The sequence below is a fragment of the Bos javanicus genome, chromosome 14, assembly GCF_032452875.1.
Source record: "Bos javanicus breed banteng chromosome 14, ARS-OSU_banteng_1.0, whole genome shotgun sequence".
NCBI classification, from domain to species: Eukaryota; Metazoa; Chordata; class Mammalia; order Artiodactyla; family Bovidae; genus Bos; species Bos javanicus.
Window position 1 is genome coordinate 43,155,315 of NC_083881.1, and position 72,089 is coordinate 43,227,403.

Below are 72,089 nucleotides of genomic sequence, written 5' to 3' on the forward strand. Positions count from 1 at the left end.
CCTGGGAAAGGGGGCACTCCAGTAAGTCCCTTGTTATTTGCCCCACAATTACTTTCAAACAACCCCCAATATGCCAGGTGATACAAACAACCCCCAATATACCCCTATGACCCCTCGTAGGTACTAGAAACATCTGGTGCCTGTCCACCTCCTAGAGCTAAGGTGACATGAATCCTCGGCACCAGCAAAGGGTCCAGACCTCCTATCTCCTTACTCAGGGATCTTAAGGTCATCTCTTACTTAGTAACACTAACACTAGAATATTCACTTCTTTTCTCAACATTGTTGTTGTTGTTTAGTTACTAAAACATGCCTGACACACACACAGCACCTTCTAATAACATACTGACAATCAGATATTTTCCCAATTTAGCAAGACTCAGACCTCAGACGTGGAGGTGCAATGTCTCCTCCCTGCTGTGACTTTGGAGAAACCCCAAAGAGATCATTTCTCCGTTGTCCAGTCATTTTTGTCTGATTTTTGTTTCTGGTCTGATGCCAAGCATTGCCTCTCTAAATAAGCAAGGAAATGACTCAGGTAACATTCTTTGGATTCAGATTATCTGAGAAAAGGGAACTTAGAGTTGGGGTGGGGTGGACTTTAGTCTCCCAGTGCCCTGAGCTTGTTTAACATCTTCAAGTACAATGGAAAGATACTGACGTTTTCTGGGTGGGTCTCAAGAACATCACTTGATTCGCTTCACATTTCTCAGACAAGACTTTGTCATAACTTTGAACCAAAGGATAATAAATTTCATCCTGTGACAGAGTCTGAATCCATGAACTTTTGGGGAATGTCCATTTTGTAGGAAGAGAGGCCAGAGACTCGTTGAGGTTGGGGGACAGGAAGGAGGTAGCCTCCATCCTCTGAACTTTCAATCAGCGCGCTTTGGGAGCCCAGGGTGAACGGGCTAAACCTGCCGGGAGCAGCATGATGATGGTTCATCCAGCTTTCTTACTGGGAAGACGCTGGGCCCTGATGGTGACTCACCTCACAGAAAGGAGGGTGGTTCACTAAGAGAAGCACATAGCTCATTCTGTCTAAAGTTGGGGGGCAGGGATTTCAAAACAGATGGCCACAGTCCACTCAGTTTCATGGGCATGACTAGCATTTTTTAAAAAGAAGTAGTACTCTGTACTTCAGAGTATAATAGAAAATATTAGAGTGCATTGCACATAGTAAAGGTAACTATTGTGAAACTTTTTAATGGAAGTACAGTTGATTTACAATGTCATGTTAATTTCAGGTGGACAGCACAGTGATTCCATTACACTCACACACATATGTACTTTCAGATTCTTTTATTTCAGATGAGTTGGCAGGTAGGTAATGTATCACCATTATTATTGTTGTTCAGTTGCTAGCTTGTGTCCAACTCTGTGATCCCATGGACTGCAGCATGCCAGGCTTTCCTATCTGTCACTATCTCCTGGAGTTTGCTTAAATTCATGTCCACTGAGTCAGTGATGCCTTCCAACCATCTCATCCTCTGTTGCCCTCTCTTCTTGCCTTTAATCTTTCCCAGCCTCAGGGTTTTTTCCAATGAATCAGCTCTTCACATAAGGAGGCTTCAGCATCAGTCCTTCCTTCATTGTAGACCAGATCTTTTTCCCTTTGGCTTACTTATTTATTTGGGGGATGCATTGGGTCTTTTTTGCTTTTGCTCAGGTTTTTTCCTCTAGCTGTGGCAAGCAGGGGCTACTCTTTGTTGCAGGGCATGGTTCTAGGGCACTCGGGCTCAGTAGTTGTGGTACAGGGGGCTCAGTTGCCCACAGGCATGTAGAATCTTTCCAGATCAGTGATCAAACCTGTGTTGCCTGCATTGACAGGCAGATTCTTATCCACTGCACCACCAGGGAAGTCCCAGACTGGGTCTTAATGGCAAACACATTTCTGTTGAGGATCCTGGTCAAAGCAGACAAACAATGAGCAAGGTGTGCTCTGATTACTGTTCGGTCCTCCCTTTTTCCACTTTGCTGTTTTCAACCCTGCTTTCTCAGTATTGCCAAATAGTGCATTTCTTTCCTCATTTTTGGTCAATCATATTCCCCAAATCTACCTTCTAATCTTTGCACACCTAGTCAGGACAGCACCTGCCATGAAAAGGTGACTTTAAGACAAATACTGTTTTTTTTTTTTAAGATGCGGTTTCCCTGGTGGCTCAGTGGTAAAGAATTCGCCTGCTAATGCAAGAGACACCATTTGATCTCTGGGTGGGGAAGATCCCCTGGAGAAGGAAGTGGCAACCCACTCCAGTATTCTTGCCTGGGAAATCCCATGGATAGAGGAGCCTTGAGGGCTACAGTCAGTCCCTGGGGTCACAAAGAGTCAGACATGACTGAGCAACTGAGCACACAGGATGAGAGTAGCCTGAGTAAATGTGTCTTTCACAAAAATTCTGAACATTTTTGCAGAATTTAACAAACTGATCGTGCACACACACACACACACACACACACTTACATGGGTTTTCCTTTACCTGGTCAAGGTAGCAAATGGTAGAATGATTTTAGCATTTGGTGTTAAGGTTCATGGGAGTCCTATGCATGGTGGCATCCTCCATTTTTAGGATTCTAAAACTTGGTTTATTTGCAAAGGCCCTGCATGACCAGTGAGATGGACTGACCTTGCCCCTGTGGCATATGTAATAGCAGAAACAGACTCGTTCCTCCGAACTTTGCTGCAGCCAAGGGGTTAATCCTTCCCCTCACCCCCACCCCAAGCTGAGCCTGACTTGGTATGAACCACAGCCACCCCCTCACAGCTGTCTTAGCTTCTCAGGAACCTGACAAGAAGCATGTCTGTCCGACCTAAACCTCACCTGTTGTAATGTGACTCCGCTTCATTCATTCACTGTCAGGCAGTCAGTGGATGGTTCTCAAGTCCCTGCAGTGGGCTCACTGATACGCAATGCCATGCAGAGCCTGGGCTGCAGACACAGTCCAGCCACAGGGACAATGCACTAAGTCACCTTTGCCAGGCTATCACTTGTGTGATAAAGGCAGTGGAACTCTAGGTGCACAAGGAGGGGACATAAAGGACTGGACTGAGTTGGGGGGGGGGTGGTTTGGGGGTGGGGAGAAGGGGGCGGGGTGGTTGGCTCCTGGCAGTGCTGGCTATGATTTGAAGCTGCAGAGATGGAGATGGAGAACTGTTGGAATCCTCTTCCTAAGAGTCATTTTCCTCAAACTTCTGAGTCTTCTTCAATATTCTCAATTAATTTTGCTGATTTTACTTTAAAAAATATGTTTCATTTTTAGAACTTCTTTTAGATTCACAGCAAAATTGGGCAGAAAGTACAGAGATTTCTTACATACCTGCTGTTAATTTTTCTTTTTTCTATCCAATTTTTGTGCATGCTAAGTCTCTTCAGTTGTGTCCGACTCTGTGAGACCCTATGGACTGTAACCTGCCAGGCTCCTCTGTCCAAGGGATTCTCCAGGCAAGAATACTGGAGTGGGTTGCCATTTCATTCTCCAGGGGATCTTTCCAGCCCAGGGGTCGAACTTGCATCCCTTACATCTCCTGCATTGGCAAGCAGGTTCTTTACCACTAGCGCCACCTGGGAAGCCTGTATCCAGTGATAGCCCTCTCATCAGTTCTGTGGTTGCAGTCTATTTTCTCTCTCTCTTTAGTGTATACTGTATTTAACTCTATGAAAGTAGGGACTGTATCTGTTTCCTTCTCTCAGCATCTACGCGGTAAATACTCGTTCATTTAGTCAATGTGTGTAGCCCATTTTCTCTGGGCTTCATCAGGCTGAAATGGGGGCTGGAGCTGATGTTTAAAATGAGTTCCAATTGTGAATTATGCCACAGACACCTTCCTCCTGCTGCCTGTGGTAGCAGCTCCATCCCCAGCAGGTCTCTCCGGCTTATGTCTGAGAGTTTCTAGTGATGTCCTCAATGTGATCAGGAAGAAGTTGCTGGAATGAGGCTAACACATTGGGGGCCCCAACAAGCTGAAGTGGTTCTGTGTTCTTTGATGCCTTCCATGCCTCAAAGTTGCAGATGTGAGCGGTGAAGAAGGGGGAGGAACAGCCTTTCCTTCCTGTATGTCACCCGTTTCCCAGGCGCAGAAGCAGTGTGACTTTGTGCCTTGTACCTGGGTTTGTAGTGAAAATATGTCTTCCCATATTTATTTACAGCTCCTTAAGTCAAGAGGTAGTATTCAGAGTTTCTTCTCTTTGAGGATTATTGAGATGTTGGTACTGAGTTCAACTTACTAGCCTACCTCTTCCTCAGGGTAAGCGAGCCCCACGAGGCCCTTCAGCGCCCCCTGCAAAATGGACCAACCACTCTGTTAACGGACCAGCCATCACCAGTCACATCTAGATCCCAGCAGTGACCACGTTCCACCTTGAGCTTGGACCACTAAATCCTTTCTTTCAAACAGAACCTTGGGCTGATGTAGAAACTTAGCAAGAGCCTAACCCAGCCTGCTATATGCCATGCATGGTTTACATAATACTCTAGAGCTTGTGTGTGAAGCTCAGTGAATCCAGATGAACATGGCCAGTGCCTGAAGACTGTGGGAGGCCATTTAGCTTCTCTCTAACCCATGGACGTTCTGCCAGTTGAGGAAGGTCAACTTTGAGAGGGAGTATGGACCTAACCAGAAGACACCATCCATCCTATCAATATAACTGCAGTGAACGGAACCACTGTTACTCCTCAGATGAGGACAGCACTCCGCAGTGTCCCGATGACCCACCCGTCCATCTGCCTAGGACACTCTCGGTTAAACTGATTTATCTAGCGATTTGTGTCTCACGCGTAACAGAGATCCATTTATACCATGGAGACACATTTTCCCTATTTATCTTTGCTTGCTTATTTGACAATCAGCAGATAGTTCTTGAATGCCTACTATGTGTTAGGGATTGTTCTAGTCAAAGTCAGAAACAAAAGAGATAAGCTCACTATTCTTGCATGGATTAGTCACTCATTCATGTCTGACTCTTTGGGACCCTGTCCACGGGATTCTCCAGGCATGAATACTAGAATGGGTTGCCATGCCCTCCTCCAGGGGATCTTTCTGACCAAGGGATCAGACCTGGGTCTCCTGCACTGTAGGCAGATTCTTTACAGTCTGAGCCACCAGGGATAGTGTAGCTTACCATAAATAAAAGCAAACCATAAGTAAGAAAACTGGCAAATAACAAGGTAATTAATTTCAGATAATCATAAGTTCTATGAAAAAAAGTAAGCAGAGCTACATGATATAAAAGGTGACCAGGATTGCCTGCCTCGGATTATTCCCAGCGCCCTCCTCCTTTGCACTCTCTAGTGTATATTGTGGAAAGATTAAATGCTTGTGTCTTCAACATCCCTTACTGCTGGGGGGAGGGGCGAGACTCTAGTCTGTGACTTCAAGCAGAATATCCTGAGGAGGGTTTCCCTGCCCCCGCAAAATGCAGAGCCACATAAGAGAAGATTTTGGTCCTTTGAACTTTATTTTCTCCTTGTTTGGGACACAGACATAATCCCCAAGGTGCAGCAGCTGGCTTGCAACCTTGAAGTAAATACCACTAGTGAGAAAGTGACTGGTGAGCTTCTCTGGTGGCTCAGATGGTAAAGAATCTGCCTACAATGCAGGAGGCCCAGGTTCGATCCCTGGATTGGGAGGATCCCCTGCAGAAGGGAATGGCAACCCACTCCCGTATTCTTGCCTTAGAATCCCATGGACAGAGAAGCCTGGTAGGCTTCAGTCTGTGGTGTCGCAGAGTCAGGCACGACTGAGCAGCTAACACACAAGAAAGTTACAATGTTAAGGCTGGCAGAGTAGAAAGTGAGAAAGAGCCTGAGTCCTTGATGACATCATTGAGCCTCGCACAGCCCTGACATAACTCCCCTGGATGTCTTAATACATGATACACGGATCTATCGGTTTATGTCAATGTTAGGTTTACTCTTATTCACAGCCAAACACTTTCCTAACTAACAGACGTGAAGCTCTGAGTGGGAAGCTTATGGAAATTTCCAAAGTGCTCATGGAAATCTGCTCTAAGAAGATGACATTTAGTTGAGACCTGAATGATAAGGAGTCAGTCATGTGAAGATCTGGGATAAAGAATTCCAAGCAGAAAAAACAGTAAGTGCAAAGGCCCTGAGGCAGAAATAATTCTTCTATGTTCAAGGAATACAGTCCAGTGGGCCTGAAGCTCCCCACACAGGGGAGACTGAGGGCAGGCTGAAGGTCTGAGAGGCAGGCAGGGGCTAGACGACTGAAAGCCCTGTAAGCCATGTCAAAACTCTGGATTTTATTTCAGTTCCAAAGAGAGATTTCAGATGAATTTGAGATACACTTTAGAGGCAAAGCCTTCAACTGGACTTGTTGATGGACTGAAAGTAGGATAAGCAAAAATAAGGAATTAAGGGTGACTTAGATTTTTATCCTGATCAAGGACTGAAGTCATTACTTGAGTGGGAAAGAATGTGAAAGGTCTGAGTGGGGAAAGGAAAGGAAATGCAGACACACAAATTGTGTTTTATGTTGATTTAAGGATGCCTATTAGACTGGCAAGTGGCGATGTCCTATGGGAAGCTGGGTACATGAAACTCCACGGAGAAGTCAGGGCTAGAGACAGAAATTTGGACCCATCCACACACAGATGGCATGTAAGTCACGACTCTGGACGTGACTTCCTGACCACTGGAGGCCACAAAGGGGATTAGGAAGAGTATCTAGGGAAGTGAAACCAAAGCCAGGAAGCACGGAGAAAAGAAGTTTTTGAGGAGAGTCATTAGCTCTGCCGACTGATGCTAAAAGGTTGTGGAAAATCAGACAGGGTAGAGGCTGGTATCAGATATATTTGGTTATTATGCTAAGAGCAGTTTCAGAAGAGAGGTGAGGCAGAAGCCTGGTTTGAGTGGATTCAAGAGAAAATGGGTGATGAGAAAAAGAAGTAAAGACATCTCCTGAGTACAGAGCAGTTCTCGCTGAAGGGAAGCAGAAAAATGGGACAGTGGCTGCAGGGGGCTTGGGTTAATGGAGGACTTGGGCAGAGTTGGGTTTTTTTTATAATTTTATTTATTCATTTATTTTTGGTTGCACTGGGTCTTTGTTGCTGCACTTGGGCTTTATCTAGTTGCAGAGAGCGGGGGCTACTCTCTACTGCTTACACAGGCTTTTCATTGCGATGCCTTCTCTTGTCGCAGAGCATGGGCTTTAGGGTGCACTTGGGCTTCAGTATCTGTGGGTCACAGGCTCCAGAGCACAGACTCAGTAGCTGTGGTGCACAGGCTTAGTTGCCCTGTGGAATCCTCCCAGACCAGGGATCTACCCCGTGTCTCCTGCATTGGCTGGTGGATTCTTAACCACTGGACCACTCTTGGACTGAGTTTTTGGTTGGAAGATAGAGCCCTTGTCTGCTCAGCAAGGTGAACTGTACAGAGTGAGGTGGAAGAGTTGATAACAACTGACCTCCCTCTACGTAGCAGGCACTTACATTGCTATTGAATCGTCTCAACAGGCCCATGAAGATGGAGCTTTCCACCCTCTTTCTGGATGGGAAGAAGGCATGAAAACATGTTGGTTGGTGTTTCAGGTTTGAGTCTGACAAACTCTGAGCTCTTCTGTTTGTTAGCTGTGTGCCTTTGACGGGTATCTTACCTCTCTGTTTCATAACAGTATTCACCTCAAATGACTGGTGTGAGGATAAAAATGAAATGATCCACATTAAAAAATGCTCGAGGCCTCACACACAGTAAGGGCTCAACAAACATTTGTCCTTTGCAGAGATGAGGAAAGAAAGCCTCAGAGGTAAAGTATCTTCCTTTATTGAACAAATATATTGAGCTTCTACTTTTCACTAAATTTGTTGAGAACAGGAAGTGCAGCAATAAACAAGGTGTGAAGTAACCTGTCCTCATAGAGCTTGGAGCCAACAACGATGATTATGATGACGACAATAAAACCTTCAATAGCTAACATGTACTTTCTACTACATGAGGACTTTGTGAAAAGTGAAAGTGAAAGAGATAGTTGCTCAGTCGTGTCTGACTCTCTGTGACCCCATGTACTGTAGCCCACTAGGCTCCTCTGTCCATGGAATTCTCCAGGCAAGAATACTAGAGTGGGTAGCCATTCCCTTCTCCAAGAGATCTTCCCAACATAGGGATCAAACCCCAGTCTTCTGCATTGCAGGCAGATTCATTACCATCTAAGCCACCAGGGAAGCCCTGAAGCTTCATAGTAGTAATAATAAAAGCAGAATGCCTTGCTCCATTTTGTCTTTCTATTAAGTCATCTTTCCCAAGGGTATCATTTTGCTAGAAGAATGAAACCCAACTCTAAAGAAATAACTGTGGTGTGAGGACATGTTATTGAAAGGAAAACATTTAGAGGTGATGACTAACCTTCCTTGCTTTCTCCACGACTTTCCAAAGATCCTATCAGAAGTAGGTTTTAGGAATTGTTTTTCTCTGCATCCTGCCTTGTTTCCCCTTCCCTGGTTTCTTCTCATGTTGTTTAATTAATTCATGACACAAACATGACAGGCACCTTGTTAAGTCATTGGGGTGTCAACAATTCAACAATCAGTATTGTGGACTGAATTGTGACCCCCACCAAAATTCCTATGTTGAAGTTCTAACCCTCTGTACTTCAGGATGTGACTGCATTTGAGACAGAGTCTTTAAAGAGGTCAAGTTAAAATGAGGTCATTAGGCTGGATTCTAATACAATATGACTGATGTCCTTATGGGAAGAAGAGATTAGGACACAAACACCTTCAGAAGGAAGACCACATGAAGACACATGGAGAAGATGGCCATCTGCAAGCCATTGAGAGAACTCAGAAGAACCCAATCCTTCTGACACCTTGAGCTCAGACTTCCAGCCTCTAGAATTGTAAGAAAATAATTTTCTATGGGTTGAGTCACACTGCCTATGGCACTTAGTTATAGCAGCCCTAGCAAACTAATACAATAGGCATTATAAAACACAGCATTGTAGAGGAGATGCGCAAGTTCATAGCTAACCACCTGACAAGGTAAGGCAATGCTGAGCCACAGAAGTTCTAAGGTTAAATCCCTGGGCACCAAGCATACAGATGCTATTTCCAAAGGCAGTGCAGACAGGCAGGGAATGATCTAAGGAAGAAATAGATTGTGAACCAGGACTAGAATGACTCACAAGGACTTTACAGGATTAGAGACAAGGGCATTCTAGGGGGCTGGCTCAGGATGAGTCATCTTTCTCGTATGGTCTCTCTTTGTCCTTCTTGTGCATTATCCTGACCAAGCTCTATAACCAAACTATTATCCTATCATTATTGCATTCATAAACATAAATTGGGACTTCCCTGGTGGTCCAGGGGCTAAAACTCCATGCTCCCAATGCAGGGGGGCCCAGGTTTGATCCCTAGTCAGGGAACTAGATCCACATGCTATAACTATGAGCTGGTACACCCAAATATAATAAATTAATTAAATGTAAGTTTATTAAAGGGGTTTCCCAGGTGGCTCAGTAGTAAAGAATCCACCTGCCAAGCAGGAGACATGGGTTTCATCAGTGAGTCTGGAAGATCCCCTGGAGATGGAAATGGCCAGCCACTCCAGTATTCTTGCCTGGGAAATCCCACAGACAGAGGAGCCTGGTGGGCTAGAGTCCATGGGGTCACCAAGAGTCGGACATGACTGAGCAACTAAACCACCGCCACCAAGTTTCTTAAGGAGCAAAAGTATCACTGTCCCCATTTTCCAGATGAGGAAACTGGGGCACAGACAGGTGCAGTAACTTGTCCAAGGCCACCCAGCTCGTAAGTGTCAGAGCTGGATGCACACCCAGCAGTCCTCCTCCTCCAGGGGTCTAATGACTGAGACCAGGTTTAATCAAGGAGCAGGGCGGGTATAGACTGAGGCTCTGTGAACACAGCCTAGAGGGAAGTAGGGACTTTCTTTCCAGACCTGTGGGTGGAATCAGAAGGACAGAGCTTGACAGTAGCTTGAGAAGGAAGGAAAGCTGAAGGAAGTCGTTTTTATTTTTGAGGAGAGGAAAGATGAGAAACTGTAGGTTTCTAAAAGGAGATAGGAGATAGCTGGCAACAGAAGTTCCAGCAGGAGAACAGACGTCTTTGATAAAGCCTAAGCCTGCTCAGGGCGGATGGGGGGAGGGGGTTGAGGGTGGTAAGGACAGCCTTGGAAGAAAAAAGGGGACAGTTCCCTCCGAAATGAAAGTGGAGGAGAGCTAAAGGGACGAGATTAGAAGCTAAGCATGCAACAGGAGTGATGGCACCCAGCCATGGTGCTGTGTTCTGTTCTCTCTCCTTCCTTCCTTCCTTCCTTCCTTCCTTCTTTCTTTGATTCTCTTTCTTTTTATTCTTTCCTTCCTTCCTTTCTTTTTCAAAAATGTCTTTTATTATATCTTTTTTTTTTTTTTATGGGAAGTACAAGGCAAAGGGAGGGAGGGGATGGGGGTCCAAGGGGAGCTGTGAAGTTTGGGGATAAGACTCTGTGGGGTGTGGGAAAGACACGGAGGACAAGAAGAGGGCAGCCCAGAGTCCACCGCCTACAGGCAGCGTCAGTCCGTCCAGGTGGGCTCCGCCAAGGCACAGGGGTGGGGAAGGCCAGTGGTCAAGGGATCAGAGAACTGAGAATGGAGTAGAGGATCTAAGGGACTGAGCAGGGGATGCAGCCTAGGGAAGTAAGGAGAGTAAGAGGGAAATGAAAGCACACAACAGGAGCATTTCCAGGACTAAAACGTATCCATTCCAACATCCTTTGTCCAGGACTCAGGAGCTAGTTCCCTTTTATTTTTGTTATACAAATATTTAAAATTGAAACTTCTAAGCATATGAGTCCCAGATGGGATTTTGTGCACAAGATGTGACAGCGGGGGGGTGGGGTGGGGGGATGCACTGTTATTTTTAATATTTTATTTTTCATTTACTCTTTTTAAACTTTTTAGTTTACATGTGTGTGCTGTGTGCTCAGCTGTGTGACCCCATGGACTGTAGCCTGCCAGCTTCCTCTGTCCATGGAATTTCCCAGAAAAGAATACTGGAGTGTGTTGCCATTTGGAGTATAGCTGATTAGCTATACTTGTGATAGTTTGATAGTTGTGATAGTTTCAGGCAGACAGCAAAGGGGTTCAGCCATACATACACAAGTATCCATTCCCCTCCAAACTCCCTTCCTGTCCAGGCTGCCACATAACATTGAGCAGAGTTCCCTGTGCTCTACACAGGGAACTCTACACAGTAGGACCTTCTCATTACCCAGTTTAAATATAGCAGGCTGTACATGTCCATCCCCAAAGCCCTATCTCTTCCTCCACTCTGTGTGTGCATGCTCAGTCACTTCAGTCATGTCTGACTTTTTGTGACCTCACGGATTGCAACCCGCCAGGCTCCTCTATCCATGGGATTTTCCCTGCAAGAATACTGGAGTGGATGGCCATTTCCTCCTCCAGGGGATCTTCTCAACCCAGGGATCAAACCCACATCTCCTATATTACAGGCAGAATCTTGAGCCACCAGGGAAACGGCTGCACCATTTTCCACAAACATCATAATTAATGCCGTTGGTAGAGTCTCCTTGGAAGGCCACATGGATTCTGAGGATGCTGCTGTTTTCCACAGCATTCCTGACCTCCTCTTGGCCCTTTCCTTCATATCTCCTTTCTTTTATCATGTCATCATCTCTCCACATGGATTTGATTTTGTTGGTTTTGATTTTTTTTTTTAAAGAACCAAAAATCATTTAAGCATTGTTTGATAAGTGAGGTAGTCAACCAAACTGAGTATTGTACTTTGGGTCAAAAACAAAATGATGATTAAATAATGAGACCAAATCTCTTGGGTAGGTGGATGGGTGGGGGAAGAATCATTAACTAGCCTGAGGGCAAACACTGGAGGAATTTTAACAAAGTTTTGAGAGTACAGTGTAAACAAGAAGTGTGTTCTCCCGGGGTGAGTGTGAGAAAAGACATTTAAATGAATTAACCGATGTATTTGTTTAAAGTCTAGTCTCCTTTCTCTAAAGTGACACCTGGCATTGACAACTTTCTGTATTGTGCTGGAAATTTCCATGTCTACAGCTAACAAACACAAGGTATAAATGCACTAGCTGGAACACACAAACGAAAATGTGTACCAGATGTCATCCATTAACGGAAACATGATCTCTGTTTAAAAAATATTCTTCACAGAAAAATACACCTGACCAAGAAAAAAAAAATTTTAATGACATCTTTACTATTGGGTTAGAAAAATAAAATTTTCTTTCTTGCATTTAACTCATTTTCATTCGAGATACTGTTTTACTAATTTGCTTAAAGTGTGAGATGGGGTGGTAATAAATGCCAGTAGGTAATAAAACCATGGTAAATTTAAAAAAAAATTATTTTCTAATCCACCAGTGCCTCCTTGACATAGTATAGAGTCCCAGTCAAGTAATCAGGAATTCTGACAAATCCAGGATTTTGCTCTCACCCTGTCATCAAGTCACTGTGAATTCCTCAGCCGTCCCCTCAAAGGCCCTCTTCAGATCTGAACACATGCAGTATTTTCCTACCTATCTCTTATCTGCACTGCAAAATTCCCTTTTCTTAGCTTTTAGGAATAAATGAGCACTTTTAGCCTCTAATTACATGAAAGTATGTCATTTTTTTCTACATAAATACCCTAAAAATTGATATACCTTAGCTGTCTTTCATTTATTGAATTATGAAAAACAGATCAACTTGGTTCACTGCTATAAAATAAATTGCCCTCCTAGTTATTTTGTCTGTTTACTCAATTCAAAATTTGAACAGTACAATCATGTGTTTTTGGTATTCATATGACATTAGTACTTCATAAATATGAATCATGCTATTAACTGTGTTCATAGTGACGATGTCTAATTACTGGGGTTTGCATACTACTCAACTCATCTTAAATTGTCAAAAGATTGAAAGAAATATTGGAAAGTACACTGCACATTTCTGTCTGCAACGGATAGCATACTATAGCCTGAACTTGATCTTTAAATACACATAATATTATGTAAAGTATACAGGAAACTAGTCCTACCTCAGTCAAGCCAACACAGTCCTGGAGAAACTCATGACTAACTCCATGCAATAGAAATAAGATTATGAAATTGTTTTATTTGACAAAGGGAAGACATTTTTTAAACATTTTCACATTTAGATGTGTTTTTTTCACATTAACCAGGATTGCTTTTTTTTTTTTTTTTTTAACCTGCAAAAATAAGGGGAAACAATGGTGGTAAAGTTTCACTAAATATGCAAAAGCAAAAAGATTATGGAGGGGGCATTAAAACATGTTTACATAATATTTGAGACAATAAAGGATGTAAATCTTTGAGAAAAGCAAGAAAAGTGCATGATTTTGCAAGGTAGCTTCGGTCAGTGGGGTTTTTAAAAATTATTTATTATTTTTGGCTGTGCTGGGTCTTCGATGCTGTATATGGGCTTTTCTCTAGTTGTGGTGAGCAGGAACTTTTCATTTCAGTGTCCTCTCTTGTTGCGAAGCAGGGATTCTAGGGCACGTGGGCCTCAGAATTTGGGGCACATGGGCTCAGTAGTTGCGGCTCTCGAGCTTAGGTGCCCTGTGGCACGTGAAATCTTCTCAGACCAGGGACCAGGGATAGAACCTATTTCCCCTACATTGGCAGGCAAATTCTTTACCACTGGACCACCAGGGAGGTCCTGGCTAGTGTTTTTAATGCTTGGATTCTAAGGTGGGTTGGCCATCCAGTATGTAAAGCTCCAGAACAACAATCCCATGAAAGACCACACTTGCTGGTAGTGGCAAAGCTATTTAAGAAATATGCTTGTTATAGAAGGGATCATGAAAGCTGTCTTTTTGGAACTGATGTCCAGCTTTAGGGCTTCCATGGTGGCTCAGGGGTAAAGAATCCACCTGGAGATGGGGGTTCTATCCCTGGATCTGGACAATCCCCTGGAGAAGAAAATGGCAACCCACTCCAGTATTCTTGCCTGGGAAATCCCATGGACAAAGGAACCTGGTGGGCTACAGTCCATGTGGTCGCAAAGAGTAGGACATGACTGAGCAACTAAACAACAACATCCAACTTTAACCGCAGTAGTTTCTTCTGGAGGCACTAAAACATCATTTTCTTTCACAATAATTCATTCTCAACCAAGAAGCCATCTGGGAATTGGCAAAAAAAATAAAAGTTTATTGCGCCACTCAGATGGAGAATCACCAGAAAGGAAAATAAAGAGAGTTAACAACATACTTGCTTTTAATACTTCTTGGGTGGATTTCCCTGGACAGTCTGATTTTCCAGCATTTCTGCCAGATAAGTGCTTGGGCTTGGGGCATGCTGATCTGTCTACAGCAGTCCTTCTCAAAGGGTGATTTCCTGAGCCAGGAGCACTCAAATCACCAGGGAACTTACTATTAATAGAAATGCCACTCATCATACCCCATACCAGACCCACTAAATCAGAATCACCAGTGTGGAGCCCACGTATGTTAAGACATCCCCTGGAGGGTTCTGATATTAATACACACTGAGGGTTGAGAACCACTGGTCTCCAGCACATGGCCTGCCTAATTCTCATTCCATTCATTTTTCCTTCCTATCAATGCCCTTCATTCAGCCCTACACATCTAACTACATCCCACTCCTCCTCAAGTCTGACCCAGCTCTTTCTTTGAACTTTGACAATTCCCTTACTTGAAACAGCACTGATTGTTCACAAAGCGCAGTTCATTACCTAAATCTGAAGTGATTTACCTGTACCGTGTCTTACATTGTCCTCTAAATTATTTCCTACCTGTGCTTCTTTTATCACCTTAACTGAATTAAAACCTGCCTCTTGAAGGCAGAAACTGTGTCTTGTACAGCTGGCCCTCCGTGTTCGCAGAGCTTGCATCCTCAGGGTTTGCATCCGTGGATTCAACCAACCACAGACTCAGCAGAGGACTGTCTGTATTAATCCTTCACCATTCAATATAAGGGACTTGAGTGTCCTTAGATTTGAGCATCCCTTGCAGGGGCTCCTGGAACCAATCCCCACGGACACCGAGGGGCAACTATACAGTCTTACTTCCCACAGCATCCATCAGTGTTTATGCTCTTGTTTGTCTCCTAATATGCCCTTTTCTTCATCCCACTGACTTCCAAGTTTCCTAAGTCTTGCAGTTTTTCAAAGTTCAACCCCAAACGCTTTTTCTATATGTAGAAATATTCTTCTTCCTTGAAAAAAGACATCATAATTTTATCTTTTTAATTTTCCACTTCATACTGCTGTCATTTCTTTGCGCCTTCCCTCTCTCATCATTGAAGATAGAGATAATTGTTTTAAACCAGAGTTTTAAGTAATGTGGGAGGGGAGGAATAGTTTGCTTCAGGGTATGCATGTATGATGATTAGTTTATTTTCCCTCAATATTGAATGAACTCTGATTTGGGGTAATCCAACTATTTACATAGGAAGTAACTCTCACATTTCAGAGAGATGCAGTATCCCTCCTAGACGCATTGCGGATCTGGGACAGGGTCTGTGTGATGGAGACAATTGTTGCAATTTGTGTGGTCTAATAAGTGGTCGCAGAAGAGTAGACACGAAGTAACAGGAATCTGCAGGAAATCAAGCCATAAGGAAACCAGGGCGACTTGAAGTCACATGGGTGAGGAAGAAAAGAACCTCACCCCAGGGTAAGGACCAGTAGCAGAAGGCTTAATTGCTACCATGTCATGGTGTGAACCCACTGTGTCGCTGCCTGAGCTAATGGGAACCTGATGCAGCCAGCTTCCTGAGCCCACCAGTCCCGACTTCAAACACCGCAGCCCCTCATGCAGGATTGGGTGGACTGGAGTCCCGGGTTACTTCCTCTCCAACAAAGGAGCATCTCCCCCCGCCCCACATCCCCATCAGTTAATGTAGGCTGCATGGGACGCTGGCAGGGCTCTGGAACCAACCCCCCTGTTTTCCCCATTGAACACTCAATACTAACTTCCTGACCCCTCACAATGAAAATCTTCCAGACATAGTAGCCCCTCAAGAGCCTCTTCCCTGGTGGCTTAGACGGTTAAAAAAAAAATCTGCCTGTAATGCAGGAGACCTGGGTTCAGTCCCTGGGTTGGGAAGATCCCCTGGAGGAGGACATGGCAACCCACTCCAGTATTCTTGCCTGGCGAATCCCCATGGACAGAGGAGCCTGGCAGGGGCTACAGTCCATGGGGTCACAAAGAGTTGGACACGACTGAGTGACTAAGCACACACACACCAAGAGCCTCTGGCTCTCTTGCTTACAGAGCCAGGAGCAAGAGAAAGCCCACAGGTCATTTGCCAGCAAATCCCACTGGGCCAATGGGAGTGCAAATCAGGTGCTGAGGAAAGAGAGGTCTGGGGGGAGGGGAGCCAGAAACCTTCCAATTCAGATCCATTCTCCTGTTTCTACCTACATCTATCACTTCTGTTTTGCCACCGGCTCCTGACAGGAAAATTCCAAAGTGTCAGGCAAAGAATCCCTCCTGTTTATGTGACTGGAAAAGTGTTTACAGCCCCTAGTGTTTGGGGTCAGCCCCAAGCCCCAGGGCAAGCAAGCCTTAACCCAGGTCTCCTCTCTGAGGAAGGGGTGTGGGGGTGGGGCGTGGTTCTGGAATATCAAGCTTCCTGGGCTCTCTCTCTCTCTTTTTTTTTTTTTACTTCTATTCCCACCGACAGCCTTGGTGTTTTTCCTTTGCTGAGAGTTCCTAAGTTCCCTTTTTACAGCACTTAACATGCAAACTCCACACGAGGGTGAAAAGGTAGGTGTTTAAGACAGACAGCAACAGCTGGGATAAACTGCCTCTTAAAAAAACTGTCTTAATGAAATGCATCTCTTTATATTGGGGGCATTTGTAAGCAGAATGGGGATGAAACTTGAGAAGATTACTCGATAACCAGGCTATATCCTGTCGAGAGAGAGTGTTTCTCTAATAACACAAAGATGAGCTTCTCGATAGTCTGCCAGATAGCTGTCTTCCGGCCAGTGTCTCCCATCGTAAATCTTCCTTCTGACTTGGGTTTTCTGTAGATTTGTGAGGATAGAGCTCATTTTCGTGGAGAGACGGGACTAAGGAAAGATCTGGAACTCCTCCAGTTTAAAAAAAAAAAAAAGCCACCATTCTGCTTAATCAACTTTTGTTCCATCAGAATCAATATCCTGCAGAGGGTGGTTTTCATTGTTGTAAAGTCTGTTTGCAGGTGACGGAGCAAAGATATGGTTCCTGATAAAGACTTTCTGAAAAGGAAAAGAAAATACTCCTCAAAATAGCCCAAAAAAGGGGTGGGGGGGGGCTCCCAAACTCTCGTTTTACAAATAAGCTTCCTTTTGTGAGAAACTCTGCCTGGCTTTGCATTCTCAAGATTTGTCAGTAACTTGACAGTGAAACAACCCCTCTCTTCCCAGGGTTATCTATTATTTCTCAGTGAAAGGGCTCAGCCATTTACTAAGCATCTAAGAAGTCATGGGTCCTCTCTGAACCTTAGTTTCTTTATCTTTGATAGTAGATCCCTACCCTGGAGGTTGTAGTTGAGGTAGCGTGTTTGAAATTATCTAACCCATGGTGGACACTCAATAACAACTATCCCACTTTTCTTGGTTTATCCACAGAATGGCTCAGTTAAAATCTGGCAGGTTAAAATCTGAACTGGGTTCCTGTTTGGGCTACATTATTTTTCATGGCCCTAGATAAGTCCCCTCAGCTGGGATCTGCCCTGAACTTCAGTCTCCTCATTTGTTAAAACAGAATAATGATACCTCTTCTCATTTGAGAAAGGGCTTATGAGAGCCAAATGAACAAATAAAAATCTTGTAATAGATGTTTGTGTATTTGTAAATGGTAAAGCATGGGCTTCCCAGGTGGTTCCGTGGTAAAGAATCTGCCTGCCAATGTAGGAGACACAGCTTCTATCCCTCCATCGGGAAGATCCCCTGGAAAAGGAAATGGCAGCCCACTCCAGTCTTCTTGCCTGGGAAATCCCATGGACAGAGGAGCTTGGCAGGCTGCAGTCCATGGGGGTCACAAAAGAGTCAGACATGACTTAACAACTAAACCACAACAACAGCAAAATGGTAAAGCACAAAAATCAGGTTAGTGATAATCATTTATAGTTTTCATAATTGGATGAAAGGCATCTAATACTGTTGAAACCACACATATGCATAAGAAATAAAAGAAAAATGTTTTTTTCATAAAAAACAATTATTGTTATCTTGTTCTAGTTTTGACTGTCGTTTGTTTTTTAATTTTGGCTTTTTTTGATAAAAGTTTTTCTAGAGAAACTGTACCAACTGAGATGTTCTAAACATGTACTTTTGTGCTACAAGGAAGAAACCTGGAAAACTAAGGTCTCTTGAAGTTCAAAATATATGGATACTCACATAATTTCTTTTTTTTCCATTGTAATGACTTTTTTCCCCCCTCAGATTGTAGTACTTTTAAAATTTTATTCATTTATTTTAATCGGAGGGTAATTACTTTACAATACTGTGATGGTTTTAGCCACACATCAAGATGAATGGGCCAGAGGCATACATGGGTGCCAATTTCTAAAACTCCATTTGAGGAGAAGATGGTGTATTGACGGCACTCCTCTTTCTCTGTTTGGACTTCCTCAGCTTCCTGTGGGGGATGATGGCACTCGGGACCTAGCGTAGGTGGAACAGCTGGAGAGCCTCCTCGCCTCCTGATGTCACAGCTTATCGGTGTTGACGGACAAAGCGCATAAGGCCTTGCCTTCCTTGCTGACCAAACCACAAGCACACGTCTCTATTTCTACCGTGCTCTTTATTTTCTTGCAAAGGAAAGAGCCACTTCATTGAAAACACTGAAATATATTGGAAGCAATTGATGCATTAATGTCGCTAAGCAAGGCCCACTCTTGGACCATGGTATAACCTAATTGTATCACTTACCCAATCTTTTGCAGCTTTAAAGTTTAACGTAGTCAACTGTTGATCATCATCAAAAGAAGTATCATAGATTCTATGAAAATCATAGGCACACAGGACCCTCCTTTTGATTTATGTTAACTGGGAGAGGAGTGGGAAGCTTGGATAATCTGCGAATTGATGAAATTTGTTGTTGATGTTGTTGTTTAGTCACTAAGTCATGTCCAACTCTTTGTGATGCCGTGGACTATAGCCCACAAGTCTCCTCTGTCCATGGAATTCTCCAGGCAAGAATACTGGAGTGGGTTGCCGTTTCCTTCTCCAGGGGATCTTCTCGATCTAGGGATTGAATCCATGTCTCCAGCATTGCAGGTGGATTCTTTGTCAGTGAGCCACCTGGGAAGCCCCAAATTGAAGAATGCACATATTAAATAAAGAGAAATAACTATGGCATAAGTGGAATACACACATGCAATTGATTAATACTTTTGGAAGAAACTAATCTCTGTAAGCTTTGTCTTGGGGCTGACTGTGTTGCAGAATTCCAACTGTACATATGATATGTGTCAACGTTTTAGTGGAGTGCTTTGCTTTTGTTTAATTAAGAAAAGAAATATTACACCGAAGAAGTCTGAATTCACTTCTTCATCATAAGATTAATAGGCAAAAATCAATGAATTAATTGTTTATCCCATAAACCTTTAATAAGTACTTACTGTGTAACAGGTGCTGTGCTTGGTGCTGAACATGCATCGATGAATAAAACAGACATGGTCCCTACCCCCAGCATTGATATTTTGATATTAAAACAGCATGAGCAACTTTGATGTAAGGAAGGAAAAACTGGTATCCACATTCATGGTAACTTCTACTTTAACCTGGACCAGTGGGTAGGAAAGAGTCTCTCCCTGGCCACTTGTCAAGGCAAACCTGAGGCTGTCAGAGCAGCAGCCTGGCATAGCCATCAAGACTACAGGCTCTGGAGTCAAACTGTCTGGGGTGAGCTCTTGGGACAGATACTTGATCTCCTTGTGAATCTGTAAAATAGGGGACATGTCCCTACCTCATGGGGCTGTTGTAATAATGAACTAAGTCAATAAAGAAAGCCGTTAGAACAATGCATAGAAAAGAGCAGGTGCTTAGTAAATGTTAGCAAATTTAACCCATATCTGACATCATCTCCCATCATGGCTCCATACACAGCTCAGGGTCCTGGTAGGATGACATCTACCTCAACATCTGCCACAATTTCCCTTGCCTGCCCTCTCCCCAATCCCTCCATGCTTTTACACATGGCATACCATCAGCCTGGAGAGCCTTACCATCTCTTTTGTTCCTAAAAAACTTTTCTTGTGTTCATCAAATCTCAGTTTAAGATCATGTCCTCTGGAGAAATCCTCCTTGTCCCTGACTGCCAATGATTGGGTCCTCCTCTGCCCTGTCCAACCAACAGCTGTGCATAACTCTAACCTATACCGCCCCCTGGACTTGGAGTCCTTATTTGTATGTTCCATCACACCAGATGAGGTGTATTAAAAAAACAAAAGATTTAGTGAATGAATAGAAGAAAGAGGAGGAAGGAAGAAAGGAAAGAAAGATGGCTCAATCCTTGGAACAACCTCACAGGGATATGTACTTGTATCCTGTGCAGCAGGCAATAAGATAAACTTTTTTAAGGTGAAAGTCGCTCAGTCACATCTGACTGTGATCCCATGGACTATACATGGGTGGGTAGCTGATCCCTTCTCCAGGGGATCTTCCCAACCCAGGGACTGAACCCAGGTCTCTGGCACTGCAGGTGAATTCTTTACCAGCCGAACCACTAGGGGAGCAAGATTTATTTATTTTATTTATTTACTTTTGGCTGTGCTGTGTCTTTTGGTGCTGCACGAGGGCTTTCTCTAGTTGTGGCAAGCGGGAATCACTTTTTGTTGTGGTGCCTGGCTTCTCGTCGCAGCGGCTTCTCTTGTTGCAGAGCACAAGCTCTAGGTACACAGGCTTCAGTAGTCACCTTGGGTGGGCTCTGTAGTTGCAGTTCACGGGTTCTAAAGCGAGGCCTCAGTAGTTGTGGCACCGGGTTCAGTTGCTCCACGGCATGTGGGATCTTGCTGGACCAGGGATCGAACTGGCATCCCTTGCATTGCAAGGCAAATTCTTCACCACCGGACCACCAGGGAAGCCCGAGATAAGCTTCCCGAAGAGCCCTGAATCTGATCATTATTGCTATTACTGAGTCCAAGCTCCTCCTGCTCGCCACATGACAGGCCAATAAAACAAGAGAATAGCTGTTGGGGCAAGGAGGGATACTGACTTTATTCAGAAAGCTAGCAGACCAAGAAGATGCTGGACTAGAGTCCCAAAGAACCATCTTACCTGAGTTAGAATTCAGACATCTTTTATACTAAAAGGGGAGGCAGTAAAATCAAACATTTCCTGGTTATGGTCAGACTCTGGAAGGGATACTTAATTTCTTCCTTCTTGGTGTTATTCACAGGTGAGCCTAGTCAGGATGTTTCCTGTGAACTAAACAAAGCTTGACGCTTGTTACCTGGGAAGCAGTGTAGCCAGAGATGCACCATCACCTATAATTTAAGCTTATAGGCAACATTTCTTTAGTGATTAATCTGTAATAGAATACAAAGTTTCTTCCCTGTTGCATTGCCTGCCTTCTCCAGACTCTACCATGCTCTGCTATTGGCCTGAAGAGATACACAATGAGCTAAAAACCAGAAGCAGCTAACTTTTTTCTTCCTTAATATATATATTTTGTTGAAGTATAGTTGACTTACAATGTTTCAGGTGCACAGCAAGGTGATTCAGTTATACATATACACGTATTATTTTTGAAATTATTTTCCATTATAGATTATTACATTATTATTACATCATTACATTGCAGGTTATTACAAAATATAATTCCCTGTGCTATTCAGTTATTACAAGATATAGTTTCCTGTGTTATACAGTTATAACAAGATATAGTTCCCTGTGCTATACAGTAAACTCTTGTTGCTTGTTGCATATCTATTTTTAAAATCAGAAATCTAGCATTCTATTCATTCTAAATCAAACAGGTGGAATCAAAATGTCATAAACTTTTTAGTTAAAGATTCATAAGACTTCTAAAATATATATACATTATACATATTATTTATATGTATGTATACAAAAGCTTTTCTACTATGCTTGATAAAGGCTTGAGAAAGAATATCAAAAAAAGAAAAAAGAAAAAAGAAGAGATGGAGAAATTAGAAAACATAAACTAAATGAAGAAACATAACTAAATGGAAGAAAAGTTATGACCAACCTAGACAGCATATTAAAAAGCAGAGACATTACTTTGCCAACAAAGGTCCATCTAGCCAAACCTATGGTTTTTCCAGTGGTCATGTGTGGATGTAAGAGTTGGACTATAAAGAAAGCTGAGCACCGAAGAATTGATGCTTTTGAACTGTGGTGTTGGAGAAGACTCTTGAGAGTCCCTTGGACTGCAAGGAGATCCAACCAGTCCATCCTGAAGGAAATCAGTCCTGAATATTCATTGGAAGGACTGATGCTGAAGCTGAAGCTCCAATACTTTGGCCACCTGATGCAAAGAACTAACTCATTTGAAAAGACCCTGATGCTGGGAAAGATTGAAGACAGGAGGAGAAGGGGATGACAGAGGATGAGATGGTTGGATGGCATGACTGACTCAGTGGACATGTGTTTGGGTAAACTCCGGGAGTTGGTGATAGACAGGGAGGCCTGGCATGCTGCGGTTCATGGGGTCGCAAAGAGTTGGACACAACTGAGTGACTGAACTGAACTGAACTGAAACTAAATGCAATGGGAGCACTGAATATGAAATAGAAAAAGTGAAACAAATTAGATTAAAGTAAAAGATCATCATATAATCCAGTTGTTTTTAAACATGACTACTCATTAGAAATATATCTGGAACTCTGGAGAGAAAAAGCAATACCTGGGCATTTGTACTTTTCAAAAAGTTTCAAGATAATTTTTATGTGCATCTGGATTTTAAAAAGTGATTACAGGTTTTTCTATTAAATCATAGTTTTGGTGATACACAGTTCTATTATTTTTCTGTTGACCCATCATGACACAGTGGTATTAAGTGAATATTAGTTACATAATCACAATAGTAAAAGATGTGTATCAGTTTTCACAATCAAATAGCCAGACCAAAAAAAAAAAAAAAGATAATTACAATTGCAAGCCATAATGGGCACATGATTAACCTAAAAATACAAAATAATTACATAAAATTTAGGGGGTCCAGCAGAGTGATGTAATAAGTGGAAGTGCATTCATGCACATGTTTTCATCCACCCAGTCAGTCTATGTCTTTTGGATGATGCATTAAATCTATTTACATTTATGGTAATTATTGATATGTATGATCCTATTACCATTTTCTTAACTGTTTGGGGCTTGTTTTCTACAGGTCTTTTCCTTCTCTTGCATTTCCTGCCTAGAGAAGTTCCTTTAGCATTTGTTGTAAAGCTGGTTTGGTGGTGCTCAATTCTTTTAACTTTTGCTTCTCTGGAAAGCTTTTGCTTTCTCCATCAAATCCCAATGAGAGTCATGCTGGGTAAAGTATTCTTGGTTGTAGGTTCTTTCCTTTCATCACTTTAAATATAATCATGCCATCCCCTTCTGGCTTGGAGAGTTTCTGTTGAGAAATCAGCTGATAGCCTGCTGGGAGTTCCCTCGTAGGTTATTTGTCATTTTTCTCTCGTTGCTTTTAATATTTTATCTTTGTCTTTAATTTTTGTCAGTTTGATTACTATGTGTCTTGGTGTGTTCCTCCTTGGGTTTATCTTGCCTGGGACTTTCTGTGTAAAGGCAGCTAACTTTTCATACCACTTTACCTTCCACGAACTCTGACCACACCAGAGACCTGCAAACAGTCTTAAGATAGCATCTACATCAACGCTCTAAGTGCTTGAATCCCTGCATTTCGCAAGAGGGATGGTTATCCACAACTTTAAGCGTATATTCAAGTCTGGAAAGGGCATAGTTCCCCTTGGTAGCACTTGCTTCCGGATACTTTTCAACAGAAATGACCTTTCTTAAGCTGCAATTCAAGCCCATGATTGCTGGCCTCAAAGTGGTTCATTTTTTCAAGCTCTGGTTCACCAACGGCATTATATTTTTATTAACTATTTGCACTCCCAAGCAAAAAATTAAAAGTTAATTCCCCAGTACCGAAGATCCCTGACACATCAATATTTATCAAACACACACATACATGCTGAGAGAGGGGAGAAGGTAGAGATTATGCTTGAAATCATACAGATTCCAGTGCTGTAATGAAAACAAATCACAAGACTTGTTCGTTGAGATCTCTGAAAAGGGTATTATTTTTTATCAGGGTAGAAGTTTCAACTAGCAAGAGCTTTTCGTTTCCTCAATCTGAATAGAAACAAACAATAGAAAAGCAAAGTATAGTTTTTCAAGTTGCAAAATTGAGCTCTCCACAGCTTATTTTCTCTCTCACTATTCTTAGTTTTCTGCAAACAAGTTCACTTTTGGTGTATAACGAGCTATGCCTATATCTTTGTGGCCAGTGCCCATGTCCTACTTCTATTTTTTAAATTTTTATTTATTTATTTATGGCTGTGCTTGGGCTTCCTCTAGTTTGCTGCGAGCAGGGGTTACTCTCTAGTTGTGGTCCACGGGCTTCTCATTGCAGTGGCTTCTCGTTGCTGAGCAAGGGCTCTAGGGCATATGGGCTCGTTAGTTGTGGTGCATAGGCTTGTGGAATCTTCCTGGACCAGTGATCGAACCCACGTCCTCTGCATTGGCAGGCAGATTCTTAACCACTGGACCCCCAGGGAAGCCCTCCTGCTTCCATTTTAAGGAATAAGACTTCTTAATCACTGTTCTCAAAATAGTTCATCCATGTATTAAATACTTGCTTATTTATTCAGTAATTACTTACTGAGCTATGGCAGATACTCTACTAGGCATAGGATGTGCCATCCACCCTCTGCCCTGGGAAAGTTTTGACCAGTTTGTGATTTTTTTTTTTTAAGTGAGAGACAATTTGCCTGTGTAGAACTGACTTTGATAAATGTATTTTGAAAATATTCCACATAAATTAAATTTTTTGTCAAATTTCATTTTTTACAAAATGAGAGACTTGTGTCTCCTGGCATAGTACCAGGGAGATGGCAGACACTGGGTTAGTAGCCATTTCTTTTTTTCTTGATGTTTGAAAATCAAGTCATCTATAAGATGAATTTGGAGTCTTGACATTTTGAGCAAAGCAACAGATTCCACTGGACTGAGGAGCTACCCAGTGGAGACTATAAGGGAATGAATGGCCTTTGGAGATGGCCTCATCTAGCTTTCAGCCTTGGTCTCTCTGCCACTCAGTTGAGAAGTAACAGCAAAGAAGTTTTTTAAGCTTCCTAAGCCTTATCTGATAAATGGGAAAACAAGCACCTCTCCACGGAGTTGTCATAAGGTTACTTGAAATACAATATGTAAAATTTCATTCATAGGAATCTGGCATCAAGAATAGCTATTATTTGATGTAAATTATCACCATCCCCAATTTGTCTGCTTCTGGAAATCAGTTTATTTATACAAATTGGATTTTCCTGTTTTAAAATGTATTTATTTTTGGTTGCATTGGGTTTTCGTTGCTACGTGTGGGCTTTCTCTCCTCGCACTGAGTGGGGCTACTCTCCATTGCAGTGCAAAGGCTTCTCACTGTGCCGGTTACTATTGTTGCATGCACGGGCTTCAGTAGTTGCGTTACACGGGCTTATTTGCTCCGCAGCATGTGGGATCTTCCCAGACTAGAGATTGAACCCATGTCCCCTGCATTGGTAGGCAGATTCTTATCCACTGCACCACTAGGAAAGTCCCTAAAACTTGGATTTTCTTAAGGCAAAACATGTCTACAATTTTCAGCTAAACATCAAATTTGGAACTCCAGAGGACTGTGGTAATTCTGGTATCTTTGTCATTTTTCAAGACATTTTATGACAACCACCTCTTCCCCCAGGAACCCTTCCCTGCTTTGGCAGAAAGAGGTTTATACCACTGCAGGCCAGGGCACATTCTTTCCATGGGATGGATCCAATCTCACTCTGTATTTATCTAACTTCCTTTTCTAAGAGGTTTAGCAAGTTTGGACTAGACTGTAAGCTCTTTAAGTTTCTCATTTATGTTTTCTCTCTTCAATAATATAATCCTGCCAGAACACTGCCACAATTTCTGGGATCAGGGCGTCAAATGCTTAGATCCATCCCAGGGATAGGCATACCCCACGCTCAGTGTACTCACATCAGCAGTGACTCTGTGGACACCCTGCTTTTGTGCGCCCTCAGTTACTGTTTTCCTTGAGTTACATGAAGCAAACAGCCAGCCTCCACTGTGGCATGATATATTTCACTTTGTAGAACCTATGACTGAGGGAGGCCAATGTCCTCCTCCAACCAACTGACATTGCCTTTGGAAAATCTTCAATATAAAACAGTAGTTCTAGACTTCCCTGGTGTTGCAGTGGATAAGAATCTGTCTGCCAACTCAGGGGACACGAGTTTGACCCTTGATCCAGGAAGACTGCCCATGCTGCAGAGGAGCCAAGACCATGCACCACAACTAATGAACCTGTGTGCCACAACTGCTGAAGCCCATGTGCCTAGAGCCTGTGCTCTGCAACAAGTGAAGCCATTGCAATGAGCAGCCCAGGCACCGCACCTAGAGACTAGTCCCTGCTGTCTGCTACTAGAGAAAGACCACATGCAGCAATGAAGGCCCAGCATAACCAAAAATAAATAAATAAAATGTAAAAAATAAAACCAGTAGTTCTTAAATCAGAGAGAGTCTTGGGCTCCTGAAAATCTGTTGAAGATGTAAGAACTCTCTTCCCGGGGACAGAGGAAGTCATATAGCATTTTTACATACACATTTTTAATCGTGGATGACTCACGGACTCCCAGCAAACTTTCCCTATGCCCTTTTGGGGAATCCACCTAAGCTAGGAGAATTCAAAACAACACCTGAGTTCTTGCTAGGGTTTGAATCGTCTCATTTTGTGAATCTCAAGAAATCCAGGAAAGCGGCAACTGCCTAAGAATTCAAATGTTGAGTCAGATCCTGAACAGCAGACTGTCTCTGCCCTGGGTGTCTCTTTACTGAGGGGGTGACAAGCCATCCACTGGGAGCAGCCTGGTTGGTTTCCTCAGTCCCACACATCCCTCACACATCCCTCAGTCCCACATTTAAACTCCAGAAAATTCTCCATCTAAGAAAAAGAGCATTATGTGGGGGGGCACCCTGCGGGTCGCAAAGAGTCAGACACGACTGAGCGACTAAGCACAGCACCCAGCATGGTAACAAACATGGCATCTTCAGTGAGCAATGGTTCGAGGTCATTTTCTCACCAGCAGCAGTGAGCTTGAAATTGACATGCAAACCAAAAAGTTTAGGGAGCTCTGGACAGCCTCCTGTTGTTTTCTGCTTGGTTCAGGGGAAGTTCCTGGACGAATTTTTTGCCTCCAGCCTCTTGTTGAGTGACAGGAAAAGAAAAAAGGATCATTTGAAGGCTCTCTGATTCAAACGTCCTGGACCGAATGCCAGGCGCTCCCTGCCCTGGAGAAAGCCACTCTGGTGCTAGTTTAGAACAAGCGTGTTTCCAATGTCTCCTAGAGCGGCTTTTCCCCATCATCCAGAGGGGGCGGGTTTCAAAGCCGCTGACTTCTTGCCCTTTTTAATCGAACTGCAAGTGTCCCCGTTTTAATTTGAAAACTTCCCCTCCATCTTCCACTTCTTCAACGCCTCCCCTAAAAAAGCTGGTATTCTGGGTCACTGAAATGGTGTTAGGCTATTAAGCAGAGACAGGAGATCAGAGGACCAGTGGGTAACAGCGAACACAGCTATGGTATTCATGAAAGCTCAGGTTGCATGTTAGTGAAATGCTATAAAACATCAAAACCCTAAAGATACAGGGTTAAAGGCACCGAAATCCCTTCTGCAGTTTGCCTCGTGCAGCTGTGGACCTAAGAGTACCACGCCATTCCCATACTTCCATCATCACGCCGTCGTCCTTCAAAGACACACACAGACTCACTCCTACACCACGCTGTGTTCTCAGCGCTGACTGCCCCATCTCTCCCTGATACCCCGGAGCCTCTCAGCCTAAAGCCCCCCGCCTTCCTGCGCTGGGGAGAGGGAGACAGTAATTAAGGTCCCTGAGGGCTGCTGCGGGCTGTACTTGGGATCGCAGCGCAGCTGCCTGCCTCCGTCTCCCCAGCCGCCCTCCCACATCTTCCGAGGAGACCGGCTGTGTGTGTGAAGGAGGTGCTGTTTCCCACAGCTCTGATCTAATTCAGCTGAAACTCAATCTCCGTGTGACCAACCTCAGCCAGCGCGCTCCCACCCGCCCAGGCTCCCCTCTCCCGGCTGTGTGTGCGCTGCCCATTGACGCTGTCAGTCCGGACGCCTCCCCTCCACCGCCCCAGGGTGTAGACTTACACGGTGTCAGTGGGCCAGCCTCAGGAGCTTGGCGGTTGCCCGGACGCTCACCCCTCATCCTCGGGGCTCCGAGGGGTGTGACACCCTATACCCGCCACTCAGCGGGTTGAATGGGGCTCGTGAGTTATCTCTGGAGAAAAGGCAGTTGAGTCCGATGAGGCTGAGAACCTGAAACAGATGTAAAAGACATCAGGCTGAGTTTTCCGTGGATCTTCATTGCCCAGAAAGATTTATGGCCCCTTTTAACCCTCTTTTAACATCGGTTGAACTGGGCTTGTTTTATAGCAAGGAAAGAAACCTCGCAGTCACACAGAAAATCGCCAGAGCTCAGAGCCTGCCCCGGCGTCTGCAGATCCTTGCTTTTCTTTTTTCTTTGTCCTCTCTCCTAGAAGCTCATCTCTTTGCCTCTGAATCTGGTGGGGACATCTCATCACCACCTCTTTATAACTCTCTATCCCCAGACAGCCCAAAACTACCAGTTGCTTTGACCCTGGCTGCATGCTTGCTAAGTTGTTCAGTCCTGTGGGACTCTTTGCCACCCCATGCACCTCCAGGCTCTCCGGCCATGGAGATTCTACAGGCAAGAATACTGGAGTGTGTTGCCATGCCCTCCTCCAGGGGTTAGACCCTAAGTGGTGTTCAGTTTGGGGGAGTGCATCTTTATCCTGAACAGGGAAGTGATAAATAGCTCTTAGAAATGTGAAGATTGCAAGGAGCCAGCACAATCCTGGCTTTTTTTGGGGGGTGGCTAATTGTCACGTAATCATGTTACACTAGATCAGGCACACTTTCTTTTGATGGAGAAAGCTTTGAACTTTGCTCTGCACTTCCTGCAAGAAGAAGATTTGTACTTCAGGGCAGGGAGGCACAGGAAGGCAGAGGCTTGCGGGTGCCTTTTACAAGTCCTGTGAAGAGAAAGGGAAGGAGTTTACAAAGGCGTCATCATTAGGAACGATGTGTCACGGCAGGCTGGCACCTCCTAAACCTGACCCCCGCCCCCTCCTCCAGGGCGGCCTCAGGAACTTGGAGATTCAGCACTGAGCACCCAAGGCATTTTTCAATGCAAAGAAGCACAGGGATCTTTCCATCTTTTGTTAATTTTATTTCACACAGTGATGGGGAGGGTTGTTCTTTTTTTTTTTTTTTAACTGTTATTACTTTTTTGTTTTTATACTTTATTTGGCTGCTACCTGCAGGATCTTTGAATTTTATTGCAGCACATGAATTCTAGTTTCTTGACCAGGGATCGAACCCTGGCCCCCTGCACTGGGAGCCCACAGTCCTAGCCACTGGACCACCAGGGAAACCCCGTTACTACTTTTTTACAGAGTGATACATTTTGCATGAAAAAATTTATTTTGGCTAACAACCAACTCGCTTGCTTATCTCTTGATATAGAGCTGGTATTTTCCTCACCTCCTCTAGACTCCCAGAGTCTGGGGCTTGCCATCCTGAAGAATCAAACCTTAACATCCAACATGGTGCAAAGAAACCCTCCATTAGAATTCAGTCTCTCTCTCCACAGTAGGTAGTTCTGACTAGTGTAAGCGATACCTTGGGCACCTAAAAACACTCTACACTCATTCTGCTCCCAGTCAGGATGCGTCATGGAGAGAAGGGTCATGGAATGAAGAAACACCGTTTTGAGGGGGTGGGGGTGGGTGGAGATTCTACCCTGCCCAGGGAAAGAGGAAGATTCCTGCAGCCAAGCTCAGAAATAATAGTCTCCCTGAGTCCTGAGAAAAGTGCCCCGAATGTTAACACATCAATCTCAAGGAAACAAGCCTGGTTTTTACCGATTTAATTTCATATAATTATTTCAGAGTTTGAGTCTTTACAAGAAAGAGGGAGTGGAGGGAAAAGGTCAGAAAATTGAAGGGGACGAACAAAAGAGGAATGAGATTTTTTGTTGTTGTTTTGAAGATTCCTGTTGCTCCTCGGTGCCCAGGGCTCCGTCTTGGCTTTCATCTTTTAGAAGCAAATGCACAGCACCCTCAACAGCACGTGGAGGCACTCTGAAGGTGCTGATTTCAGCTAGGAGCACTATTTCCTGAACACTATTTCTAAGGAACACTTTAATAAGCTTTCTCTGTGTCTTGGGTCTTATAACACCAAGTGTGCTGTGAAATAAGGCTAGAAAATCTGAGTACCAGTACTAACCCCAGGCTAGTAGGCCCCAGCACAGTTTGCCCAAGTCATTAAGCTGCAGGGGACTCAATCACATTTCTAAAATGGGGCTATAATACCTCCCCTGCCTGCCTCAGAGGATTATATATAGAAAACACTTTGAATGGTTAAAAATGCTACTATGTAACTATTTACAATAGCCAAGACATGGAAACAACGTAAATGTTGACAGATGAATGTATTAAGAAGATGAGGTACATATGTAATACAATGGAATACTACTACTACTACTACTAAGTCACTTCAGTCGTGTCCGACTCTGTGCGACCCCATAGACTGCAGCCCACCAGGCTCCCCCGTCCCTGGGATTCTCCAGGCAAGAACACTGGAGTGGGTTGCCATTTCCTTCTCCAATGCATGAAAGTGAAAAGTGAAGGGAAGTCGCTCAGTCGTGTCCGACCCTCAGTGACCCCATAGACTGCAGCCTTCCAGGCTCCTCCGTCCATGGGATTTTCCAGGCAAGAGTACTGGAGTGGGGTGCCATTGCCTTCTCTCAGCCATAAAAAAGAACAAAATATGCCATTTGCAGCAACATGGAGGCAACTAGCAACGATCCTACTAAGTGAAGTGAGTCAGAAAGAGAAAGATAAATCCCATATGATATCACTTACATGTCGAATCTAAAATATGACACAAATGAACTTATCCGTGAAACAGAAACAGGCTCACGGACATAGAGAACAGGCTTGTGGTTGCAAGGGGTGGGGGGTGGGGCGGGTGGACTGGGAGTTTGAGGTTAATAGATGCAAACTTTTACATATAAAATGGATAATCAAGGTCCTACTCCATAGCACAGGGAACTGTATTCAGTTTCCTATGATGACAAACCATAATGGAAAAGAATGTGAAAAAGAATGTGCGTGTGTGTATATATATAACTGAATCACTTGGCTGTGTGGAAGAAATTAATACAATATTGTAAATAAACTATCGGAGAAGGCAATGGCACCCCACTCCAGTACTTTTGCCTGGAAAATCCCATGGATGGAGGAGCCTGGTAGGCTGCAGTCCATTGGGTCGCTAGAGCCGGACACGACTGAGCAACTTCCTTCCACTTTTCACTTTCATGCATTGGAGAAGGAAATGGCAACCCACTCCAGTGTTCTTGCCTGGAGAATCCCAGGGACGGGGGAGCCTGGTGGGCTGCCGTCTATGGGGTCGAACAGAGTTGGACACAACTGAAGCGACTTAGCAGCAGCAGCAGCAACTATTTGTAGTATTTATGTGAGAGTCAGACACATAGAAATTGGTAGGTCAACAAAAAACAAAGACATCATCTGGTTGATTTAAAATGCAAATCACAAAGGCCCATCCTTTAGGAATTTTGGTAGAGTAAGTGTAGAATGGGCCCTGGAATCTGTATTTTAAGCAAGCACCTTGGGAGTGTCACAGGCAGATAGTTCAAGAAAAAGGCAACTTGGAGAAGCACTTTGTTTTGCAAAATGAGGACATTTCTCATCTTCCCACTCTCTGCCTCTGCTTCTACTGGGGCTGGGTGTGAGAATGAAGCCCATTGCTTTCATATCCCTTCATTAATATTTCAGAATCTGCAGCATGAAGGACTGGAGAGAAACAAAGCAGAATGGAGGATTATGTCGATGGGTTTGGTTTCCCGTTAATGATGAGAAACATGCCTGTCTGCTCTGAGCAGATGATCAATTGATCCAGAAAATGTTGCACAAGTGTTCTCTGCTAAGCTACAGGGTCAAAGTCAACAATATAAAAGAAAATATACCTCTGTTTAGTTGAAAAGGACTTACGTTCAAGACATTGCTCAATAGTGCTGGTATGGGTTTCAGTCTGTCAAACAGCCCTGTTCATTTTCTCAGCTTTCCATAGAATTCTGCCAAAGAGGACAATGAGGGAGGGAGAGAGATTTAGCTCTCGTGGTTGCAGTTTGTTTTTGCACCTGTGGATTTTTTTTTTTAATGACAATCGTTTTAAAATATCATGATAATATTTTTAAAGATAGTGGGTAAAATAGTTTGTATGTGAAGTTGGGACAATGGAGTGAAGAATTTCTCATGAAAAGAATCCCTTTTTAATGACAGTTGCCTACTCTAGAATAAAGTGATAACAAAGAATGAAACTGAGGAAGAAGTTTCTAGAAAGATAGATTTCCCCTGGAAATCTAGGAGTAACTTTTCAACAAAGTCCAAAAAGATTTGTCTTGCAACTTTGTATTACTAGAATGAGCAAAAACATGAACAAAACTGGCCTCTGAGAAATCAAAATAGAGGACTCACAATCTACTCAGTTTACTCATAGAAAAACTCTCAAGTCCTTGTTCACAATTCTTTGCACACAGTTCTAACACACAGGCAAACGCAAACATGCTTGAGTTTGTATATGTGTATGTGTGTGAGTGCACTGGTATTCTATGCCCAAGGTGAACACTGAAAGTTAGAATTAAAGAATGTCTCAAAATGGGTTATATTGATACAGAGAAGCAGTAGCTAACGACCTGATAAAAAGTATAGAGATAGTCAATTTAAAAGTTTACAAAATTTCAAAAATAATAGCTTACAAAAAATAGCCTTCAATGAAAAAGAATCTAAAAAGGAATATATATATATTCCTTTTTAGATTCTTTGAATCACTTTGCTGTACACCTGAAAAACAACATTATAAATCAACTATACTTCAATTTTTTAAAAAGTTTATCAAATAACTTCAGAACCACAATAATCTAGGACTGTTTTACCCCAAAAGATCTTCAGGGTCCCATTGCATGGCAGCAGAGTACAAAACCTTTGTTTACTGTAATGATCCCAGTACATCAAGAAAAAGTTAAACATTTTATGTCCTAGAAAATTTCCATTCAAATGGTTAAGATTAAAGATGTTTCCATACTGAAAGAGGCAAATCCTTATCTTTCCAGAACTCTCACTTGTTCAAAAATAATTTTTTTCCCAAAATTTCTGGGTCAGCAAGGTTTGTCTAAGGGGAGAGATTGGGGACGGGAGGCGGAGGAGGAACAGCTGTTTTGAGTTAAACAAGAAGCATGTTAATGACAGCACAGGAGTCTGAGAGATACTTGGGTTTAGCCTGCTGGTCAAAGAAGTAATGGGCTAAATGGCTGAATGAAAACAGTTATTCAAGGTCTGTGATAGTGGACATGAGTAGGGAGACAGAAGACAGCATTGATGAATGAGGTATCTATGGTATAAAATCATCTTCCCCTAAACTGCAGTAGGAAGTAGAAGACAGAGAAGAGGGGTGTGGAAACCATCAGCCTAACTCACCAATACTGGGCTTTTACGGAGAGCGCTTTCTGAGAAAGGTGATAACCTGAACTGCAAATGGGCCATGGCAGGGACAAGAGGGGCAAAAGAGGATGTTTCCAGCTGGAATATTAATGATAAACACAAATGTCATGATTACTATGAAAGTTATAGGTACCAGAGACACTAAGAACAAAAAAAAAGTAAGTCATTTTATCTCTACAGAGGTTCCCATAAGAAGGTCAGCAGGTCATGGCAGAGAAACTACCAGTTAATCATCTTCGCGTGTCTCTTATGCCAGCAAGATGCCTCTAGCCAGAGAGCGCCAGCCAGGGCCTGTCTTTGCAAGGAGACCCTGAGCTTACTGGGGCGGACTGGGGAAGGCCAGGAAAGAGGAGAAGTCCCAGAACTAGCCTTTCTGAGGAGTGGACAGAAGTTGGTACCAGGTCCCCCACTTCCACAGGCTTCCCAGGTGGTGTGATGGTAAAGAATCTGCCTGCAAATGCGAGAAACATGGGTTCAGTCCCTGGAACCCATTCCAGTGTTCATGCCTGGCAAATCCCATGAACAGAGGCACCTGGTGGGCTACAATCCATGGGGTCTCAAAGAGTCAGATGCAACTGAGCACATGCACACTAGCGCTAGCCAGCTTCCCCACATCCTGCTTGCCTCTCAGCCCTGCACGTCCAGCCCACAGAGCCTGAAGACTCCCCTAAACCTCCTACTGACTACGGAGCTCTGTCTTAATTGAAATGAGACAGACTGAGCTCTCCCTGCTTTACCAGTGGAGATGTTGTGGGAAGAACACAATCAGAATTGAAAACTATTCTCATCAAGACACACCCTAATTTTAGCCCTAACCCTCTCCTGAGCCATTTGACCAGAAGTAGCTACATGGGGTCACTAGAGTCGGACATGACTGAGTGACTTCACTTTCACTTTTCACTTTCATGCATTGGAGAAGGAGATGGCAACCCACTCCAGTGTTCTTGCCTGGAGAATCCCAGGGACGGGGAGGCCTGGTGGGCTGCTGTCTATGGGGTCGCACAGAGTCGAACACGACTGAAGCGACTTAGCAGCAGCAGCAGCAGCTACATTTAGGACTTTGGCACACATAAATCATTCAAATATTTTTCAAGTTCTGTGTCACGCCATCTAATTTATGCTGTGTATGTGTGTTAGTCACTCAGTTGTATCTGACACTTTGCGACCCCATGGACTGTAGCCCTCCAGACTCTTCTGTCCCTGGGACTTCCCAGGTAAGAATACTGGAGTGGACTGCCATTCCCTTATCCAGGGGATCTTGCCAACCCAGAGATCGAACCCAGGTCTCCTGCATTACAAGCAGATTCTTTGCCACCTTAGCCACCAGGGAAACTCCAATTTATGCTGTAGATTACAGGAAATAAAATACACAATATGTTTTATATTAAAAAAAAAAGTTGGAAGATCATGGCCACCAATTACCCCTTGAGTATAAATAACTTCTAAATCCACGTCTCTCCTCGCCCCTGGACCCATGTTTCCCATTGCCTGCTGGACACCTCCACATGAGCATTCCATACCTTCTCAACTGTTTGTCCTCAAATTTAGTTCCATCCCAACGCAGGTCTATTGTCACCTTTTGTATCTGGCAAGTTCTTGAGATGAGGTAAGGCCAATAAGCTGGATAAGTACAAACACATCTATCCCATCACACCATGGAGGCAGATTGGTACTGGCTGATTCTCAAGGACGTTTGTAGGACTTAGGACCTAGGAGACAGTGCAGAACTACTCAGGGATGTGTGTATGTGGTCCCACACATCAGCAGTTCTCCTCAATCATGAATACTTCAGTGAAAGTGAAAGTGTCAGTCGCTCAGTTGTGTCTGACTCTTTGCAACCCCATGGACTGCAGCCCACCAGGCTCCTCTCTCCATGGAATTCTCCAGGCAAGAATACTGGAGTGGGTTGCCATTCCCTTCTCCAGGGGATTTTCCCAACACAGGAATCAAACCTGGGTCTCCTGCATTGCAGGCAGATTCCTTACTGTCGGAGCCACCAGGGAAGCCCTGAGTACTTAAGATAAAGGGTAATAAGACAGCAGAAGCACAGAACAGGCTCTAACAACAGTTTTTATTACAGTTATGATCATTTAGATAGATATACAGCCAAATCTGGCATTTGGGTGCCTGCCTTTCCATTTGGGGCCCTTTGCCCTGAGGGCGGAATCCCCCTTGCTCACTCAGATCCCCATTCTGAAGTTCCTGCTCACACTGCCTTACCTCCTTGACTCATAGAAAGTGGAACCTGAAGGGAACATTAGAGATCATCTAGTTCAGTCTCTGTGTGTACAGATGAGGTCATGGAAATTGAAAGATTGCTACGCCCATGGTCACAGAACTCCAGCAGCAGAGCTGTAACTAGAACTAAGATCAGCTGCCATGTTCCACTCTCTTCTTTCACAACCACACAGTGATGCAGAAAAGTTAACACCCTTCCCAGAGATATTTACAATTTCACAAGATTCAAAGAGTCAAGCTGACCCAGCTTTAAGGGTATAACACCAGGGATCAAGCAGAGAGCAGGGCAGGGGTTTCCAAACTAGCTATTTATGAGGCTTCATATTCTAGAATGCATCTCAACAGCCCGGAGGACTAACATTTATACAAAGCTTTGTTGTCTCTCAAATGCCATTTGATACTCATGCCTTCATAGCTGGAGAGGAAACCACCTGAAGTGACTACCTGGTATTGTTGCAGAGTCTGCATGTCCTAACAGGATTCACCCTGTAATCTGGGCCTTCTCTCATACATAAGAAAAACCTACATTATTTCCCCCAAAGAAAACTGAAGCTAGTAATAACTTCTCCTTTCCCTTTCCAGTTGTTTTTTGTATTTTGTTGCCAATTGCGTGATTGCTGACCTAAGAACTTGAGCTGGAGGAGGGACTAAAGGTGTGGGGTGATGTCATGAACCTGGGCTTGGATCCGGGAGTTCTCTGTGTTTACTCACCTTGGTGATTGTCAAGCCATTGCCCCTGGGCAGCCTAACTGGACTGCATGAGAGCCAACATGCCTAGTGCTAAGCTTTGCTTCTTGAACGCACTCTCTTCTCACAACCCCATCCTTTTTTAAACATTGAAAATAGCTTTGCCATTTCCATTTTCCTCCATCCCTGTCTCTCCCACTTCCTTCCCATTTATCTTAGCAAGGCAAATAAAAAAGAAACCATATTTAGAAAATACACTTAACCAAGCACGTCATAGATATGCAACAAGCATGCTGGGGTTAATCCCGTGATTGTTATTCTTCCTCTGCGTCTATGAATCAAGAAGCCCTGGAGAATCTGTGTGAATGCTAAGTTGCTTCAGTTATGTCCAACTCTTTGTGACCCCATGCACTGTAACCCACCAGACTCCTCTGTCTAGGGGATTCTCCAGGAAAGAATACTAGAGTGGGTTGCTATTTCCTTCTCCAGGGGATATTCCCGACCCAAGGATCAAACCCATGTCTCTTATGTCTCTTGCACTGGGCAGGTGGGTTCTTTACCACTAGCACTGCCTGGGAAGCCTGGAGAATCTGGCATGTTATTAAATGTCATATATTCACACAGGCTGTACTTGATAAAGAAGAAAATATTACTTAAAAACTAACAAGGGAGAGGATTACGATTCTAGATAGAAATCTTGACATTATTCACAGAGTTTCCCATGGCTCCTAATAAGGAATCTACGGGATCTTTTCCACAAAGAACCCGTCCACTAGCATGAAATTCAAGTTCAACTTCATGTCTTTAAAAATCTTGACTGTTTTTCAGCCTATGCTATCATACATTCATGTTTGTATGAATATAAAATTCTCCCACAGTTTCTAATAAAACGAAAGCTTCAGTAAGATGCATCAAGTTTATTCTCTGACTCGCAATTGCCCCTGTAATGCTCCAACATGAAAAATCAAACTTAACCATCAAGGGAACCATTGGAAAAGCCATGTTCTTTGAAGGTCTATGTTGCATATTTATTCTAAGCATTTTTATTTTCCCACTGCAATGAGAAGCCTGTGCACTGCAATGAAGAGTAGCTCCCTCATTGTAGTTTTGATTTGCTTTTCTCTAATAATTAGTGATGTTGAGCATCTTTTCATGTGTTTATTTGCCATTTGTATGTCTTCTTTGGAGAAATGTCTATTTAGGTCTTCTGGTGCTCTGTGATGACCTAGTAGGGTGAGGGGAGAGAGGCTCAAGAGGGAAGTGATATATGTATAATTATGGCTGATTTGCACTGTTGTATGGCAGAAACCAACACAATATTACAAAGCAATTTTCCTCCAATTAAAAAAATAAACTTAAAAAAAGAGTATCTCCCACTCACCCAACTAAAGAAAACCCACACACATCAGTGAAGACCTAGCACAGTCAAAAATTAATTAATTAATTTAAAAAAAGAGAAGAAGGAACCAGAACAAGCTAGGTAGGAGGGGCAGAGAAGCAGTATAGTCAAGATCCACAAAGCCAAGGTAGACAATGTATAAATAGGATAATCATAATTGTAGAGGTTCTAACCAAAGTACAAAGGATCCAAACCCTATGTCAGGTTCCCCAGTCCTGGGGTCCTGCACCAGGAAGAAACCCCCAGAATCTGTGGCCTTGAAGGCTAGCAGGGCTTACATACAGAAGATCTGGAGGTCTGTAGGAAACAAATATTCCACTCTTGTAGGACACACACACACACAATCTCACATGATCTGAGACCCAATGCAGAGCCAGTAAATTGAAAGGAGCCTGGGTCAGACCCCTTTGCTAATCTTGGAGAGCCTTCTAGAGCAGCAGGAGACAACTGGAGCTCACTCTGGGAACATACGTACTGGCATCAGAAATTTGAGAAGCTCGCTCTACCACAAGGATACTGGGACTGGCAAGTACCATTTTGGAGTCCTCTCTCCACCCTATTAGCACTGGAGGCTTGCCCACCCACCAGCAGGCCAGCCACAGGACCCTCAGGCCACATAGCCAGCCATGCTGGAACATGACCCCGTCGGCCAGCAGGCCAGCAGCTACCATTCAAGGCAGGGCCTGGCAGCCAATAGGACTGGAGGCCAGCCCTGCCTTTCAGCATAGTAGTTAGCTCCACCACAACAGAAGGGCCCACGCAGTCTGCATATAAGGAACCCCGAGAACATCTCATTCTGATGACCAGAGGGGAGTGTGGTGCTGGGACAGGATGTCTCCTTCATAAAGCCACTTCTCCAAGATAGGAAAAAAAAGAAACATAACTGACCTACCCAATTCATGGGATAACAGAGAATTAGGCAAAATGAGGAGACACAGGAATATATTCCAAACAAAGGAATGAGACAAACCCAGAAGAACTAAGCAAAGTAGAGATAAGCCATCTACCCAACAAAGTCCTAGGTAATAAAGATGGTCAGTGAACTCAGGAGAATGGATGAACACAGTGAGAGTTTAACAAGAAGTTAGAAAATATAGAGAAGAGCCAAACAGAGCTGAAGAATACAATATGTGAAATAAAAAATACATTTGAAGAAATCGACTATCAAGTAGATTAGCTAGTACAGTGGAATGAATTGAAAGAGTAGTGGAAATCACCCAAGCTGAACAGAAAAAAGAATTTTTAAAAGTGAGGGTAGTGTGAAAGACCTCTGAAATAACATGAAGCATCCTAGCATTCACATTATACGGGTGCCAAAAGGAGAAGAGAGAGGGAAAGAGGCAGAGAATTCACTCGAAGAAATAATAGCTGAAGACGTCCCTAACCTGGGAAAGGAAACAGACATCCGGGTCTAGGAAGCACAGAGAGTCCCATCAAGACATATTATAAGTAAAATGCCAAAAATTAAAGATAAAGAGAAAATCTTTATTCTCTCAAGTAACAAAGGAAAAGCAACTAGTTATATACAAGAGAACCCACATAAGACTCTCTGCTGACTTGTTAGCAATAAGGAGAGAAAGGAGCAAGACAATATAGTCAAAGTGATGAAAGAAAACCTAAAAACCAAGAATATTCTACCTGTCAGAGCCATCATTCAGATTTGAAGGAGAGATAAAAAATTTTACAGGCAATCAAAAGATAAAAGAAATCAGCCTTACTAAACCAGCTTAACAACAAACGTTAAAAGGACTCCACCAAGCAATAAAGACAAGACCACATCTAGAAATATGAAAATTATGAAAGGAAAAGTCTCTTTGGTAAAGGCAAAAATATGGTGAAGGTAGTAGATCAACCCCTTATAAAGCTAGTAGAAAGGTGTTAAGTCATCTATATCCACAATAAAGTAGTTAAGCACAAAACAGGAAAAGATGTAAAATAAGTCAAAAACATTAAAAATAGGGTGGAAGGGAATAAAAAATGCAGGGTTGTTGAAATCCATTTGAACTTAAGAGATCATCAACTTAAAATGAGCATGTATGTACACAGGGGTTGTTGTATATGACTCTTTAGTGTTATGGTCAAATTCCTTTCTCTTTTTTTAAAAAAATGTGTATCTATTCTAGATTTTAGGTTTTGCGGTTACCATACCTACAGTGACTGCTTTGATGACAGCCCCTCTAACTGCTTGCCCAGGAACTCCCTATAGCAAGCTGCCCCGTGTGCCTCTCACATGAAGCTAATCATGCTTGATGCCCTGTCCCTTGTCCACAGTGGACAGGACCACAGAAACCTCAGATCAAGGAGATTCTATATAAAGGTGGTCTGTGAGTGAGCTAGAATAAAAACTTTGCCCCGTAGAGATAAGGTAATTTTATTAGACACGGAACACCACCAGATTGGACACTTGGTATCAAGGGGAAGAAGCTGAAAGAAGACAGTGTTCAGATCTCCTGAGGCATCCAGAGGACGTTATCAGTAAGCAGCCATGATGCATAAGTAGGAGTCATATGGTAGAGAAAGAATATACGAGTAAAATGAGAAGAGGGAGATGCAGAGAGAAACTGAGTCACGCCAACAATTACGAGAGCTGCCTGGGCTCCTGCACCTCTTTCCCATTTTCACACAGCATGCTAACTTCCCAGAGGCCTGCAGGTAAAGCTGTTCCTGGTGCCTGTGATTCCTGTTGTCCTTATATGAGAGATTGAAGAGGCACTCTATTCCTTGCTACCAAGGAAAACCTAACAGACATAACGTCTCTAGGCATTTTCCACCCTGTATTGTCATTTTCTGCTTGTCCATCTCCCCACCTAGACTGGAAGCTCACTGAGAGTTTTCTGTTCTGTGTGTGCACTCAGTACTAGGCATGATGCCTGGACCACAGCAGAAATTAATAGTTGCTGTCTGAGTAAGTGGAAGGTTGTATGAGTAATGTCTTATAAATGTGTCCGGGTCCACGTTGTCGATCTCACACAGAAATGTCCCAAAGAGTAGCAACTGAATGCTATTAACTCTTCGGGACCACATCCAGTAGAAAAGCAAATGCAAATGATCCAGGAAAAACATTTCCTGGTGTTGACGATCCTCCAAAATACCTGCTAAAAATGCGGAAGGACTAGGAAGCTGATATCTGTGCTGGGATCTAAGCCTCTGGCTGGGCTGTGTACCTCTGCACAGAATGAACGGTAACAGAAGTGTTGTGGGGATTTTATAGAAATCAAAAGTACATGCAATTCTTCTGAAGGCTTGCTGATTACTCTCAGAGCATTGTGTTTTCATTTTGATCTCTGGAAAATATCAGGAACAAGGAAAGAACTTCCCACCCCCACCCCGCCAACCCCCGGCTCCATAGGAAAAACAGTATTGAAATAATACAAACATCTTGGATCGACCCTCTTTTGAAAGTAAGAAATGCCTCACCCTCCCAGCAGGCCCAAAGTCTGCACAGTTTGTCCGCCAAGAGAGTGAGATTTGGCAGCACTCCCTGTAAACTTCAACCGCAGGAGGCCTCTGATTGAATTGAAATTGTTTCCTCCGGTCAGATTTTGTTGGTGGTACACCCGCCTCAGGATGTGAATTCATCATGTTTGCTGTGGGGTGAGATTGGGGCAGTTGAAAAGGGCACAAGAGAGTGAATGTGAGTATTGGTGTGTGTGTGTGTGTGTGTGTATGTGTAGGTGGGTGTACCCATTTATTCCCTGATGTCACCAATAAAGGCATTGACACTATCCAAAAGAATTCTGGAAGATTTTGATGCAGTCTTACTTAACCTTGATATCTTTTAAAGTGATTCGAATTTTATTAACAAAAGTAAGGAAATTGGAAAATGGAAATGGCAAACTGGCAGTAAATTTTGCACAAGTCGTTAACCTGGCCTCCACTGATGGCACACACATGCTTATAACCTTTGGGGAGCAAGCAATGCGAAGATCCATCCTCTGGCTTCATTGGGAAGGAGGGAGTTGGGGCAGGAAGCAGGTTTGGGCTGTAAGAAAATTTCACCTTGACATTTAGTGGGCCAGTATCTTGCCTTGTTCTTTTTCAAAGGAAACCTGACCATCTAAATGAGGTCACTATTTCTTTTAATGTGGTCAAAAACATATAACTTAAATTTGACATCTTAACCATGTTTAAGTGTATAGAAGTACAACTTCTGTTGTGAAACAAATCTCTAGAGCTTTTAAATCTAACACTAAAACTCTACACCCTCCTAATTCCTCCTTCCTCCTCCCATTGGCCCTTGGCAAGCACTTTTTTTCTTTCTCTTTCTGTGATTTTGACTACTCTAGGTGCTTCGCATAAGTGGAATCATGTATTTGTCCCTTCTCTACTGGCTTATTACACTTAGCATAATATCCTCAAGGTTCAACCGTGTCATACATATGATAGGGTTTCCATCCTTTTTAAGGTTACAAAATGCGTGCACTAAATTTTCTTTATCCATTTGTATGTCAATAGACATCAGGGTTGTTTCCATCTTTTGGCTATCATGAATAACGTTGCAATGAACACCGATGTGTAAATATCTCTTTAAGGCTGTGCTTTGAGTATTTTGGGATATAAATTTAGAGATGGGATTGCTGGAACTCATGGTAGTTCCATTTTGAGCTTTTAGAGGAACCTCCATAATACTTTCCATAGTGGCTGCTCCCTTTTTCATTCCCACCAAGAGTGCACAAGACTTCCAATGTCTTCACATCCTCGACAACACTTGTTATTTTCTGTTCTTTTGATGGTAGTCATGCTAATGGGTGAGAGGTGATATCTTATGATAGTTCTGATTAGGAATCTCTATTTTACATGAGTGATGTTCAGGGACCATTGGTGATGGACAGGGAAGCCTGGCGTGCTACAGTCCATGGGGTCAAAGAGTCAGACATGACTGAGTGACTGAACTGAACTGATTTTACATGAAGAGACTGAAGCTATCACTGGAGGGGTGGGGAAGATTTTCTTTCTGTTCACTAGATCTAGGACTTGACCTTCTATGTTGGAAAATATGCTAGCCTAATTCTATCCTCATGGTGCTCCCATGCTGGGATTCTAACAAGTGTTCCCCAGGGTCTGAGCAGTGCACTAGGGAGTAACTGAAGCCACAGGACAAAAATATAAAGGCAGAAGAGATACCAGTTCAGCAGTCCTGGTCAACTTAAAGCGCTGTTCATAACAAGTGCAAATATATTACAAAGCATCACATAACATTTACGTACAATTTGAGAGATAAAGCACAAGACTTTGTGGAACTTTCTGGAAACACCTCAGTGGGATGCTCTAAGCCATATCCAGGACAATCCTGAGAGATGCATGCTCTCTCTCCTCTGCCACTAGAGAACTGGAGGGAAGGTTTGAAAAGCACTAGCATAGTCCGCAGAGTCCCATGAACGTGTTTTTCGTTTCCTATTTGGTTAGAGAATCTTGGAGGTGGAAAAAAAAAATTACAGAACATCTGAACCCCCCCTGTCATCTTACAAATGAGAAAAGAAGGGCCCCCAGAGGTGAAGGCGGTGCTCAAGTTCCCACCACAGTGCTTCCTCCTCCCCCAGCCAATGCGGATGTGCCTGATGACGGCTTAGAGGATTTCAGTTGCTGAGAGAAAAGTCATAGGCGTAGAGGGACCACAGAAGTACTCACGCTGCGTCTCATATATGCAGAGGAAATGCATGTGTTTTTTTTGCTCTGCATTTGATTTGATTTGGTCCCACTGGCTAGTTTGTGAGAAAACAATAACAAAATCTCTGTCTTGAGCTTTAATCCAACGCAATACACTTAGTTCCTTAGGTGATGCTCAGCCTCTGCCTTTATACTTCTTCCCCGATCCTCTCCAGAAGGCTAGGTGCTCCAGGCAGCCCAGTGACCTCATGGAGATCTGGTGACTGGGTCTGAGGACTGACCTGCTGCTCTCTGGACCAGCTGCAGACTGGCTCTTCTGAACTCCTCCGGGAATCTTTGGCTTGAGCGGTTCCTGATTGTTCAGCTGGTGTCTGTCGCTAGCATCCTGCCACTGATAAACTCGCAGTCTCTTCTTTGTCAGCCCATTCAGGGCAGGGGGCCCCTCCCCGCTGACTTGGCCTCCCCCATGGCTTTCCTCAGTGACTGGCCCCTCTGAGTTTCTGCCCATCCTCCATCTGGCCCTCTGGCTCCCACAGGCCCTGGCCCCACCCTATCTCTGCTGTAAGGCCACTGCATTTGCCCACAGCGGGCCCTGTGTGGACATCCTCACGCCCAACATCCAGGTCATGTGCAGGCCACAGGCAGCTCCAGGAGGTGCTGAAGACCCTCTCTCCATCTGGACACACTGCTCTATTGGTTCTGTTTCTCTGGAGAACCCTAATTAAAACAGAGCAGCCCGCCAGGTTCCTCTGTCCATGGAATTCTCCAGGCAAGAATACTGGAATGGGTAAACATTCCCTTCTCCAGAAGATCTTCCTGACCCAGGGATCAAACCCAGGTCTCTGGCCTTGCAGGCAGATTTTTTTTTACCATGTGAGCCGCTAGGGAAGCCCCCCTAAGAAGCCTCCTAAATTCTTACTTGATCTGTATAAGCAGAGCAGTTTTAGGTCAAGTAAGCAAGTCTAACCTGAATCATAAAAACAGAGGGTCATAGCCCTTTAATCAGCTCTAAGACTTGAGCCAGTACACAGACCCAGAACCCCTTGAATGAAGGAGAGGCCAGTCCTGTTAAGAAAGGAGCCCCATAAGTCTGACAGATGTTGCTCCAGAGCCTCTCATGCCAGTCAGCCATGGTCAACCCATTGCTGTCAATGGCAAGCCCTTAGATGGTGTCTCCTTAGAGGTAAGGGACCTGGAAACCAAGAAGTGATTGCTCATCCAATCCTTAAAGCTATGTTAACAGACTGGAGTTGTTTGCAGACAAATTTCCGAAGACAGCAGAAAACTTTTGTGCTCTGGGTACTAGTTATAAAGGTTCCTGATTTCACAGAATAATTCCAGGATTTATGTGTCAAGGTGACGACTTCACATGCCATAATGGCACTGGTGGCAAGTCCATCCATGGGGAGAAATTTGATGATAAGAATTTCGTCCTGGACATATGAGTCCTGGCATCTTGTCCATGGCGACATAAACGGCTCCCAGTTTTTCGTTTGCCCTGCCAGGACTGAATGGTCGGATGGCAAGCACGTGATCTTTGACAAGGTGAAAGACAGCATGAATGTTGTGAAAGCCATGGAGTGTTTTGGTCCAGGAATGGCAAGACCAACAAGAAAATCACCACTGCAGACCGTGAACAAAGCTAATAAATTTCACTTGTGTTTTATCTTAATCGCCAGACCACTCCTTCTGTAGCTCAGGAGAGCACACCGTCACCCCCATCTGCTTGAAATATCCTACGGTCTTTGTGCTCCCACTGCAGTTCTTTGGGTTCCATATTTTCTTTGGGTTCCAGCTGGATTGCAAAGTTTATGATTATGAAATAAAAACTTAACAAAAAAAGAAAGCAAGGACTCCAGTGCACTGCTAAAAGGTGTACTGTTAATCTTTCTCCCAGTCTTCCCCAAAGGAACCTACAGTTTTATCAGGGCTACTATGCATTAGGAAAAGGAAGTAATCAGAACTTGTAGGATCTAGACACTGGCTCTGAACTGACACTAATTTCAAGAGATCCAAAATGTTACTGTGGTCCACCAGTCAGAATATGAGCTTATGAAAGTCAGGTGATTGACTGAGTGTTAGCTCAGGTCTGTCTCACAGCAGGCCCAGTGGGTCCTGAACGTATCCTCGGTTATTTCCTGAGTTCTGGAATGCATAACTGGAATAGATATACTTATATGCTAGCAGAATTCTCACATTGGTTCCCTGATCTGTGAGCTTTAATAGTGGGAAACGCCAAGTGGAAGCCACTAAGACTGCCTCTACCTAAGAAAATAGTAAGCTGAAAGCAGTGCCACATTACTAGAGAGATTGTAGAAATAGTGCCACCATCAAGGACTTGAACGATAAGAGGGTAATAATTTCCACCACAATCCCATCTCCCTCACCTATTTGACAAAAACTGAAGATAAACAGGTCTTGGGCAGTACCAGTTGATTATCGTAAAGTTAGCCAGCTGATGACTCCAATTGCAGCTGCTGTAAGAGATGTGGTTTCACTGCTTGTGCTAATTAACACATCCCCTGGTAGCTAGTGGCTTCTCTGGCAACTCAGATGGTAACTATTGATCTAGCAAATGCTTTTTCCTCCATTCCTGTCCATAAGGCCCACCAAAAGCAATTTGCTTTCATCTGCCAAGGTATCAATATACCTTCACTGTCCCTCTTCAGGGTCCTATCAACTCTCCTGCCCTAAGCCATAATCTAGTTCACAGGGACCCCTCTTCCTCAAGATACACACTGGCTCATGGTATTGATGAAATTATGCTGATGGGACCTAGTGAGCAAGAAGTAGCAACTACTTTAAGACTTGTGAGTAAGACATTTATGTGTCAGAGGGTAAGAAACAAATTAGACAAAAGTTCAAGGGCCTTCCGCGGCAGTGAAATTCTTAAGGGTCTAATGGTATAGCTTATCTATTCTAAGGCGAAGGATAGATGGTTGCATCTGATCCCTCCTACAACCAGAAAACAGGCACAATGTCTCGTGGGGCTCTTTGGATTTTTGGAGGCAACAATATTCCCCTCATCTGAGTGTGTTATTCCAGCCCACTTATCAAATGACCCCAAAACATTTTAGTTTTGAATGGGGCCCAGATGCCTCTGCAAAAGGCCCAGGCCACTGTGCCAGCTGCCCTGCCACTAAGACCACATGAACTGGCAGATCCAATGGTCTCCTACTGACATTTCAGGTAGGAGGCTCTTTGGGGCCCTACAGGTGAATGTTGGCGCAGTTCCTTAGGATTTTCGAGCCAATCCCTGCCATCCTCTGCAGATAACTGCTCTCCTTTTGATGAATAGATCTCAGCCAGCTGTATTGGGCCTTCAGAGAGACTCAGTGCTTAACCACGGACCAAGTTACCAGGCAACCTGAGCTGCCCATTGTGAACTGAGGGTTATCTGACCCATTAAGCCATCAAGCTGGGCATGCACAGCAGCACTCCAGCACCAAATGGAAGTGGTGTATATGTGATAGGGCCAAGCAGTCCCGTACACAGTGAAAGTGCCTTTCGAAGACTCAGTTATAGCACCAGCTAGGTGGCAGTAACTTGTAGGTGAGGTTCTCCAGAAGACTGTGTGCGCTCAGAATCAGCATCCAATATATTAGCTGTCCCATAGCCAGGATGCAAGGGTCCAGGAATCAAGGGGTGGAAATGGGCGTAGCACCACTCATTCTTACTGCTAATGACCCACTGGCCAAATGTTTGCTTCCTGTTCCCATGGCCTTAGGCTCTGATGGCCTGTAGATATTCATTCTAAAGGGAAGAATGCTTCCACCAGGGGATACAATGATGATTTTATTGAACTGGAAGTTAATACTGCCGCCCCATCACTTTGGGCTTTTTGTGCCTCTGAACCAGGCAAAGAAGGGAGTCAGTGTGCTGGTTGGTGTGACTGATCCTAGCCACCAAGAGGAAAGGGGATTACTACTCTACAATGGAGGTGGGGAAGAGTATGTGAGGAATAGAGAAGATCCCCTGGGAATTCTGTTAGTGATTAAGGTCAATGGAAAACTACAACAGCCAAATCCAGGCAAGACTACCACTGGCCCAGAACCATCCAGAATGAAGGTTTGGGTGACTCCACCTTCAAAGAACCATGACCAACTGAGGTGCTTGCTGAAGGCAAAAAGAATATAGAATGAATAGTAGAAGTGACCAATTTCAAAATGAGAACTGTAATTTTCATGAGTATTTGCTCCTTGTTTTGTTATGAATATGTACATATACATTTGAGGTTTTCTTCTCTCTTTTATCCCATTATCTTGAAACATAAGATGTATTGACTTTATATCATAGTATTTAAGTAGTGTTAACTTTACTTCATGGTATTTAAGTTACAGGATATCAAGAAGAATAAACATCACTCAAGGACTTCCGATGAGGAGGTTAGTGTGTAAGTAACAGCCCTTGATCACAGAAAGGGTGAGAGAGATGTCTCTTAAAATCACTCCATCATTTGAAATTTGGAGTAGAAGTTGTCCAATGAGTAGCTTGATAGACCCAGGGCCCACCTCAAACAGGCGGTAGAAGGGCCTCTAGCAGAGTAGATATGCGTCTGACACCCCAACACCAGCCTCTGTGACTTTACAGGCTGTGATTAATGTCTGAGACTCTCCCTTGGCCTCACACTAAAGGAGTCACTTTCCTTTGAGAAGATGAAGGGGCTTCAATTATGAGCTTGCCTTCAGCAAACACATTAAGCTGAAGACCAGAGGCCCTTGCCCATTTCTCCCCTGAATTATATATACCCTAGAAACCTTGTACAACCTCAAGAGGGAGGAATTGAGAACCCTAAATCAATAACTGAAACTGGAGACATGTCCAACTAGGGCTAACCGTTGCCTATTTATATTCATTTAGTCATAAAAATAAATGTGACATTTCTTGAGTCTTAGGGTCATGGAGTAATTTGTATCTATTACATTTATATGAGAAATTTCACAAAGTCATAGAAATAAATCGTAATTAGTTATACAATTGATGGTTAACTTTATTGTTATTATTGAATCACTATACTTGCACTGAATCTTTCTGAGATAGGTTTAAGTTCTATGTCTAATGGCAGTGCTAGGAGTACAAGGACCATGAAGACACTCAGTCTTGATGATGGCTTAGTCTACACTTGTAACTGTGGCAGCATTCCATAATTCTCACGTGGAGAAGTTCTACCTTCTGATGTCATTTTGTCTTCTCACTCCACTTCTTCTCCCTCTTTTTAAAAAAATTTACCCAACATTTATTGTTAGATTTCTGTGTGCTGGATTTTGAAGAAAACAAGAAAATAGAAAATCCATGTTCTTGAGGACCTTATAGACCAGAGGCATACAAGAAAAAGAACAAAGAATGTGATTTGTCAGGATATCACAATGGGCCAGAAAAGCAACCTGTGGCTCAGCCTTTTGTCTCCATGTTTCAAAATGAGGAGAATAATATTTTCCAGCCAACAAAATCATGAAACAAACTGGATGAATGTTCCAAAAGCAGAAAGTAAGTTAGTGACTCACATCACAGAACGACTATATCCTAATTAATGCAAGACTGCTCCGTGCTGGAAATCAGGCAGAATGATTTGGCAGTGACTCTTAAAAAACAAGTGCTGACATCATTGTCAATTTCAATTACCAGGGACTCAAGTTTCCACAGTGGTTAACAGGACTGTGCTCACAAACCTTTCATTGTGGAATTTAGGATCCTTGAACATCATCACAGGTGTGGTTTAAAAGAAGTCACCTGACACATATATACAATGGAACATTACTCAGATATTAAAAAGAATGGAATAATGCCATTTGCAGCAATATGAATTGACCTGCTGCTGCTGCTGCTAAGTCGCTTCAGTCCTGTCCAACTCTGTGCGACCCCATAGATGGCAGCCCACTAGGCTTCCCTGTCCCTGGGATTTTCCAGGCAGGAATACTGGAGTGGGTTGCCATTTCCTTCTTCAATGCATGAAAGTGAAAAGTTAAAGTGAAGTCACTCAGTAGTGCCCAACTCTTAGCAACCCCATGGACTGCAGCCTACCTGCTGCTGCTTCTAAGTCGATTCAGTCGTGTCTGACTCTGTGCGACCCCATAGACGGCAGCCCACCAGGGTCCCCCGTCCCTGGGATTCTCCAGGCAAGAACACTGGAGCGGGTTGCCATTTCCTTCTCCAATGCATGAAAGTGAAAAGTCAAAGTGAAGTCGCTCAGTTGTGTCCGACTCTTAGCAACCCCATGGACTGCAGCCTAACAGGCTTCTCTGTCCATGGGATTTTCCAGGCAAGAGTACTGGAATGGGGTGCCATTGCAGCCTACCTAGAGAGTATTGAACTGAGTGAAGTTAAGTCAGAGAAAGAGAAATATCATATGACATCCCTTATATGTAGAATGATACAAATGAATCATTCTGAAATGAATCAAATGAACGAATGAATACAAATAAATCAAAAAGAAATGATACAAATGAACTTACAAAACAGCAAGAGATTCACAGACTTGGAGAATGAACTTATGGTTACCACAGGGGAAGGATGGGGGTAGGGATAATTAGGCAGTTTGGGATGGACATACACACACTGCTGTATTTATTTTTTTTCTATTTATCACTTTAATTATATAAACTCCAACAATATATATCTCAAAAATTATTCTAAATTAAACTACAATTCAAAGCACATTCTAAAAGTTTATTATTATTTTTTTCTTTACAATATTGTATTGGTTCTGCCACACATCCATATGAATCTGCCAAGGGTATACACGTGTTCCCCATCCTGAACCCCCTCCCACGTCCCTCCCTGTACCATCCCTCTGGGTCATCCCAATGCACCAGCCCCAAGCATCCTGTATAGAACCTGGACTGGCGATTCATTTCATATATGATATTATACATGTTTCAATGCCATTCTCCCAAATCATCCCCCCCTCTCCCTCTCCCACAGAGTCCAAAAGACTGTTCTATACATCAGTGTCTCTTTTGCTGTCTCGCATACAGGGTTATCATTACCATCTTTCTAAATTCCATGTATGTGTGTTAGTATACTGTATTGGTGTTTTTCTTTCTGGCTTACTTCACTCTGTATAATAGGCTGCAGTTTCATCCACTTCATTAGAACTGATTCAAATGTACTCTTTTTAATGGCTGAGTAATACTCCATTGTGTATATGTACCACAGCTTTCTTATCCATTTATCTGCTGATGGACATCTAGGTTGCTTCCATGTTCTGGCTATTATAAACAGTGTTGCGATGAACATTGGGGTACACGTGTCTCTTTCAGTTCTGGTTTCCTCTGTGTGTATGCCCAGCAGTGGGATTGCTGGGTCATAAGGCAGTTCTGTTCCAGTTTTTTAAGGAATCTCCACACTGTTCTCCATAGTGACTGTACTAGTTTGCATTCGCACCAACAGTGTAAGAGGGTTCCCTTTTCTCCATACCCTCTCCAGCATTTATTGCTTGTAGACTTTTGGATCACAGCCATTCTGACTGGCCACACTGCTGTATTTAAAATGGATAACCAACAAGGACCTACTGTAACTCTGCTCGATGTTATGTGGCAGCCTGGATGGGAAGGGAGTTTGGGGGAGAATGGATACATGTATATATATATTGGCTGAGTCCCTTTGCTCTTCACCTGAAACTATCACAACATTGTTAATTAACTATACCCCAATACAAAATAAAGTTTTTCTTTCTTTTTTTTTTTTTTAATAGAAGAAGTCAACTGTTAGCCCTCCCACGGCATCACCATGCTCAGAATAGGAGGCAAGATTCTAGGTTCCTAACCTTACTTCCCGGAGAAGGCGATGGCACCCCACTCCAGTACTCTTGCCTGGAAAATCCCATGGATGGAGGAGACTGGTAGGCTGCAGTCCATGGGGTCGCTAAGAGTTGGACATGACTGAGCGACTTCATTTTCACTTTTCACTTTCATGCATTGGAGAAGGAAATGGCAACCCACTCCAGTGTTCTTGCCTGGAGAATCCCAGGGACAGGGGAGCCTGGTGGGCTGCCGTCCATGGCGTCGCACAGAGTCGGACACGACTGAAGCGACTTAGCAGCAGCAGCAGCAACCTTACTTCCTATGCCCCCACCTCTAGCCTTCTTCCAGGGCGAAGAGCAAGGACCTACTCATCCTGATGGGAAAAAAGAGGAGATATCCTATAATGCTCTTCTTTTGATTACAAGCAGGATGGCCCAGTGGATCTCAGACTTGTATTTCTCATCCCAATTATTATGTTTTCAAGAGACCTGAGAGGCCTAGTGTCTGAAAGTTGTCACCCAAGGAATATGGACCTGTTTAACTGCAAAATCTCACATCTTTGACTTTTGTGACACTTGCTTATTTAGTAATAAACAAGATTATTATTTAATCTTGGATTGAGTGATTGTAATGAATGACTGTTTCAATTACACAGCTAAACTCCCTGTACAGTCCATAGAAATTTTACGTACAAAACAGAGAAACAGAGAGAGGAATACAGCCTGAATGTTAATTTCCTAAAAGAAAAAGGAAAAAAGGGAAATCAAGTAAGAAATTAATAAAATATTTTTATGTATAAATATTTTCATTTTTATAGTGTGGCACTAGTTTTTATAACCCTCTTTCAATGTGCTTGCTTTAATGCCTTTTATTTGGGAAGTTCAATAGTTAAATGCATCTTTAAAAAACCCAGATTTCTCTGAAATGTATACATCATTGGCAAATGGATTTTGGACACATTATCTAGTATAAACTCTTTCATTTGAAAGATCAAAAATACTGTTAAAACGATGTTGAATTATTTGTTTGAATTAACCTGAATAATGAAGAACCATAGGCAGAAGAAAAAAGATGAGGCACAGTTTTCTAGCATCCAAATACTTATTCTTGCTCAAAATTTCAGCTCACGGCACAGACCACGGTAGGTAATTGAGAGCAAAACATCCAACTGCTAAGCAGAAAACCTTGGAGGTGGATTTTCAAAATGCATCCTAAGTTGACTAAAGCCCAGAATGTCTTGAAATTTCAGAAGTGACAATAAAATCTAGGTCCTATTATAAATTATATGTGGTGACTTCAGCTGAATCAAAATTATACAAAGCACCAGCCTAGTAATTAAAAATGTTTAAAATTTTAAATTGTACAAATAACATGTCCAAGTGTTGCCGTTAGACTATAATAGCACTATGCCATCTTCATTTTTCTTTTTCCTCTTGAGTTGAGACCCATTAACAAATTGGATTGGGATATTTGTGGGTCTGTGCTTTCATCTGGACAAGATGTTGGGATTAAACCAGAAGTCAGTGCAGACACAAAACCAGGAGAGAGAGGACAAGCAGAAGTAGCAAAGGCACCGCTGCCAAGTCCCGTCAATAAAGTCTGGGTGGTGGGCGGGTGATCGCTGAGTGTGGCCTCTCTCCTGCTCTGCAGGCTCCCTTCCCAGTGGACAGTCAGGCCAGCTGTCTAGGCGGCAGGACTAGCCCTCCTCTCCAAAGCCCAGACCTGTGGGAAAATCTTCATTGGCTAGTAATTGATTCCACCCTGCCAGCTCCATTACCCGAGGCTCCAGTCAAACTGGCAGCAAGCTGGGGAAGGCAGTCCACTGAAGGGGTGAGGGGGCGGGAGCAAAGGCCATCAGATCCCCCCCTGCAATTAACACTAATCTGAAAATTGGCCTCTGACAGCAAAGCCCAGCACCTGACAGCTAATTATTTATGTCAGGCTGATGTGCACTTCACACGGAAAGGTTATTTATCAGAGACCGGACGGTGTTCCTCCTCCCCCACGTTTTTTTCTGTTTGTCTTAGTTGCAAACAGTGGGGAATTGTTCCTGGTTGCTTAGATCCTGGAAACCCTGGAAGTTCTTATACTTCATTTAACTGACAGGCTCCTAAATATCCTTTCTAAGACCTGGCCCATGTGTGTTGTGCTGCCCACCTGGACTGGAGACCAGAGAAAGACGGAGATATCCCAGAGGGTGGGCCTCATCTCCTTTTATAAATGGAGCCAAAGTGATGGAGACGTGGGAAATCTAAATCATCAACATAGATGCAATAAGAAATTCAAGACGGGCAAACCAACTTTGTACATCTCATTTTCAAAAAGCGGATCTGATGTATGGATACCAAGGGGGAAAGGGGTGGAGGTGAGAGTAATTGGGAGATTGGGATAGACACATAAGCCCTATTGATACTATGTATTAATATAAAGTAGACAACTGATGGGAGCATAGTGAACAGCATAGGAACTCTACTTAATGTACTGCGGTGATCTGAATGGGAGGGAAATCCAAAGAGGAGGGGGCATAGATACATGTATGGTTGACTCATTTTGCTATGCAGTAGAAGCTAACACAACATTTTAAAGCAACTATATACTTCAATAAAAATTAATTAATAAAAGAAAAAAAATGGAACAAACAGCCAGTCCACACAGAGAAGATGCATCAAGGACTTACTCTACAAATGGAATCAAAAGCATGCTGTCTTAAGTTATTTAAAAATATTTTCTCTAATCTTCATATATCTGTAGAGTAAGTGTCTAGGTGACCCACTCAGATATACTATCTTTAAGTTGGTGATTTGACCTGCCTTGAGAATAATGAAAGTGGTTATCAGTGGGGAAGAGGAGTTTATATAAGACGTTCCCTTTCTACTGTGTCCTTTCAGTCAACAAATATTTTCTGAGCATATATTTAATATGCTAGTCATTGTGCTCTGTCCCGGGCACATGAGCTAGATACTTTTCTCCCTCTTAGGATGGGTTCGAGAGTGACACAGACAAGTAAGGAAATTATAATACAGTGTAGCATTATACAATTTGACGATGGTGAAATACAAAATTTGGAAAGACTTAAACCAGAATCTGGGTGTTCTGGTTGCCCAGCAGTAAAGAACCTACCTGCAATGCCGGAGTTGCAGATTTGTTCCCTGGTTCAAGAAGATCCCCTGGAAGAGGAAATAGCAACCTACTCAGGTATTGTTGCCTGAAAAATCTCATGGACAAAGGAGCCTAGCGGGCTACAGTCCATAGGGTCGCAAAAGAGTCAGACACGACTTAGAGACTAAACAACCGACAAAACCAGGATCTAAACTAAATTTATATGGTACATAAAATGGTCTCTAAGCTGAACTATGAATAAACAGGAGTCAGGCAGGCAAAGGAGGGAGTGCATAGCAGTGGAGAATAGAAAAGACAAAGGAAATATCACATACACAAAACCTGACATGAGAGAGAATTCAGCAGCGTTGGAGCCTAGAGAAGACATGACCCAGATGAGGCTGATATTTGAGGCTCGTGGTGAATTTGTCTGAAGGTTTTCCAAGTAGAAATTATAAGGCTTCTGGTTTAGTGGACATTTCATGATCCATCCTTTCTCTCCTCTCTCATCCAACTCGATCTGACTTTATATATCCAACTCCTGGACCAGGCCACGCCAGGGAAATCCAGTCCCTTCAGGTTACTGGGTAAGTATTAGAGCAAGAGGGAGCTTCTCAGGTGGTGCTAGTGGTAAAGAATCTGCCTACAATACAGGAGATCTGGGTTCAATTCCTGGGTTGGGAAGATCCCCTGGAGGAGGAAATGGCAACCCACTCCAGTATTCTTGCCTGGTAAATCCCATGGACAGAGGAACGTGGCAAACTATAGTCCACAGGGTCACAAAGAGCTGGACATGACTGAGCAAGCCTAAGCATGAGAAAGCAAGCATCAGGGGACCTGGGATAATAGATAACTGCAATTTTTTGTTCATCAGCTACCTATCTTACCAGTGGGCCTCCCTCTCCCTCATCACATGTGAGTCTAGGTTTTCATAAGGATTAATTTATTTATCTAACAAATGATAACTGCATCTCTATGCCAGTGATGGGAGGCACCAAGGATACTGAAGTGAACCAGGCAGGCATGGCCTCTGTCTTTGAAAAGCTAGTATATATTCTAAGGAGTAGATAGATATGAAACAGTTAAATAAATCATCAAAAATGTCCTGTGTGGTCCGTGCACTAAAAAATTAAGAAATACATTATTGGGACTTCCCTGGTGGTCCATTGGCTAAGATTCTACTCACTCCCAACGCCCCCAAAGCAGGAGGCCCAGGTTCAATCCCTGCTTGGGGAACTAGATCCCACCTGCCACAACTAAAAATGTGCATGCTGAAACGAAAGATCCTACATGCCACAGCTAAAACCTGGTGCAGCCAAATGCATATATATATATTTTAAAGTACAGTATCTAAAATCACCATCTGTATGAAACTGTTTTGAAAGCTGTACATAATAACTAAAATGAAAGAGACTGTCATTAAGATATCCCAATATGAAGTCAAAGGCTTCTCTGGTGGCTCAGTGGTAAAGAATGCACCTGCCAATGCAGGAGACGTGAGTTTGATCCCTGGATTGGGAAGATCCCCTGGAGAAAGGCATGGCAACCCACTCCAGTATCCTTACCTGGTAAATCCCATGGACAGAGGAGACTGCCGGGCTTCAGTCCATGGGGTTGCAAAAGAGTTGGACGTGACTTAGTGACTAAACAACAGCAACAACAACGTGAAGTAATAGATGAAAAGACAGAAGAAAGAAAGGTGTATGAGTTGAGATCTTGGCATGTGTCTGGTACTGGGCTATCACCACACTGTGCGTTATGTGTACTGTTTCACTGGTTTCTCATAACAAGAACGCGTGCGTGCATGCTAAGTCACGTCAGTCATGTCTGACCCTTTGCAACGCTATGGACAGTAGCCCCCCAGGCTCCTCTGTCCATGCAAGAATACTGGAGTGGCTTGCCATGCCCTTCTTCAGGGGATCTTCCCTACCAGGGATTGAACCTGCAGCTCCTGCATTGCAGGTGGATTCTTTACCATTGAGCCACCTGGGAAGCCCCCATAACAAGCCTATGAGAGTGTTACCATTTCCCTGATTTTGCCAGTGAAGTTACCGAGATGCTGAGTTAAAGACCTACTCAAGGCCATCCAGTTAGTAAAGGAGGGAATGGTAAAGTTTGGGCCCCCAATCCGACCCACCAAGAATGCAACCTTGTCAGCACCTCAGCAGATTTCATTCTTTAGGACCAAAGAATTCGCTCCCACCAGGACTAGGGTCACATTATGCAGCCAGAACAAACCTGACTGGAACATTCTGCAACTCCTGGATACCACCTTTTCCCTTAGTTGAAGTGTCAGCTTGTATCATCCTGAGAGATTATTTATACCTTCTTAGGCATGAGACCCTTTTCATAAGACTGGTAGATGTTGTGTGCATGCTTGTGTGCTTAGTCGCTCAGTCAGGTCCAACTCTTTGCAACCCATGGGCTGTAGCCCGCCAGTCTCCTCTGTCCATGGGATTATCCAGGCAAGAATACTGGAGTGGGTTGTCGTGCCCTCCTCCAGGGGATCTTCCTGACCCAGGGATCGAACTCATGTCTCCTGCACTGGATTCTTTACCACTGATCCACCTGGGAACACAAATGTAATTTCTATCCCAATCTTTCTACCACTCAGCCCTTTAATAAGTGTGCTACTGACTGTAGAAAAACTCATCAAGCGTGTGCTTTTGAAAGGTAGAGAAATAGAAATCAAAAGCAGAAAGGTGGGGCTATTCATTGTTTCTGAAAACAGAAAAGCAGAGGACTAGACCTAAAAAAAACAAAGACATTGCAAACAGATGTAACACCACACAAGCATTTGTCATACCCCCTCAGTAGAGTTCAGACGGGCCCCCAATGGCAGAATTATTACTGTACAGCCATTACACCTGGTTAATACTTAGGGAGCATTGCAGTCACAACCAAAATAACTCTGCTTTAAATAAGTAATGAACCAATCCAGCTCAAACACAAAAACCTGGTGAAAGGGAGCAACCTCACACTCTGCCTTATGCCCCCTAGCCCCCTAGGAGTTTTCTCAGGACACAGAGTCCACAGCTCCAACCCAAGTGACCCCTGAGCTGGAGCTCTTGTCAAGACAATGTCAGCAGCAGCTTCTGGAAACCACAGGCACTGTGATCTCTGTCCATAACAGGTCGTTATGTTTGGGCTTCCTAATCACCCACTTGGAGGACAGAAAGAGAACACTAGCCAGAGTGACCAGGCTGTGGCCTGCCCTTGGCCCCTGCTCCTGCTTGGAGCCCAACCCACCCCTCCACCCCACCGCCCACACACCCCGGCACCATGCAGGCTGTTTTTTAGGCACTGCAATGGAAACAGTCAGTCTCCTGGCCCCAAGCGAGGTCTCTGTTTCACAGCTCCTGCTCGCTTGTAGGAAATCCAAGCCTGTGACACATTCATATCCACTTGGGTTTCCTAATGCTTCTTTGGTCAGTGTTGAAGATTGCTTATGGGGCTTCCCAGGTGGCGCTAGTGGTAAAGAACCCTTCAGCCAATGCAGGAGACTTAAGAGACTCAGGTTGGATCCTTGGCTTGGGAAAATCCTCTGGATAAGAAAATGGCAACCCACTATAGTATGTTTGCATGGAGAATCCCATAGACAGTAGAGCCTGGCAGGTTATGGTCCTTAGGGTCTCAAAAAGTCAGACACAACTGAAGCAACTTAGCAAGCAAGCGAAGATGCTTAAGTCTTATTGCAGTCCTATTTTGCCCTAATCTATCTTTTAAAATATCTTTATGGTTTTCAGTCAAACAAAACAGAACCAAAACACCTCTGTTACCAAGAGTGAGCATGATATTTTTTTAAAGCTTTGGTTTGATTTTATGAAATGATCCCATGCTGATATGCTTATAAATGGTGAGATAGTATGGTTTCCAATTAAAGAGCCTATAGCAACTGTCTTGTAAATAAAGAATTTATGTTTGATCTTCTCAAAAGTGCTTATTTTTTGTGAGATATAGTGCCTGACCCTAGCTTTGCTCTAAGCATGGCATTGCTTGCAAGCCAGCCCATGGAAGGGCCAAGGATGAGAATGCCAACATGCCCCCTGGCTTCCTACTGCCACCACCAACTTCCATCCCCTCCGGCTTACCACTGACCACATATCACAAAACCATATGTATACCCAGGACCCCAAAATATTTCTGCATGAGGGGTTCCCCATACGGCCCTCTGGATTGCTGGAAATGGGCCATTACTCTCAAATCTTCCGAAGTCCATAGACAACATCAGGGTGTGCCTCCAAGCCGAGTGACACCTGCTGTCTGCCTGTCTGGATGGGTGGAAGCCTGCTGTGAGATGGCTGGCATTGTGGAAGACCCCTGGAGAACTCCCTTAACCAAATGCTGGGCAGGTGGGCACCAAGGCTGCTGCTCCAGGGGCTGACTTGGAACAGTACATTCAAAATCATCATCATCCAAAAAAAAAAAAAAGTATTTTGGCAGCCTCAAATATGAACTCTCATCAAGTTTAATAGAGAATTATTATAGAGACAGGCTTACTTCAATTCTCATTTGGCCATACTCTGATCTCTTTGGGGTCTATTTGGTACTCGCTGACAACATGTATATTGTTTCCCCTGGAATGGCCTTTTTTAAACTAGACAAATTGCATCGGGAGGCTTATTTAAAGATCCACATTTTCTTAACTGTGATGATTGTCTTAAATATTAATAATAACTACAGCTTTGGCTTATATGGTGCCTCTTCCAACAAAGAGAGATGCCCTTCTTTCATAATCAGTATCTGGCACTAACTGATATGCAAATCCCCCTCCCACCCCCAGTGCACAGCGTTGTATGCTGCACAGCTGTGAGTCATCAGACATTAATGTGGACTTAATTTGAACTGGTGCTGGAGGTAGTGGGCACAACTCAATTAGACATGTGGTGGGCGTTTAACCACAGTATCACCAATTCCCATTCTGACACCTGACAGCCCTTAATAATTAACTGCATGTAATGGTCAAACCTTCCGTCTCTGTTGGACCGGTCTCTAACTCTACCAGTCTCTGTGTCGTAATTGCAAGTCAGGGCTGTCAACTGCTCTAGTGGCAAATCATAGGGAAAAGATCAGACATCTTCAGGAGTCCTGTGTTCTTCACTCTAGCTGCCTTTTAATTGGACTGGAAGGCCTTCCCAGCAGCTCCCATATGCTGCTTTCTTAGAAAGACAGAATATTTTCTCTGGATAAGAGGGAAATTGACTGTGCTTTGAGGCTTACCTGGAGGCTCTAGGGAAACACGCTTTTGTGGTAGACTTTCCAGGGTTATGCTACAATGCGCCAAGGCAGGTATATTGTCCCAAAGCCACAAGTTACTCCTTTCCTGAAACCTCATCCTTGTGTGATTTTTCTTCCTTCTCCCTATAAAATGTCTTATTTGAATTTAAGCCACAGATTGACAGGCTGGTTCCTTGGTGAATAAAGATTGGAGCTCTCTGCAAGTCCAGGGAAAATGTCACACAACAGAGGTGATCAAACTCAGAGTTCTAAATCCATCATCTCTTGAAAAAGTCATGTCACATTTGAACTCAGAAGTTCATGAGTGACACATTCTACAGCCTCTACTCAGCCAAGCTAAGGTCCTGCTGCTGCTGCTAAGTCATTTCAGTGGTGTCCGACTCTGTGCCACCCCATAGACAGTACCCTACCAGGCTCCCCCGTCCCTGGGATTCTCCAGGCAAGAACACTGGAGTGGGTTGCCATTTCCTTCTCCAATGCATGAAAGTGAAAAGTGAAAGTGAAGTCGCTGTCGTTTCCGACTCTTAGTGACCCCATGGACTGCAGTCTACCAGGCTCCTCCGTCCATGGGATTTTCCAGGCAAGAGTACTGGAGTGGGTAACCTAAGGTCCTAGAGCTGCTTTTATCTTTGTTAGACTAAAAAAGACACAACTGATATTCAGGAGAGTGTGATCATCCACAAAAAGATCATTATACCTACTAAAAGGAAACCTTGATTGATCATGGGGACATACAGGACATACAGGAACTAATGACACAGTGACATTTATAATTGGATTATATATAATGTGGATAGAAACAGAAATGATTTTTACTTTTGTATTTTATGGATGAAAAAAGAATTTACTGAGCAAATGAGTGATATAAAACTGATTATAGAATTTGTAGAACAAGTAAAAGCATAACATTTTTAATACTGTGATTTTCTTTGATATACCATTTAAGTATAACTGACATGCCAATTATGAAGTTTGTTCTCTTTTTAGCAAAATAGATTCCCCTAAGAATTTGTCATAAGTAATATTTTATTACTTTAGTTGGATACTCTTCAAAGCATTAGATTTACTTCCTGGTGGCTCAGATGGTAAAGAATTTGACTGCAATGCAAGAGACCCTGGTTCGATCTCTGGATTGGGAAAATCCCCTGGAGAAGTGAATGACAACCCACTCCAGTATTCTTGCCTAGAGAATTCCGTGTACTGAGGAACCTGGCGGGCTACAGTCCATGGGGTCACAAACAGTCAGACGTGATTGAAGTGATTAACACTTTCACACTTCAAAGCATTACATTTGCACTTTTTTTAAAAAAAGATTTTACAATTGAGACTAAATTTGTGTTTGAGCCTGCAAACTGTAAGGTTTTATGGTAGAGATTGAGGATGTATCACTCCAGCTGCTGGGAACTACAGTAACAAGCCTGATATTATGTGTTAAGTAGTAAATAAGTGAACAATTATTGTGGCTGTCAAGCTCAGACTGTGTTTCTAATCCTGTATTCGCCCCTCAGGCTGAATAAGCATACTTGAAGTATCAGCCCAATTATAATCTAATGGGATAAAAATGAACTAAGAGGAACAGAAGCAAAGAAACAAAACTACTTTAAAAAGAGAGAGCAGGAGAATTAAAGAAAAAAGTGTTCTTTTAAAATCTTCATGTATATTTGTACACAGAATGCATGAAGGCAAACAGATGTAAGGGTTCTTGGAACTTAAACTATGCCTGTGTCCTGGTCATTTCTCTGCCACAGAAAAAGAATAAGCCTTTTGAAAGCCCCAGTCTGAAAGAAGGGCTAACATCAAACAGCCCCAGAATAACCAGGAGACTAAAGCCTGAAGCTATTCAACTTCCTGCCTTGTAACTGACTAATCTACTTAGAGCTGGAAGAAAATGAGGGGCACCATTGTACCAGAAAAGCTTTCCAGAACAGAAGCAGCACCATGGTCTACTGGAAGGAGCCAGAACCAGAACTAAGAAGGCTTACGCCACCACCCACCTAGATCTGCCCCATGAAACTTGGGCAGGTCCATACTTGTCCCTTCTCTGGAGGTGAATTGCTGGCCATCCTCCACATGGCCACCCTGCTCAGCACACCTGGGACCAGACTCAGACGCAGTGACAAGCACAGGAAGGGCTTCCTGCCAGAGAAGGAAATCAGTTCCACACCCAGGGCTCCTGGCGGCCAGCACCTCCTCACTGTTCTCCTGACTTGCGTGGCCAGGGGCACCTCTGCGTTTGCGTGTTCGCTGAATCATCACTGTTTCCCAGGCTCCGTTTTAACTGCTAGTTTCTAAGCACTCCGAGGTCCTGCCAGCTCCCAGGTCTTGCTCTCCCTTTGTTCCATGCCCAGCCTACCCTTGGCAGTCCGTGGTCCTGGCTTCAGATATCTGCCATAATTCATGGTCCTGGCACAGCAACAGTACTTTAACTAGAAACCGAAAAGTATTTTGGAAAAGGACTGAGAGCCGATGAGAGGGTAGGGCCACTTCCACAAACCAGTAGTGCTGACCAACAGACCTGGCATGCTGTTGTTTGATGAAACTTTAGAGAAACTTTGCAGAAATTTTAATATCTCTCCTGCCAGCCCCAGGCAAAAGAAAGTCAGGTATCTTTATCAATCAAGTTTACATTCATGTACACAGTTGAGCAGCTTATGGAACTGAGAAAACTGTTAACATTTAAACTAAAAAATAAAGCATCTGTAAATACCTGCAATAACCTCAAATACCCATCATAGCACAAAAAATGAATTATAATGTGCTCAAATTTACCACAAAGATACTGTAACAATATACTGATGAAAAAATACTGATGGTTATAAAAAGCAAATATATCATCAAAACCTATGGGATACTATTCTTAATGTAACTCAATGTTGAAATAGAACCATAAGAATAATTATATTCAACTTTCTATTTTTTCCTTTTTTTCAATTTATTTTTAATCGAAGGATAATTGCTTTATAGTATTGGGCTGGTTTCTGCCACACATCAACATGAATCAACAATAAGTATACATATATCCTCTCCCTCTGGAACCTCCCTCCCACCTCCCACCCCATCCCACCCTTCCAGGTTGTCACAGAGCCAGTATGAATTCCCTGAGTCATACAGCAAATTCCCACTGGCTATCTATTTTACATATGGTAGTATATATGTTTCCATGCTACTCTAATGGAGAAGGCTATGGCATCCCACTCCAGTACTCTTGCCTGGAAAATCCTATGGAGGGAGGAGCCTGGTAGGCTGCAGTCCATGGGGTCACTAAGAGTCGGACACAACTGAGTGACTTCACTTTCACTTTTCACTTTTATGCATTGGAGAGGGAAATGGCAACCCACTCCAGTGTTCTTGCCTGGAGAATCCCAGGGACAGGGGAGCCTGGTGGGCTGCCATCTCTGGGGTCCTGCAGAGTCAGACACGACTAAAGCGACTTAGCAACAGCAGCAACTACTCTAATAGATACATTGGGTTGGCCAAAAAGTTCATTAAATTTTTTCTATAAGCTGTTATGGAAAAACCCGAACAAACTTTTTGGTCAACTCAGTCAAAAACCCAACTTCTTATACATTAAAATATCCTAACAGATCTGCCTCCTTCATGTATCACAGCCTTGTCATGGTGAAGAGGCTTGGGTGACTAACTCAATGAAACTATGAGCCACATTGTGCAGGAGCACACAAGACAGAGAGGTTATAGTGAAGAGTTCTGACAAAATGTGGTCCACTGGAGGAAGAAATCACAAACCGTTTCAGTGCTCTTGCCAGGAGAACCCCATGAAAAAGTATGAAAAAGCAAAAAGATATGACACCAGAAGATGAGTTCCCCAGGTTGGAAAGAGTCCAATATGGTACTGGGGCAGCTGCTGCTGCTAAGTCGCTTCAGTCGTGTCCGACTCTGTGCGACCCCATAGACGGCAGCCCACCAGGCTCCTCTGTCCCTGGGATTCTCCAGACAAGAACACTGGAGTGGGTTGCCATTTCCTTCTCCAATGCGTGAAAAGGAAAAGTGAAAGTGAAGTCGCTCAGTCATGTCCGACTCCCAGCGACCCCACGGACTGCAGCCTACCAGTCTCCTCCATCCATGGGATTTTCCAGGCAAGAGTACTGGAGTGGGGTGCCATTGCCTTCTCCGGCTGGGGCAGAGTGGAAGGCAATTACTAATAGCTCCAGAAAGAGTGAAGTGGCTGGGTCAAAGTGGAAATGAAGCTCAGTTATGGATGTGACTGGTGATGGAAGTAAAGCCCGATGCTGTAAAGAACAATATTGCATAGGAACCTGGAATGTTAGGTCCATGAATCAAGGTCAATTGGAAGTGATTAAGCAGGAGATGGCAAGATGAATATCGGTATCTTAGGAATCAGTGAACTAAAATGGACAGAAATGGGTGAATTTATTTCAGATGACTATTGTATCTCCTACTGTGGGCAAGAATCCCTTAGAAAAAATGGAGTAACCCTCATAGTCAACAAGAGTCTGTAATGCAGTGCTTGGGTACAATCTCAAAAAGAGCAGAATGATCTTCATTTGTTTTCAAGGCAAAACATTCAATATTACTGTAATCCAAGTCTATGCCCCAACCATTAATGCCAAAGAATCTTAAGTTGACCAGTTCTATGAAGACCTTCAATATCTTCTAGAAATAACACCAAAAATAGATATCTTTTTTATCATAGAGGATTGGAATGCAAAATAGAAAGTCAAGAGATCCCTGGAGTAACAGGCAAGTTTGGCTTTGGAATACAAAATGAAGAAGGACAAAGGCTAACAAAGTTTTGTCAAGAGAACATGCTGATCATAGCAAACACCCTTTTCAACAACACAAGAGAGGACTCTACACATGGACATCACCAGATGGTCAATTGGTCAATACTGAAATCAGATTGATTATGTTCTTTGCAGCAGAAGATGGAGATGCTCTATACAGTCAGCAGGAACAGGACCTGGAGCTGACTGTGGTTCAGAACATGAGCTCCTTACTGCAAAAATTAGACTTAAATGTAATAAAGCATAGAAAACCACTAGGTCATTCAGTGTTTTTAAAATCAAATCCTTTATGATTTTACAGTATAGGTGATGAATAGATTCAAGGGATTATATCTGGTATACAGAGTGCCTGAAGAACTATGGGTAGAGGTTTGTAATATTGTACAGGAGGCAGTGACCAAAACCATCCCAAAGAAAAAGAAATGCAAGAAGGCAAAGTGGTTGTCTGAGGAAGTGGTTGTCAAATAGCTGAGGAAGAAGTTCAGTTCAGTTCAATTCAGTCACTCAGTTGTGTCCAACTCCTTGTGATCCCATGGACTGCAGCACGCCAGGCCTCCCTGTCCATTACCAACTCCCAGAGTTTACTCAAACTCATGTCCATTGAGTCGGTGATGCCATCCAACCATCTCATCCTCTGTCGTCCCTTTCTCCTCCTGCCTTCAATCTTTCCCACCATCAGGGCTTTTCAAATGAGTCAGCTCTTCGAATAAGGTGGCCAAAGTATTGGAGTTTCAGCTTCAACATCAGTCCTTCCAATGAACACTCAGGTCTGATCTCCATTAGGATGAAGAGAAGTGGAGAAAGGGAAAGATATACCCAACTAAATGCAGAGTTCCAGAGTATAGCACGGAGAGATAAGAGGGATTTCTTAAATGAACAATGCAAAGAAATAGAGGAAAACAGTAGCATAGGAAAGATTAGGGATTTTTCAAGAAAATTGAAGTTATCAAGGGAACATGTCATTCGAGGATGGGCACAATAAAGCACAGAAATGGTAAGGACCTAATGGAAGCAGATAATAAGAAGAGATGGCCAGAATACACAGAAGAACTGTACCAAAAAAGCCTTAATGACCTGGATAACCATGAGTGAGGTCACTTACCTAGAGCCAGATATCCTGGAGTGTGAAGTCAAGTGGGTCTTAGGAAGCATTACTATGAACAAAGCTAGGGGAGGTGATGGAATTCCAGTTGAGCTATTTAAAATCCTAAGAGATGATGGTGTTAAAGTGCTGCACTCAATATGTCAGCAAATTTGGAAAACTCAGCTGTGGCTACAGGGCTATAAAAGATCAGTTTTTGTTCCAATCCCCAAAAGGGCAATGCCAAAGAATGTTCGAAGTACCATACAATTGCACTCACTTCACATCCTAGCAAGGTTATGTTCAAAATCCTTCAAGCTAGGCTTTAGCAGTACACGAATCGAGAACTTCCAGATGTACAAACAGGATTTAGAAAAGTCAGAGTAACTAGAGATCAAACTGCCAACATTCACTGAATCATGGAGAAAGCAAGGGAATTCCATAAAAATATCTACTTCTGCTCCATTGATTACACTAAAGCCTTTGACTGTGCAGATCACAACAAATTGTGGAAAATTCTTAAAAAGATAGGAATACCAGATCACCTTACTTGTCTCCCAAGAAACCTGTATGCAGGTCAAGAAGCAACAGTTTGAACTGGACATGGAACAATGGACTGGTTCAAAATTGGGAAAGGAGTATGACATGGCTGCCTATTGTCATCCTGCTTATTTAACTTACATGCAGAGTACATTATGCGAAATGCTGGGCTGGATAAATCACAAACTGAAATCAAGATTGCCAGCAGAAATATCAACAACCTCAGATATGAAGATGATATCACTCTCATGGCAGAAAGTGAGGAGGAACTAAAGAGCCTCTTGAAGTGAAAGAGGAGAGTGAAAAAGTTGGCTTAAAACTCAGCATTCAAAAAACAAAGATTATGGCATCCAGTCCCATCACTTCATGGCAAATAGATGGGGAAAAAGTGGAAGCAGTGACATATTTTATTTTCTTGGGTTTCAAAATCACTGTGGGCAGTGACTGAAGCCATAAAATTAAAAGACTCTTGCTCCTTGGAAGGAAAGCTATATATAGACAGCATGTTAAAAAGCAGAGACATCACTATGCCAACAAAGGTCCGTAAAGTCAAAACTATGGTTTTTCCAGTAGTCATGTATGGATGTGAGGGTTGGAACATAAAGAAGGCTGAGCACTGAAGAATTGATGCTTTTGAATTGTGGTACTGGGGAAGACTCTTGAGAGTAACTTGGACTCCAAGGATATCAAACCAGTCAATCCTAAAGGAAATCAGTCCTGAATATTCATTGGAAGGACTAATGCTGAAGTTGAAGCTCTAATATTTTGGCCATTTGATACAAAGAGCCAACTCATTGGAGAAGACCCTGATGCTAGGAAAGATTGAAGGCAAAAGAAGGAGGCAGCAGCAGAGGATGAGATGTTAGATAGCATCACCGAATTAATGGACATGAAATTGAGCAAACTCCAGGAGATAGTGGAAGACAGAGGAACCTGGCGTGTTTCAATCTACGGGGTCACAAAGACTCAGACATGACTTGGTGGCTGAACAACAACAACTGATTTGCCCTTGCTCTATCCCCCAACTTATTACATTCAAGGTGATAATGTTATTTCTACCTTGTTGCTTCTTGAAGAATAGAAGAAAATAATCTGAACAGTAATGCAGAGATGGTAAATATTCACCAGGCAGCATTAGCACAGTACAGTTAATTAAAAATGCCTATTGAATTAGGACTGAATGAATGGAAATCCAAATGCTGTAACTGCTGCTAAAAAAGAAAAAAAAAAAATTTTTTTAAACCAGTACCTGATCTATTTTTTGTCAAATACGGCAGAAGATTTTCCTGTCTAAGGTGGTGTTTAAATGACAGTCCGGAAATGTTATCAAAGTGAAAAAGACCATATCATTCAGGTTTCTAAAATAATTCAAACTAGTTTGACCAGGTTGGTTTTTCTCCTCTTGTACACTTGACCCCTGCCCTCCTTGGCTCCTGGAACTAAGAGGTGTGAGCCATCCCACCCGAGCTGCTGTTTGTTCAAGGCAATGAACCCCAAGGGAGCCAATCTCTTTCTCTAGGCAACCAAACTTACAAAGAATGCAAGAAGGCAAGCTCTTGACTATAATACTTTGGATAAATACAGAAGTCTTCCCTTGAAAATGTCTTTGGCACTCCATTTGATTTTTTGGTTTTTTACTCAAACTAGAGTCAGTTCTCACTTCCCATCTCACTAGAGTCATTTTTGAAGCCAAGAAAGCAAGGGGGAGCTCAGAACACTCACTCTTTTTGTTGGATCCACTGAACCACTGACTGGTAGTGTGACCAAGTGGAAAGAGGGACTGAGCCAGGCTGAGTAAGGTCACTCACAGAAGCCTTTTCAACTTTTCACCTTCAGCTACATTAGTGCAAAATGCAGCCAGTTCCCACTTTTCATCAATTCCCATTTGCTGCCCTGTTTATTCTTTGCTACTTAATAAGCAATTAGATTCACATCTTATAGATATTACCCACAAAATCAAAGATTTCTACCAATGTATAGATGGAAACAACAGCATAAGCACTTGCCAAATAAGTAAAAATACATTAAGATTTTACTTTAAAATAATTGTTTTTCAGTTGCTCAGTCATGTCTGATTCTTTGCGACCCCATAGACTGCAGCACATCAGGCTTCCCTTTCCTTTACCATCTCCTGGAGCTTGCTCAAACTCATGTCCATTGAGTCGGTGATGCCATCCAACCATCTCATCCCCTGTCATCCCCGTCTCCTCCTGTCTTCAATCTTTCCCAGCATCATGGTCTTTTCCAATGTGTCAGCTCTTCACATCAAGTGGCCAAAGTATTGGAGCTTCAGCTTCAACATCAGTCCTTCCATATCCAATGAATATTCAGGACTGATTTCATTTAGGATTGAGTGGTTTGATCTCCTTGCAGTCCAAGGGACTCTCAAGTGTCTTCTCCGATACCACAGTTCAAAGGCATCAATTCTTTAGCGCTCAGCCTTCTTTATAGTCCAACTCTCACATTCAAACATGACCACTGGAAAAACCATAGCTTTGACTAGATGGACTTTGTCGGCAGAGTAATGTCTGTTTTTTAGTATGCTGTCTAGGTTTGCCATAACTTTTCTTCCAAGGAGCAAGTGTCTTTTAATTTCATGGTTGCAGTCACCATCTGCAGTGATTTTGGAGCCCAAGAAAATAAAGTCTGTCACTATTTTCATTGTTTCCCCATCTATTTGCCATGAAGTGATGGGACCAGATGCCAGGATCTTAGTTTTTTGAATGTTGAGTTTTAATCCAACTTTTTCACTCTCCTCTTTCACTTTCATCAAGAAGGTCTTTAATTCCTCTTTGTTTTCTTCCCTATGGGTGGTGTCATCTGCATATCTGAGGGTATTGATATTTATCCCTTAAAACAATACCCTTTCTAAATTTTCTACAAGGAGCACATTTTAGCTAAAAGTAGACTGCAATACTTTATTGTATCCCTATTAGTGAAAGTGAAAGTATTAGTATTTCAGTCGTGTCTGACTTTTTTGTGACCCCATGGACTGTAGCCCGCCAGGCTCCTCTGCCCATGGAATTCTCCAGGTAAGAATATTTGAATGGTTTGCAATTCCTTTCTCCAGGGGATCTTCCTGATACAGGGATTAAACTCGTATCCTCCTGCATTGTAGGCGGCTTCTTTACCATCTGAGCCACCAGGGAAGCCCAGTAGAGGGTAGTATTAATAGCAAAAACTCTTAAGACCATTCAACTGGTTTGAAATCCGGATATAGAACTTACTGGCTATGTGGTATTAAGCTGCTGCTAAACTGCTCCTGCTAAGTCGCTTCAGTCGTGTCCGACTCTCTGTGACCCCATAGATGGCAGCCCACCAGGCTCCCCCGTCCCTGGGATTCTCCAGGCAAGAACACTGGAGCGGGTTCCCACTTCCTTCTCCAATTCATGAAAGTGAAAAGTGAAAGTGAAGTCGCTCAGTCGTGTCCGACTCTTAGCGACCCCATGGACTGCAGCCTACCAGGCCCCTCCGTCCATGGGATTGTCCAGGCAAGAGTACTGGAGTGGGTTGCCATTGCCTTCATAATATTTTACATAATATTATGTAAAAGGGTTCATAAGGATTAAAGAGAAAAAATGTGTAGGAAGAACAGAGAGCAATATTAGCACATAAAAAACAGCCAACTGTGTTAATGCTACTAATACTTCCCCAGTGGCTCAGCAGTAAAGGATCCGCCTGCAATGCAGGAAATGCGGGTTCCACCCTGGATGGGGAAGATCCCCTGGAGAAGGAAATGGCAACCCGCTCCAGTATTCTTGCCTGGGAAATTGCATGGACAGAGGAGCCTGGTGGGCTACAGTCCATGGGGTCTCAAAAGAGATGGACACAACTGAGCAACCAAACAATGACAACGATGCTGCTAACATATTAAGTATAAGAAAGGCTTTGAAAAGTATCAGGCCCTAGACAAATGTAAGTACTATTAATGGCTTTATGCTTGGGTTTGGCTTGTGGGCAATGTGAGCAGTTGCAGTTCTGAATTTAGAAACAAAAACATAAGTAACAACATTGTTGTTGTTCAGTTGCTAAGTCATGTCCAATCCTTTTCGACCAGAATGCTGGGCTCCTCCACCCTCTACTGTCTCCCAGGTTTTGCTCAAATTCATGTCCATTGACTCAGTGATACTACCTAACCATCTGATCCCCTGCTGCCTCCTTCTCCTTTACTCTTCAATCTTTCCCAGTATCAGGGTCTTTTCCAATGAGTCGGCTCAGCTCTTCACATCAGTTTTCCAAACTATTAGAGCTTTAGCAACGACCTTCCAATGGACATTCAGAGTTGATTTCAGGTAAAGAGAACAATGAAACAGAACAGAGTCCAGAAAAGGATCCACATATATATGCTTAATCTATTTCCAAATTAAGGTGCCAAGTCAATCCAATAGGGAAAGAAGTCTTTTTTTTTTCATAAATTTTGTTTCCTAGTGGCTCAAACGGTAAAGAATCTGCCTGCGATGCAGAGGCCTGGGTTTGATTCTTGGGTTGGGAATATCCCTTTGAGGAGGGCATGGCAACCCACTCCAGTATTCTTGCCTGGAGAATCCCCATGGACAGAAGAGCCTGGAGGGTTACAGCCCGTGGGGTCTCAAAGAGTCAGACACAACCAAGCCACAAAGTACGGCACAGTTGGAACAGTTGAATGTTTATATTGACAAAAATGCAATCTCCATTTCATTTTATATACAAAAATTAATTTGCAATCCATCATAGACCTAAACACGAAACCTAGGATCATAAAGCATCTAGAAGAAAACATAGAATATCTTTATAACTTTGAGGTAGACAAAGATTTCTTAGACTGAATACAAAAAGCACTAACCAAAAAAATCAGACTCTACTGAAATTAATATTATCTGCAACATTAAGAAAATTAACAAACAAATCACAATATAGCAAAAGTAATTGTATACATGTATCTGATCAAAGACATAGCTAGAATATATAATCACTTCTACAAATTATCAATGAAAAAGCAAACTACCTACATTAAAAGGGGGCAGAAGACTTGAAAAGACACATCACAAAATAAAAAATATGATTGTCCAATAAAAGTATGCAAAAATGCACAGGGAAATGAAAGTTAAAACCACAATGAGATACCATTTCATACCCAATAAAATGGTAGAAAAATAGACTGACATATATATTGTTGAGGATTTAGAATACTTGAAATTCTCATGCCTTGCTAGTAGAAATGTAAAATGCTGTAATCACTTTGAAAGACTGGAAGTTTCTTGTGATGTAATTTATGCCTACCTTCAGTTCAGTTCAGTCGGTCAGTCGTGTCTGACTCTTTATGATCTCATGAACTGCACCATGCCAGGCCTCCCTGTCCATCACCAACTCCCAGAGTTCACCCAAACTCATGTCCATGGAGTCAGTGATGCCATCCAGCCATCTCATCCTCTGTCATCCCCTTCTCCTCCTGCCCCCAATCCCTCCCAGCATCAGAGTCTTTTCCAATGAGTCAACTCTTTGCATAACATGGCCAAAGTATTGGAGTTTCAGCTTTAGCATCAGTCCTTCCAAAGAAATCCCAGGGCAGATCTCCTTCACAATGGACTGGTTGGATCTCCTTGCAGTCCAAGGGACTCTCAAGAGTCTTCTCCAACACCACAGGCCAAAAGCATCAATTCTTCGGCACTCAGCTTTCTTCACAGTCCAACTCTCACATTCATACATGACCACTGGAAAAACCATAGCCGTGACTAGACAGAACTTTGTTGGCAAAGTAATGTCTCCGCTTTTGAATATGCTATCCAGGTTGGTCATAACTTTCCTTCCAAGGAGTAAGCATCTTTTAATTTCATGGCTGCAGTCACCATCTGCAGTGATCTTGGAGCCCCCCAAAAATAAAGTCTGACACTGTTTCCACT

The 72,089-nt window shown here is 43.2% G+C and overlaps 1 long non-coding RNA gene and 1 pseudogene across 1 annotated transcript; one reads left to right on the forward strand and one right to left on the reverse strand.

Annotated features, from left to right (window-relative positions):
• Positions 1–13,018: 13,018 nt before the first annotated feature.
• LOC133260567 (uncharacterized) lies at positions 13,019–32,475 on the reverse strand. Its single transcript, XR_009740865.1, has 3 exons — positions 32,308–32,475; positions 28,361–28,528; positions 13,019–17,212 (listed from the first exon to the last, which is right to left on the reverse strand). It is a non-coding gene; the product is annotated as an uncharacterized LOC133260567 (long non-coding RNA).
• A 12,418-nt stretch (positions 32,476–44,893) lies between these two features.
• On the forward strand, positions 44,894–45,458 carry LOC133260223 (peptidyl-prolyl cis-trans isomerase A-like; annotated as a pseudogene).
• Positions 45,459–72,089: the final 26,631 nt, after the last annotated feature.